The 72089-nt window shown below is 41.8% G+C and overlaps 2 protein-coding genes across 3 annotated transcripts in view; one reads left to right on the top strand and one right to left on the bottom strand.

The window, feature by feature from the left end:
• Nucleotides 1–5306: 5306 nt before the first annotated feature.
• On the bottom strand, nucleotides 5307–31944 carry PLEK (pleckstrin). 2 transcript variants are annotated; one of them, XM_032410821.1, is made up of 9 exons: nucleotides 31834–31944; nucleotides 21627–21782; nucleotides 21197–21378; nucleotides 19504–19595; nucleotides 16423–16607; nucleotides 14307–14411; nucleotides 9409–9492; nucleotides 8477–8546; nucleotides 5307–6909 (listed from the first exon to the last, which is right to left on the bottom strand). In XM_032410821.1, the coding sequence occupies exons 1-9, from the start codon at nucleotides 31873–31875 to the stop codon at nucleotides 6773–6775; spliced, it is 1053 nt and encodes a 350-aa protein (XP_032266712.1). In that variant the 5' UTR covers nucleotides 31876–31944; the 3' UTR covers nucleotides 5307–6772. The 2 variants fall into 2 exon arrangements, with proteins under 2 accessions (XP_032266712.1, XP_032266711.1); XM_032410820.1 differs by having other exon boundaries at nucleotides 5307–6912.
• Nucleotides 31945–63509: 31565 nt separating this feature from the next.
• The window catches only part of CNRIP1 (cannabinoid receptor interacting protein 1), a 15624-nt gene continuing 7044 nt past the window's right edge, over nucleotides 63510–72089 (top strand). Inside the window, exons 1-2 of the mRNA XM_032410822.1 lie at nucleotides 63510–64085; nucleotides 66124–66274. Coding sequence (XP_032266713.1) covers nucleotides 63907–64085; nucleotides 66124–66274 — 330 coding nt within the window. The 5' untranslated portion in view covers nucleotides 63510–63906. The remainder of the gene's footprint in view (nucleotides 64086–66123; nucleotides 66275–72089) is intronic.

Here is a 72089-nt window from a genome sequence, read left to right on the forward strand (position 1 = left end):
CTGCCCTGTGCCTCTGCCTCCACTTCCTTCAGCTTCTCCAGAAGTTGACTGAGGAGGGGGGAGGCAGGGGACAAGAAAGGTTTCACTTCGCTGTTATCTGGTTGGTCTCCTCTCACCTTGCCCAGGTTCAAAGCTGCCTCTTAGGGAGATTCTGGTGGTTTCCAGAGACACCCCCCACCCCAACAACATTAGGATGCACTTCCTGTGGCGCTGCTGTCTCCAGTTTCCCCTTCAGCCTCTGGGAATCCGATGGTCCGTTTTTGTCAAGCTCATATCCCCCCTGTTCAGGCAATCCTCTTTGGCAGGATGTCTTTTTTTTTTTTTTTTTTTTAAAGATTTTATTTATTTATTTGAGAGAGAGAGAATGAGAGAGAGCACATGAGAGGGGGGAGGGTCAGAGGGAGAAGCAGACTCCCCGCCGAGCAGGGAGCCCGATGTGGGACTCGATCCCGGGACTCCAGGATCATGACCTGAGCCGAAGGCAGTCGCTTAACCAATTGAACCACCCAGGCGCCCTGGCAGGATGTCTTAAAGTCTACGTGGCCCTCTCTCCCTGGGGGCCCACACTGGGAAACCCTCAGGCATCCTTTGCCCCAGCAAACTAGGAGCACAGGCCGTTTCTGGTGCAGCCCCTCTCCTTGCCTCTGCCACCAGGGCGCCCGCGAACCACAGCCTCTGGCCTTTAGGCTTTTTCCAGCCATGGTCTACCACCCGCCTTTGGGCTACACAGACTCCACCGGGTACAGGTCAAGGTCAGAACCTTCTTGAAGCCCTTCACAGTTTGTTTAGGGTGAAGGGAAGTACCCGCACACCACCCCCATGGAGTGGAAAGGGAAATTCCGTTGCATTGCAGCTGTTTTCCCCAAAGAAACAATCTCCCTAATTGCCAACGGATCTCTTCAACTCTTTTTGACCTTCCAGATGAGAGAAGAGTGAAGGGTTGCAGAACTGGCTTTTGACCACCCTTTTGTAAGTTTTTTTTCCTGTGCTTGCATCCAGTGCTATCAGTAAAGTTAGGTTTTCTTTTTTAAAAAGATTGATTGATCGATTGATTTTAGAGAGAGAAAGGGCATGCAAGGGGGAGGGACAGAGGGAGAGAGAGAAACTTAAGCAGACTCCACACTGAGCATGGAGCCTGATGCAGGGCTTGATCTCACAACCCCAGCCGAAGCCAAGAGTCGGACACTTAACTGACTGTGCCACCCAGGCACCCCAAGGTTTTAAAAGTTTTAGGTACATACACAAGTGCACAAGTGTATATAATACATATATGTATGTGTACATATATGCGTGTGTGTGTGTGTGTGTGTGTGTTAGAGCATAAAATTCTCAGAAACCTTGAAACCAATATCAGCAGGGCAGAGATATTTCTATTGCTATATCTGACCGCGGAGGTTTTCCTTTAAACAAAGAAAGGCCTAGAGCCCAGTGTTGTGGCTGGTTGTAGCCTGGCCTGACAGGAAATGTTCCTGCAGCTGACAGAACAGGACTGGTGGGTGCAGTAAGCACGGTGTTCCTCTCTCAGTCAGACAGACAGACAAAAGGTGGTAAGGACCAAGTATGTCCTTGATAACAGGAGCAGAGCACTTAAGCAGATGGATTCAGAAGCAATTCAGACCTGGATTTGAATCTTATTAGGCTACTGGCCCCAGGGTCTTGGGCAATTTGATCAAACTTGTTTTCTTTATTTGCAAAGCGGGGATGAAGCTGCCTTGCGTCATCACTGTTATACAAATTAAGGGGGGGAATTGTGTATATGTAGCAAAGTTCCTGGCACTCAGAGTCAGCACTAATTAAACTCGGTCTCTTATTATAAAGGGCACGTGTAAAGTAGGGATTAAGAGCTTGAACTCCAGGGACGCCTGGGTGGCTCAGTCGTTAAATGTCTGCCTTCCGCTCAGGTCATGATCTCAGGGTCCTGGGATCGAGCCCCGCATTGGGCTCCCTGCTCCGCGGGAGGCCTGCTTCTCCCTCTCCCACTCCCCCTGCTTGTGTTCCCTTTCTCACTGTGTCACTCTCTGTCAAATAAATAAATAAAATCTTTAAAAAAAAAAAAAAAGAGCTTGAACTCTGGGGCCGGCCGAACTGGGCCAGAACCCCCACCCTGACAATTCCTAGCTATGTGACCTGGGACAAGTCACTTCACCTCTCTGGGCCACAATTTCTTCTTCCATTAAATGGGAATAATGTGGCATAAATCTCGTAGGGTTGTTATGAACATTAACCCAGTTCCTATCTAAGAAGTACTTAGAATGGTGGGTGATAGCAGACGGACTGGAAGAGTTTGCTGTCATAGCTACAGTGATCTCTCAAGTCAGCGAACAGGAGCCTTCTGACCGTGACTGGCCATGACTTCATTTACTAACCAGCTATTTATAGAGCATCTGTCAGCACAAGCACTGAACTAGGTGTTAGGGGGACACTGAAAACACAAACACTTTTCTGCCCCCAAAGACCACAAACCCTAAAACAGGAAGGATGGTTAATAACATCAACCAACATGCTACGTGACTAGATGGTACGAATAGATGGGTGAGAAATTCAGAGGCACAGGGTCTACCTGAAAGTAGAGGCAAGTACAAAGAGAGAAGGAATAGCGAAAACATTAAGTTGCCTCTTGCAGGAAGAGTAAGAGACATCGAACAGAATGCCCTAGGCCTTGGAAGGATGCAAACAAGAGGCAGTTACAGTTGTGTGATGGTCATCCCAAGGACCAGTGATGGTACTGTGTGTCTGGAAGGGAAGGCAGGAAAGGAAAAATCTGGTAGGGAATAGGTGGGGGCCAGTTTGTGAAGGGCCTTCACCCTGGGCTGGTGCCTCAATGTCTCAGCTGTAGGCAGCGGGGGGGAATCAAATAGTTTACCGGTAGTTTTAAACCTTAATGTGGACAAAAATCACCCACCTATTAAAAAAAAAAAAAAGTAGAAGTGCAAACATAGAGCCCCCTCTGCACACATATGAAGTCAGAATCCCTAAAGCTGAGGCTCAGGCACGTGTACAGTGAAAGAATCCACAGGCCATTGTGACACTGACCAAAAGCTAAAACCCACAGCTGCAGAGCCTTCCATGGCAGAGGGCTCAGAAGAAAGGAAACGAAGATTTGTTGAGTGCTCCACACATGTCAGGTGACTCACAGCTATGATTTCAGTTAGTCCCCACAACAATCCTGTGAGAACGACATCATTATTCTTACCGTAGGCCTAAAAAAGCCGATAACTCGTTGCAAATGCAGAAGGTCACAGACTGGGCATGCAGACACAGGTCCCAGGCTCCAGGACCACTGCATTTCCCACCGTATCCCATAAACCTCCCAATAAACACCCGAGTGCATTTTTCCCTTGACGCTTACTGCACGTCATAAACACTCCTCCCATCCTCATTTCTCTCCTCCAGTGGTATCTAAATTTTACCTTCCCTGTGTCCTGAAACTGAGCCCGAACCACTGAGGGCTATCATTTCAAGCTAAGTTTATTTTTTAAAGCAGGCTTCTCCTACCTTTCTCTTTCTCCCACACTTTTCTCTCCAATGTCCCCTAATCCACTCTACAGAGTTTTGAAACTCTTCATTTTCAGAGTAGAACACAAAATGGAACCTGAAATCTTAAATAATTCCATTTGTGGTTTTCTTTTACCCTAAAGCTGATGGAGGGTGGCAACAGGGGGGTTTTGTCTGCGGTAGACTTCACACAAAATCCAAAGGAAATGATGTCGATGCTCTATTTAGCTTTTTCTTTTTCTGTGTTTTTTTTTTAAGATTTTATTTATTTATTTAGAGAGAGAGAGTGGGGGGAGGGGCAGAGGGAGAGGAAGAGAGAGAATCTCAAACAGACTCCACATTGAGCGCAGAGCCTGACACGGGGCTCAATTTCACGACCCTGAGATGACCTGAGCTGAAATCAAGAGTCGGACACTTTACCCACTGAGCCACCCAGGGGCCTCTTAGCTTTTTCTAATATCCACCATTAAACATTAGAGCACTAGGAAACTGCTCATTATTTTAATCTAAAGCAAGTTCCTCATTTTGAAAGCGAGCTTCTGCTGGTAGAACTTTAGCCACTGTGTGTGTGTATGGGTCTGTGTGTGTCACCAAGAGACACTTCATATCTTAAATCAGTACTGTGTTCTCCATCTGCATGTAAGATTCTCACCTTACAATGCATCCTTCTATTTTTTCCCCAAAACGGTGTTAGTTTCTCAGATCGAATGCTTAATTTTTCTGACTTGCTGTCAGTCACATGATGCAAGAAGACATTTCCTTCCCTTTATACTTTCTTAATTCTTTCACAATTGATTATTTTACAGTTTATTTTTCTCCCACTCTAAATTGGAACCCTGGGTAAATACTGAGCAGCTTTTCTTTCCAGCTTTAAATGTTCTTCAGAAGGAATTGACCAGTTGTGCATTCCTTCATCCACATCACTGAGGGAAATGTCCATCAGCCTGAGGCTCAGTCTCATGAGAATTTTCCTATAAGTGCCTGAAAGGACCTGAACATGATTTCTTAACCAAATAGGTTCAGACATACCATCTATGCCTAAACTCTAAATATCCACTTTGGCAAGTGACACTTTCATTTCTCCAGGAAGAATCAACTACCCATGTTAGAATGCCATGATGACACTTTGAATTCTCTACATACCACTGGGTACACATTTGCGGATGGTGTAATGCAAATCCCAAGGAGTGACAGTCACCTAGACTGCAATGTGAATAGTGCCTTCTGGAGTTGAACAGTACACATTCCACTCAACCATACATAGCAGCCCTTCAGTAGAAAACTTATTTTCCCTTAATGTAAATAGTTTTCTGTATCCTTAATAGTTAATGGCCATTTATAGATATTTTGCTTGCCTGAATATTACAATCAAGGTCTTGTGAATTAAAAATTAGTGATACTGGGGTGCCTGGGTGGCTCAGTCGTTAAGCGTCTGCCTTTGGCTCAGGTCATGATCTCAGGGTCCTGGGATTGAGCCCTGCATCGGGCTCCCTGCTCAGCAGGAAGCCTGCTTCTCCCTCTCCCTTTCCCCCTGCTTGTGTTCCCTTTCTCGCTGTGTCTCTCTCTGTCAAATAAATAAATAAAAAATCTTTAAAAAAAAAATTAGTGATACTTACTTTTTATTGTCCCCATATTTGCCTTATTCCCTGGAATAGACTGATTTTGTTTTAAAAAAAAAATGTTCTAAAGTCATTGAGATGACTTGAGAGATGAGAGATGGTATTATCCTCAGGAAGTGAAAGTGGGGTGTAGAAAAGGAGAGTCATCAATGGGAAGCAAAACATCAGATCCATCACACCAAAGAGACACTAAACATGGTCATGTTTATTTCAAAACATAAAGTTGACTCCATATTAATAAATACTTTTAACACTGAATGTAGAAAAACTATTGTGCATGCTCTAAGAAGACAGCTTACTAAAGAATTAGAAGAAAGGTAACATTTTACCCCTAGGCCATTGAGAAAACAACCTGGGAGGAGGAGTAGCTTCATGGATATTATGTGCAATTGGGGGAGGGAAAGAGGGGAGGTGATAAAATCAGGAAGAATTTTCTGCTCTCCTTTCTCACTAGAGCCTTAAAGTTAGAAATCCAAAACTGGAAAATGCACCTCCACACACATACCTGGGGTTTTTCTCAAATTGGGGTTAGAATCATTCGTTGGTGGACAGGTCCAAAGTTGAAAACAGGTGCCCCATTTGAATCTAGGTCAGATCACTCTGGTTGGTAATGGGTTCATGAGGCCCTGCAGAGGCCAAGCAAGGGCGACTACAGCTTGTGCCTAAAGCTCAGGGACAACGCGAGTATCACTGACCAGGGAACTGAAGGCGCTGCAGTGTAGACGGCCACCTCCGTGAGTTCTGTCTGGACTTAAGTCGTCTCAGTGCTTTGTCAAAGCCCATCATTCAGTCTGCTTGCCTTCAGTCCAGCCCCCCAGGCCCTTCACCCATGGAGGGAACCCATCTGACCACTTTTTCCTGCAAACATTCAATTGAAACAGAACCTCAAAGATTTGGAGTTCCCCCTCCTAATTATAATCAATGATAGAGAAATGCTCCGGAAAGGGACGAAGATACATGCGTCTCAGATCAGCCTCAAGTGGGAGGGGAATATGCCGGCTCTAGGTGGCTTCAGGGCACGGAAAAGACCCTCGGCTATGCCTGGTTTCCTTGGGTCATTTTCTCAGAAGATAGAACTTTCCAGGCTCTAGTAAGTGATAGAAGGCTTCAACCTAAAAGCTGCCACTGGGGCACTCGCTTTCAGGAAGTTTCTGGTCAGAGTGAGGAAGGAAGAAGAAAGTTCTCCTTCATGATGCATGAGCAAGAGGACGTGGCAAACGGGAACAAGAGGTTTATGCCTAGCCCCTTCAGTACAGATTGGGAACAGATTTAAAGGGAAGAATGCGTCAGGTTCTGAAGGCCAAGACTGAGCCTAAGAGTGACACTTACTTACTGGGCAACTAGAGACATTTTCACTTCCATGGGTATTAGAATCACAGGGCTTTTGGCTCTGAAGCTCGGGCCTGGAGAGATTAAGCAGCGAAGCCAGGCCACACAGTTTTTTATATCTGCTTGAGGTACACAGAGAGGCTTCAGTGAACAATGTGGTCGGTGCGGGCGAACAGCATGTGGTTAGTTACATTCAGAACCTCTGCAGACGAAAATTTCCCAACTCTGGGCCCTTTCTCATTGATGTGTCACCAGAAATGGACAGGTCCCAGACCCAGCCTCTCCGTGGGGTTCCCTTGGGAGAGTGACAATGAGCTGCAGAAATATTCTCACTTCCCAGTCCGGGAGGCCACCTGGATGGCTTTGATCCACTCAGTACGCTCCTTGGAGGTGGCCGCTTGCAAGAAATAATGAACTTCATCAGCAGTGATGATCTCAAAGAGGTTCTCTTCTTCACTCTTCCTGACTGCTGAAAAAGAAAGTGAATGACAGCACGCGTGCACCGGAAAGACCGCCCAGTTCACCCTCCTTTTGCAAGGAATGCAATTTTAAGTTTGTTAGTGTCCTAAGAAAATTAAATATATGGTTTTCAAACTTACCATCATTGTATGATCATATATATTTATTGTATAATTATGTGTATATATATATAGTGTTTATATAGATAGGTCCATAGTATGATTCCGTGCATGTGTGTGAGCATGTGTGCTTAAGAAATCAGCAAAATACTCAAGGACAAACATTTTCTTTTATAGTTTACAAGCAAACTAAATTTCTCACTTTTGCACACCAATTGTGTCTAATGAGTACCTCTAATAGCGCCTAATGAATACATTTCCTCTGCTCATACTATGAACCAAGAGCTGACTCTGATATATTAAAAATAAAAACAAAACCAAAAACCCAGACCCACTTCCAGGGCCACCAGTAGAGCCTGAACTTGTTTTTACCACAGGCTAAGTTAGAGTCTCTGCTGAAAGACCAAAAAATAGTAATCTGGCCAATAATGTGACTTAAAGCATCCACATCAAATCAAAAATCATCATTCTATGAGGAGAGGACAGTGAGCAGATCTCAGGAGTAGTAAAAATCTAGCTCTTCCAGCTGTGGTATTTTCCTGGCAGCCTCTATAACATCATAAACCCAAAACGACGTGGCAAAACCAGGGCCGGGCTGTCTAAACCACCTCTCCCCTGGGACACCCCTCATTCCCGCACCTGTGAAGTCAGCCTACACCGGCATGGTTATTCCATGCACCACATCTTCGACTTGTGATCTGGGACCCAGAGGTCACTAGTGTGACCCCTCGTTCCAGAGGAGGAGCTAAGGCCCGGATTCATTAGGTGATTCACCCAAGACCATGCCACTAATCGACTAGCACAGACATAACTATAAACCAGGTGCACCTTCCATTCACTACCCTGACTCACTGCACAAATTTGTGGGAGATTTCTTGGTCTGGATATGTTAAAGGTCCCCTTTAAGGAATGGCATGGCTCAATTACAGCCATCAAGAGGTAACAAGTCTCTCCATCTAAGCCAGCTCCGAGGGGAAGGTTTTTCTCAGCATTGCTCCAAGATTTACTCAAGGCATCTAGAAAGCCACTCCTCTTTTCCAAGGCCCAAAGAGCCAGGGCAGCATCTGGGAGAAAATAACTCTTGGTTTCTCCCAGGTGTTCAGGCGGAAATTCATTCATGCCTAGCCTGATTGATTAAGTGAGTGATCGATTGCTGTTGGTCAGGATGCCCAGGTGTGGGAAGGAAACCTGAGCAGACACACCTCTGTCAAACAAAAATTCATTCTTTTTTTTTTTAAGATTTTTTTTTATTATTCATTTGAGACAGAGGGAGACAGAGAGAGAGAGAGAGCATGAGCAGGGGGAGGTGCAGAGGGAGAGGGAGAAGCAGGCTCTCTGCTGAGCAGGGAGCCGGATGTGGGACTCGATCCCAGGACCCTGGGATCATGACCTGAGCCGAAGGCAGACGCTTAACCATCTGAGCCACCCAGGCGCCCCACAAAAATTCATTCTTACCATCGGGGTTGCTCTCCACTGAAGTCACCACACAGCCTCTCAAGTGAATTGCTCCCAGAGGATCTTCCCCCTAGAGAAGAGAGGAGTCCTTCGTTATGTTTCCAGCGTATGAATGTGCCTTATCCCATTGGCGCAAAAGCCACACTGACTCTCTCTGGTATAGATTAGGGCATCCCAAATGGGTAAGAGCAGAAGGAGACTGAAGAAAACCCCTTCCAGAGCCTCCACCCCCCACTTTACTCAGGGAGGCTGGACAAGGAGACACAAGTCAATCTGAGTTTCCGTCCTAGAGGAAAGTGGCAGGGCAGGTGGAGAGACCGCCTCACCATGTCCCATGAGAGAACCGCTGCACGTTTCCAGAGCTCTTTGGCCCCCCTGAAACTGACACAGTGGCATAACCCTCGCAGGACAGAATCAAAGAACCTGCACTACAAGCAGAGGCTGAGGACCCAACCCAAACGGAGCTGTCTTTACACTTTAGATTTGGCTCCTTTTATTAAGGAAAAGGCCCTCTTCTGAATAGCCAACAGCCCAAATGGCTGGACTTACTCAATGCTCTCATCCAAATTGGCTCACAGGAGGAATTATCACTTTTGTGCATATTAAACCAAGAACAATGAATTGGACTGGTTGAATTCCTCTGAAAATATCAGATTGGTACAAACAAAAAAAATATGTTGAGTTGACCAAGTAAATGACAATATAGTGATATTTTCTTTCATCCCTGAGCCTATGCTGGTCTCAAAGCCTAAGACCTCACATCTTCACAGTGAAAGGGGAGAGGAAAAGGGAGAAGAGAGCAGGAGGAAAAGGAGTGGGAGGCTAAAGAGAAAATGGGGAAAGAAACCAGGCAGAAAGGAGAATGGGAGGCCCAGATAGCAGATACAGCGGAGGCTTTGAGCGCGATGGGTTTGTGGACCACAGACTCTCACCCCAGCGGGGTCGTAGTAGTGCAGGTAGGCAGGGTCTTCTCTCAGAATGAACTTCCTCACTTTCCAGTTCTTCCTCCTGTGCCCCTATATCCAGGATCAACATAAGAAGAGGAATGATGAGTTCTTGGCATTACTCTGTACACATCGTAGCTACAGAATAAGTCTTTGTTGAATTGAAAAAAGAAAAAAAAAAGATGAAATATTATCTCCAGAAGAACCAGGGCCCAACCCAGGTCTTTGTCAGGGAGATAGCCCTAGGGCCAGTGAACAATTTGGATGTTATGATATTATGGATTAATTATTCCTTTCTGTTTTTAAAGATTTTATTTATTTGTGTGAGAGAGAGAGAGCACACGCAGGAGGAGGAGCAGAGGGAGAGGAACAAGCAGACTCCATGCTGAGCACAGAGCCCGACTTGGGGCTCAACACGGGGCTGAATCCCAGGACCCGAAGATCATGACTTGAGCCGAAACCAGGAGTCAGATGCTTAACCGACTGAACCACCCAGGCGCCCCATGGATTAATTACTTCTAAGATTGGCTTCCAGCTTTAGTATTATATAAGATGGTATTATATACAAGGTACATACATCGTATGTTATTAGGTAACATGGGGGATATAAAGAGATTAAGACATAGCCCTACTCTTCAAAGAGTTTATAACCTATGTGGAAATATAAAATAGCAAATGTCCAAATCAAGTAATTGGTATGGATAATGGATTTCAAGGGAATTATATGTGGGATATGTAGTTGTGGGTTTGGGATGTCAAAGAGAGCCTCATAAAGATCTGGACTTATTCACATAGGACACACAGGAGTCAGATGGGTGAAAAGAGGTGGATAGGAAGGCTTGACAACAAAAAAGCAGCAGTGGGAACATACCAGGCATATGCAGACATTGGTGACTAAGACCAGTCTAGCTAGAGTACAGGGTTCATGAGGAACAGCAGAGGCAAATTTGGGAAAGTAGAAAGAGACTTCAAATACAAGGCGAGGGTCGTTGCTGATAGCTTCTGAGTCAGAAGTGAAAAAAGTACAATCACATTTTAGGAAGATTAATATGGCAACCATATATAGGATGGACCAGCTGGCTAGATTAAAGATAAGCCAGGGGAAAGATAATAAGGTAAAAAGAAGGTCATTGGGAAATGATTGCAACAATCCACACGTAGAATTACTAGGAACTAATATCAGGTAGCAGCAATGGAAATGGGAAGGAATCGGCACTGCGACAGACATGATGAAAGTGAATAGGACCTGGGCTTTCGCAACAGAATGATGTCATTTAGACTGTGAGTTTGGAAGGCAGGATTTGTGTCTTGTTTACCTTTGTTCCTCTAATACCCAGCCCTGTGCCTGGCATAGAGAATCTCACCCCAGAAGCTGCTTCATATCTGTTTGTAATTGCCTTGAATTACCCAGTTTCTTCAATTAGCTTATAACAATTTTTTTAAATGTCATGGTAAACCTGATTTCATTATTTCCCATGGAAAGTTCAAATGACTCAAATATCTCCAATAACAAAAATATATATATGTTAGATTAGAAGATATATAGTTTCTATCTTGCCAATATGAAGCATATTATTTGTTAATTCTAAATCACCACGTATTGACAGGCACACATACAAATTTTCCTGTATTTTTCATTGTGCTCATATAGAAAATAGTGAAACATTTATGGTTTTAGCAAACAGTGCCTCCATCATAATGCCAGGTCAAAGGAGTTTGAAGAGAGCTTTCAAGAATGGGTCTAATTATTTGGCCAAGCATTTGGTCAAGGAGCTCATCTCCAAAGACGCGTTTACTTGCCTGAAGGATGAAGCCGGGAACCCTATAGAGTCAAATGGGAGAACAGAGAATATTTCTATCTGTACATCATATCTAAAATGGCTTTTGCAAAGCATCAGTTTCTAAAATTCTTTTTACAAATTCTTGCTCTTTGCCTTAGCTAATGTTGCCCATAAGATGAGAATACTCAAGTTTCTGCCCGACACCATTTCCTCCTGACTTGTGCACACACATCTCAGGATCTCTCACACAACCACTGGGTGAATAACAAGTTCTTATGAATTGTGGAAGAGGAAGGCCACAGGAGGATGTGAAATCAGCCAACCCTGGCCAGCTACCTATGACCTTTAAGCCCTCACTGACATCACAATGTGATATGTTGAAAAGTTTAGTGTTAGTAAGTGGGTATCTGCCATCCTTCATTTAATGAGTATTTCCTGGGGGATTTTAAGGAATGTGTGCATGCCTGGGGTTTCTAAGAATTGTTGCTGATCTGCCAGCTACTTATATTCATTTGATCTACAAAGACTTATTATCTATTATAGACCAAGGATGCTGAACTGTGCAACAGACATGAGAAAAACACATATAATACATTATCCTTCATCAAAAAACCTACACGTGGTTGAGAAATTAGATATTTTATTCATTGTCACAACAGAATGAATTATATTAAAGGCACTATATTGAATATAATTCATTATCATTCATCCTCAAACTTGCTGCATCCCCCAAGTAGAATTATTTCCTCTGGGATGGGAGAAGTGGGAAGAATAGGGGGATGACTGACCTCCAGTTGGACACAGCTACTTTCTACCTGTGAGGTGTGGGACATAGGTGTCCTTTTTCATGATAAGTTTTCTACACATGTTAACCCTGGCTAACTCCCAACAGCAGACACAGAATGGTTTAGCTTTATGACACTTGAAAAATTTTTTTTAACTCCCTTGGGTGGTTTTGATATGAACCAGGTTATAAACCACTGAGCTAAGAGGTTGGAAACATTAAAGGGGGGCCATCAATCAAAATAGAAGAGGTTTCTGTTCCCTCTCTCTCCCCCAAAAATTAGAGGAAAGAATATTGGAAATGAACAAAATTCCTGAATACACATAGATTTCTGTTTTCTTTATGTTAAGAGGAGGCTAAGAGGGATGACTATTTAAATAGAGAGAGAGAGAGAGAGAGCGAGAGCAGGAACACAAGCAGAGGGAGTGGGAGAGGGAGAAGCAGGCTTCCCACCGAGCAGGGAGCCTGATGCAGGGATCAATCCCAGGACCCTGGGATCATGACCTGAGCCAAAGGCAGACGCTTAATGACTGAGCCACCCAGGTGCCCCTAAATAGTGGTATTTTGATAATAGGATAAATTCACTTTTAAGAAAAAGGCTAGCTCTGTGGTTCTCAGCCTTGGCCACACATCAGAATCACTTGAAGGGCTGTAAAATCCAGAGACTGATTTAATTGGCCTGGGGTGCAATTTTAACAGATCCCTGGAGGATTAAAATGTGTACCAACTGGGCTAGCTAAGGCTAAATTGTACCTATCAAAAGCCAAGTAAAGGGATGTGAAGAAAAACACAGAAGTAAGCCTACTTCAAGTCTCCAGTATCTTCAACACACACTCAGATAACCATTACCCTCAGCCAATTTTTTGACTGTCCAGGGCACCCAGTGGGGTGCTTTGCCCAAACATGACTTCAGTCCAACACAGACTTTGTCTACCCTTTTCAACCTTCATGTTTACTTTTCTCAGGGCTGCACTCTAGACTAAGACTTGTCAACTAAGTCAAGAACAGTCAAACTGATAACAAAATAGAATTATAGACAGAATCAACAAAATAAGGAAATAATGAAATTCCTTCCCAAGTTCCTCTTGTCTTAACATCCACCTTCCATCCCCTATAATCAAAGAGCCAGGAACATGGGAACATTTGGCAGAACCAGAGGGAGCTGGTGATGGGCAAAATTCACAATTGCCAGAACCTTCCCTATCGAAGGCTGGCCCTACTCCTATACTTTCCTTCAATCTAGTCAGTGGTCCCCCTGTCATAAAAGTTGTTAGAATCATCTGTGAATTAACTCTTTCTACATCTTTGCTGTAGTATCTCTTAGGACCCTGTTCTCTCAAAACCTGATCTTAAGGTCAGTTTTTCCCATAATGCCCCACTTCCCCGAGTGAAATTCAAAATCCATATCTATACCTAATTTCAACTAGTCCAAAGTTCTTTTTAAATGTGAATATAGGGGGTGCCTGGGTGGCTCAGTCGTTAAGCGTCTGCCTTCGGCTCAGGTCATGATCCCAGGGTCCTGGGATCGAGCCCCACATCGGGCTCCCTGCTCCGTGGGAAGCATGCTTCTCCCTCTCCCACTCCCCCTTCTTGTGTTCCCTCTCTCGCTGTCTCTCTCTCTGTCAAATAAATAAATAAAATCTTTTAAAAAAATTAAATTAAATTAAAAAAATAAATATGAATATAGGCTCAACTTCGGTTCTTTCCTCTTCACCCTGCAAGTTCGGGGTCCTTTTATGAGGTAAGTTAAATCTCAGTCCCATACTTTATATACTAAGCAGTGCCTGGAAGACAGCTCACAGCACAGCTGGGAAAGCAAAACCTTGGCTTTAGAAAGCAGCTTTAGTTTCTATGATACCATACACTAGGATCAGTTTTCTCACCCTGAATATTCCCACCAAGCCAGGTGCTGGCCCTGGCTTCCTCACTCAGTTCCTGCCTTTGCATTCTCTTACCTCTCGACATCCTGTGCCTTAGCATCTGGTAACCAACTAGAGCTCTTCAGTCCACCCTAGCCGTTGCCTCCCCGACTGACAGTGGCCTGTGCCTGTGGAGACCTGTCATCTAACCGCTCGTGACCTCCCCGCAGGATGGAGCACATGCCATAGGACTGGATTGGACCTTTGTCTGCTGTGGCTCCTGCAGAATTGGCTTCAGGCGTGCCCTGGATTCGGTCTCCCCATGTCCTACCCACAGTCTGGGATACGATTTCCTTGCTTTCAGTGGTACATGATCTTCTCCAAATGCCATTTGGTAACATAGAAGTAAAAAGGACTTGGTAAGAGGAAAAAGACAAGAAGGGAATAGTGGTGGCCACTCACCTGCTTCAGTAAACATCCCTGCTTGATAATGACCCCTCTGAATTCTTCTTTCAGAATCACATCATCATCACTGGAATTCTCTTCACAGAAGAACCCGCTATCTGGCTATTGGGAAACCAAACAGCAAGTTTGTTTACCAGTCTTAGGCAGATGGCTACTTGTACATTTTCCTTTCTCTCTCTGCCCTCCAGCCACTGGAGTAGGCTCCTTTTCTCCTTCCTACTGTGGTTCATACCCCAACCTAAACTTTAAAGGTCTTCCTTGGGGGTGCCTGGGTGGCTCAGTCATTAAGCATCTGCCTTTGGCTCAGGTCATGATCCCAGCGTCCTGGGATCGAGCCCTGCATCGGGCTCCCTGCTCTACGGGAAGCCTGCTTCTCCCTCTCCCACTCCCCCTGCTTGTGTTCCCTCTCTCCCCGTGTCTCTCTGTGTCAAATAAATAAAATCTTTAAAAAAATAAAAAATCAAAAATGAAGGTCTTCCTTGATGAGCTCATGTCCCTTCCCCATTTCTTGTCTCTAGCTGCTTGTTTCGTGTTGCTAGATGCTCTCTCATCTCCACTCAAGTGTGACCTTGTCAGTATCCTTTCATTTTCTTGGGTTCCCCAAGTGATACTGTAAGTCTAGCTCAGCACATTTCTTCCTTGCTCAAAGCCTTCCTTCTCTTGGCCCCTCATGGCCACGTCCTTGAAAGCAGAGTTGGCTCATACATAAGACACTGCATGACACAATCTCCATTATGACCTTTACTACTTAGCCCCTTCTACTATGAGAAGACCAAGAGCATGATGGGTCCATCCAGTCTCATGTTCTGAGGTCAAGAGGGAACTGGGACTTGCTCAGCTATAAGCTGGTAATGAATCATACAGAGGAAGAAAAGCCGCTCTGGCGGGTATTTTTAGAATCCCACATTTAAATGGCTATAAACAACCAGATCAAAGGTCTGGAAAAAAAAAAAAAAAACTGACAGTGGAACTTCCCCCAAAGTGAAATGAAACTCTCTCGGGGATATTCACTTCATTTTTGTAAGAAGGTGGTTCTCTTAAGTAGCTTCCTAACTTTTGCTCTCGGACCCCAAATTGAAACAAAACTGCCAAAATCCCCCTAGAGACCCACGGTTCTTGGCTTTCTCATATGGCACAAGATTAGGTCCATATTGTGCAATGTAGTGTTTCCCAATCTGGGGTAAGCGTACATGGGAGATAAACAAGATGATTGGGGGAGAGGATGTGGATGGACACCTTCTGTGTTAAGAGTAGTGTATTATAATGGATGGGACTGGAGGAGATTATGCTAAGTGAAGTAAGTCAAGCAGAGAAAGTCAATTATCATATGGTTTCACTTATTTGTGGAACATAAGGAATAGCATGGAGGACATTAGGAGAAGGAAGGGAAAAAGGGGGGGGGAATTGGAGGGAGAGATGAACCATGAGAGACTATGGACTCTGAGAAACGAACAGGGTTTTAGAGGGGAGGGGGTGGGGGGATGGGTTAGCCCGGTGATGGGTATTAAGGAGGGCACGTACTGCATGGAGCACTGGGTGTTATACGAAAACAATGGATCGTGGATCACCACATCAAAAACCAATGGTGTATCGTATGGTGACTAACATAATAAAATTTAAAAAAATAAATAAATAAATAATAAAAATAAATAAAAAGATAAAAAAAAGAGTAGTGTATTATAATATATATTTGGAAAAATGCAACTGGCACATTGTGATTTTACAGATCTCACTCTGGAAAGGAAGCTCCTTGAGGGCCATAATTTTTGCCCCCCCCTTTTTTTTTTAACTACTGTATCTCCTTTGTCTAGGAGAGTGCCTGGAATGTACTAGGGTCTAATAAGTTTTTATAGATGAATTACTGCTTAGACTAAGAATAAAGTTTTAAAAGTCCATTTAAAAAAAATTATTCAAGGAAACAACCTTTTTCTTTAAACTGAATCACTGGATACAGCAGGCATTGCAGAGGAGGACAAGTCAGAGACATCTCACTACTCTCCACGGGGCTGGGTCCTGTCTTTTGCACATGGGGATATATATTAAAATCAATGTAGAATCTGCAAGGGGCAGCACCTGTTCCAGGAAGAGTAACTGGGTAGCATTTCTCACTTACAAAGTAGTAGAAGGCATCGGGGTTGTCCAGGAAAGGGTTTTCAGCAGTTCCATCTGCTGCATTCTTGGACAGTTCTCCAGCGGGCTGCAGGTACCCTTCACCGAGCAACGAGGAGGCAATCATGAGGCCTTCCTGGCGATTCCGAACGGACTTATTGGACACCAGCCAGTCAATGACACAGTTACCTGGATGGGATCATCAGAAGGAAGGTTAACGCTCCTTACCAAAGTACCAAAGAACAAGCCACTGACAGTCACCCCTGAAGAGCTCCAGAGCCCCCACGTGTCTGACTTGTCCCGTGTTCCCTGTTATTCCAAGAAGGAAAAATGAGATCAGTGGGATAGATACTTGAAAACAAAAGGCACCCTGTAGAAGGTTTTTAAAAGCATCTACATGCTCCTTCAGGAGCAATGCATGCTTCAAAGAAACAGGTTTTACTAATTCACTCATTTACTCCACTAATGAACAGACACTTATTGAGCAGCTACTGGGTGCTAAGTGCTGTGATGGATATTGGGGATGCTCCCTCGGGGAGTCTGAAAGGAAGAGATGGGATAAACTTAAGGACTGTAACAAGCCTTCTGCCTTCTGCCGTGGATCAATGCAATACAGTGGAGCTACAGGGTCAAATCTGCAAGAAAGTGTGAAATAGGGTGGTAGGGTAGGGGGGCTGGCATGCACTGTTGGGAAAAAATTCATAAAGGAAGTAGCATAGGGCTCAGGCTTAAAATATGAGTAAGTGTTTGCCAAGCACGTGAAACGGGAACCAGCACAGGTTGAGGGAGCAGCAGCATGGGAACAGAGCCTCACAGGCATGAAGCAGCCCCTTTGGGGGGTGGAGGGCAGAGCTGGTGAAAAGAAGGTGAAACAAGAGAGAGGAAGGCACAAGGTGAGTGGGAGCGCTTTGACGGCATATTAAGAAACTTGGCGATGAAGAACCATTGCAAGTTTTTAAGCAGAAAATAACATGATCAGACATGTATGGTCCTAAATTAAAATTTGATCGCGTCACTTGCAGGGTCTAGTAATGACCTTGAGAAGTCATCTACTCAAACTTCTGCCTCAAGAGAGGATTGCAAAGAGGATAAAAGGAAATTGACCCATCAACTGGATTATTAGCAAGCTACAGTGAAGCTTTGTATTAAAAATGGCATATTCTGTACAAATGTAGCCAACCAGGGAGTCAAGGTAACAGGCAACAAGCTCCGGGTCGTCAAAGCGAGAGCAATAGGATATACCATCTTTGAAACAGGAGTTGGTTAGTGAGCCTTCCATGAATTTCGTATATGAAAGGCTTTTACCCACTTTTCTTTTGTAGAAGGATAAACTAATTAATACTGCATTTCTGCTCTTAATCCTCATAGTGACCCTATAAAAGAATTAGGGCAATAATTACAGACCTCATTTAAGAATGAGAAAATTAAGGCCCAGAGAGTTTAAATGACCTTAGGCCTGAGTTGCACCGGTAATGGCCCTTCACTCAAGTTTTCTAACCCTAGAGTTCATATTTGCTCAGTCAGTCATGCTGAAGCTGAAGCTTGGAAAGACAAGTTCCATCTCCCTGTCACCCAACATTCAAGGTCCTCCATTACTTGTCAGCAGTGCCTGAGTCCCAGTCTCTGCCATTGTCTTGTTTCTCCACTGAGACCACCAGGCTCCCACAGGAAAACTGGAGCCCACCTGAATTTCTAGAACCCACTGACCTTCGATGGACAAGACTCAAAACTTCTAGCCCTATACTCTGGGACTCAGTAACACATTACACAGGGAATAAGTATGGCCTGGACCTTGTGCCCAGACCTATTTCAGAACCTCTTACTTGTCCTCTTCCTTTTCTAGAGGATCTGTCTTAGTGATGTCACTCCTGCTAGAGTTAGGGCCCTGCCATGCTCTTGTCAGTTTCCCTTACCACTGCCACAGCTTAGTATCTTGATCCCAAATTTCAGCCTTAACTTTTCTGATGCTATTAGGCTACAACCTTAACTCTCTGAAGCTGATTCCCATGGGATACTACCCTCCTACTGCAGATCACACCTTCACCTTCCTGGCTTTGACCTGAACTATTTTCATGAATTATCTGTTGATTGCATAGCCCCTCAGGTTCTACAGCTGTTGGAACTTTTCAGAGTTTTCCTCTCTTGATCTCTTCTTTCACCGTAAGATAGACATGCCCAGCTTCTAACAACCTGGTCCCAAACTGTGTGTCCCATTTAGCCCCCTAATGAACCCATGAGCTCTACCAAGCTGGTCATTTTCTTCTTCTGGATGCGTATTCTGGATATCTCTGCCCCATAACTTTGTCCTCACCATACTTAATGAAATGCCACCATCTCTTTGGGTAAAATTTAGGTGCCTACTTCTGTTCATCCCAACAACCTCTTCAGTTCTTTCTCTTCTGAACTCAGAATTGTCTGCGCAGACATGTGACCTCTTAATTATAATAACCACCCTGAGAGCTCACACCATATAGTATTTAGTGTGTACCAGGCACTGTCCTAAACACATTACAGCAAGCCTATAAAGTAGGTGCACTATGATTATCCCCATTCTATAGACAAGGAAAGTGAAGCCCAGGGAGTCAAGTTATTGGTCTGAGGTTTTATAGCAAGTGAGTGGCAGAACCAGGATTTGAACTAAGGCAGTCTGGCTCCAAAGAACATGTTTTTAACATCCATGCCATCTACCTAAATTCATGACACTTAGTGCCTGACCCGGCGCAGCCTCAGACATCTCTAGTATTGTCACTTAAGTCTTACATTGTATACCTTGATTCCTGCTTATCATCTCGTTCAATGCTGTGTCTATTTCAACATAATGTCATTTATTTGGAGTATGGGGGTGAGGCAGAGACCCTTTGGTTGATTAGCTTGAACTTCCAAAACTTTAGCTTGAACAACAGAGTTCTTTTCCACCTTTTTTTCTGTTTCCACCCTGGGGAAGTTCAATTCTCATGTTCACCAATCTGTATTCTATGACCCAGTTCACCACTAGGCTTCACACCCCCTCCCACAGGCGAGGCTGAGCGAGATCTAAATATTGCCTTCCCCGGGTGCCCCATTTCAGACTTGCAAGGCCTTTTACCTGTGAAGCAATGATTAAAAATCTTCTTGTCCTTCTCTAGATTCAGCTCTTTTATTCCTTTCTCCGTATCTTTCATGGACAGGTACAAGGCACTGCGCAGAGATGAAAACAGACAGGTGAGTGAGGAGACTGCAGAGTGGCAAATCCTCCCTGGGAGTCGCCACCACGAAGAGGCTAGCCAGGACCACAGGCTTCCCCCATCCTCAGGCGGCCCCTGAGCCTAGTCTCTCCACTGGATCATAAGTAAAGGGCTGGGCTCATATTTGGATGATTCTGTGGCTCAATACTTTCAGCACTGAGCAAAATATACTAGGAAGGTACCTAATGTCTCTTACATTCATTAAGGTCTTTAGTGATTTAACTTTGAGTGCCTGAGGTAGAGAGTTACCCCAGTTAGGTGCCAAGATGAGAGGTTCTCAGGACCAATTGTCCATTCACATTCTACATCTTTAATTGCCCTCAATCCTCGTGTCTCAGTTCTTTAAGTGTCCTTCAAGAGACCATCTGTTGTTGATAATTGCCTCCAAGAAAGTGAATGTTTTGACTAAGCTTTTCTCTTATTCTAAAAATTGAGAGACAGCAAGCTCTCATTTTTGTACTTGAAGTAATAAATTAAAAATGGCCTTATCAGAGAAATTGCAGACCACAAAACAGAAGTCCACTTTCATGTATCCTGTGGCTCCAAGGAGCACAAGCATCATTCCCACCTAGCACTGACAGCTGTGGCCAGAAACATGGTCACTTGCCGACCTTTCCCAGCAACTACAGCTGGACTGGGCACTGTCTCTTTACCAAAAAGCTTTCTTGGTGAGGGAAGGTGCTTATTCTCACCAAGCTCAAAGCGCAAACTTTATTAAATCCCTGTGATATGCTAAGACCTGTGTTGGGCATGCAGAAGGGGTTTTTTTCAGTCTCCTCCTAGAAACCCTTCCCATTTTATAAACAGAATCCTTGTTGGACATGTTAAGCAACCAACATGGAATTCTTCCTGGCAGGGCTCCTGTTTCAGGATATGTTCAACATAAAAAACAAAACTAGCAAGAAGTGAAGAGACTCTAGGGAAAGAGGAGATGTGAAACATGCACGAAGGAAGAAACCTTGTTCCCAACCCCTGGCAGGTGCTGAATTTACCTATGAGCCTCTGAAAACCTTTAGGCAACAACTATCACCTGCAATTCCAAACCAGCCAACATAAGAGACCATTAAACCAAGTCAGGGCATCAATGGCTTCTGCCCAGAATGGGTGTTCACCTTGACTGGCTCTTGTTGGCTGTGTAAATGCAAGAACTTGAACTTGAAACCTTACCCGCTTTGACACATAGCCCCTGCCTTTTTCTACCTATCTAGAGATCCTGAACCTTACTTTCAAGACTAAGTTATTATGGCTACTTCATAAATACAATTATGCATTCTCTCTCTCTCTGCCAAGATTGCCCAAAATGAGGGAATTTATACTCCATTAGCCTCCTCTCCTTAGCTGCTAGGCTTTGGAGAGGCTTTAATCACTCCTTTAGACTTATGTAAACATCTCAGTATACCAAGTGCCAGTCTCAACTTGGAAGAGTGGATACAGCCTTCAGAGGTGACCAAAGCAAGCCTTGCAGCAGGATCTGTTGTAAGATTTCCATAGCAGGGAGGTGAGGGGGTTGGGGGATGAAGAAGGGGTGGAGTGAAGCAAACACAGAAAAATCACCCTAAGTCAACGGTTTCTGGCAGCCGAATGGACCTCCTGGTGGATTTCCTTGCAAACTTTTGACCTCCTTCAATGCATTTAATGGCCTTCTTGATGTCCCGAACCCAGGCATCTCTCTCCTCCAGGAAGGCTGCCTGGAAGAAGTGGTCCTGCTGTTTGGTCGTAGTGATCTTAAACACAAACTAAAAATCAAAACACATCCCATTAAGAATGATTCTTTTCAAAGGGCTGAGGTCCCTTATGAAGCACAGCAGCTGAGTCAACCTCATTCTGGAAGTGCTTGGCCAACAGAAACCCAAATGCCCAGGGTGGAGTGTGGGTGGTGGTAAGAGGAACAGACCCAGGGAGCACCATTCACGCTGTGGGCTATCACAGGCTTAAAGGTCAGTGCACGACAAGGTGTCCACTGTGGCTAGAGATGTTGACTCACCATCCTTTTGCCAAAGTCTTGACAAGGGCTAGTCAGTGTGCTTCCTTTCAGGGGAATCATTCCTTTGGGGCTGTTGTCACTTTTCTTCTTATAGAATTCAATTCCATCTTCTAACAGTACAACCCACATGGGTTTCCAGGTGTTGAACACACTTCCCTGTAATGACAACAAAAAGAGCTACACAACAATGTCTTCTAAAACTGTTCTATAGATGGTGCATAACTTGGCAAATAGCCTAGCTTTGGCCAGTGTGGATGCAGGTGATGCACATTTGTGTGACCAGGCTGGTGGGAAAGCAGCCTTCAGGAGAGAAGGGGACTGCCATTCAGATGGAAATTTAAAAAAAAAATTTTTTAAGATAAAATATATATACATCTATAAGCAGGTCTTAAGCTTCCCATGGGCCATTACCAAGGGAATATGATATGGCTCTCTATTCTCCTTCTTATGCATTTCAGGCTGGCTTTCTGTGGCTTATTTTCTGCTCCCAACTCTGCCCACTGTGTTCATTCCACTTAGGGATTGCAAATAGATCTCAAGTGCCAATTCAGACTGAATAGTAGCTGATGCCTGAGGCCAGACTCACTGGAAAAGTGTCATAATCCAATAGCTGTTTTGACCATGGGCATGGAAGCCCTAAGTGGTGGAATGCTAGCTGCAGTTACTTCCATCCTTTGGCCTCATCAGATTTTATGGGAATGTGAACATCAAGAAGAAACTCAGAGAGCAGCCTTGTGTATGAGCATGGATAAGTTGTATGAAAATCACTTGCAAAATGTCCTGTAACGTCAGAGTGAATAAGGAAAATCCTTATTTAAAATGTTTTCAGTTGGGGTTAATGCCAACCACACTTGTAGCAATAAACTAACCATTCTGACTACATCAAGAAAGTCTCTTTCTTGTCTATATTTTGGGAGGACTTTGGAAAAGGAAGAGGTTCTTTGCTTCTCATCTTTGAACCCATGGTGTCACCTTGTCATGACTACCACAAAACAGAATTATCATCCAGCTCCCAGCAGATCCTGCTGCTTATCTTAAAATACAGAGAGCTTCTATATAAAGGTCCAGTTGCCCAAAAGGAAGACTGTTCATGCAACAAAGATAAATACTTGCAGACTATCGTTTTGCTTGTCCAAGTGTTTCCTTTGTTTTAGTTACTGAAAAAATAATTTTAAATTAGAACACACTATCTCTTTTATGCACAGGCAGAATAACTATCCATACTACCACTGGATTATTTCCCTGTTTAAAAAATAGGCAATGTCAGACCCCATGCCAACACATGAAATAATAATACCTTTCTGTTTTATATCTATCTGAGAGAAACTCATATTCAGAATATAAAGAGCTCCTGCAAATTAGTAAGAAAAATACAAACAACCTATTTTTTAAATGGGCAAAAGACCGAAAGAGACTTTTTGTTAAAGAGGATATCCAGAAAGCCTCTGAAAAGGTGTTCAAAATCACTTTTCTCCAGGGAAATGCAGATTAAAACCAAATGAGATACCTCTACACACCCACGAGAGTGTCTAAAATTAAAAAGATTAAGAAGAGCAAGATTTGGCACAGACGGTAACTGGAACTCCCATACGTGGCTGGCAGGAGTGCAGAATGGTCCATCCAATTTGGAAACCGGGAGAATGTCCTACTTCTTAGAAGATATATGTTGAAGTATTTAGGTGTGAGGTAGCATGATGTCTGCAAATTATTCTCAAAGATCTCAGGGTAAAAATGTGTGTGTGTGTGTGTGTGTGTGTGTATTTATACAGAGATACAGAGGTAGAGAGAGAGAAAGCAAATGCATCCTTGTGTTAACAGTTGCTAAATCTAGGTAATCTACTGTTTTTCCTATTTCTCTGTGGGTTTGAAATTTTTCAAAATAATTGAGAAAAATTAATAAATAAATGAACAACCCATGGCACTACTATATATCAAAATTCAGGATGTATTTTTAGAGAAATATGGGAAATCTATCTAATAAAAAAGCAAAATAACTAAAAATAATCAAAGATCTATTCACAGAGGTAGGAGCAAGAAGTTGGGCTAGATGACTGCAAAAATGCCTTTCAAGTCCAAAATTTTATATCCTACCTCAGGCCTTATCAAAGATTTATAATGGCCATAATGACTCAGGGCTTTTGACCTTGGAACTGGGATAAACTGGGAGAGGTCAGCCAGCACTGCATTCCTTCTGTAGACAATTAAAATAAAGCTACTCCAGAGCCAACTGTTCAAAAGGAGTTTGGGCTTTCCTAATTCAAATGTAGCCTTAGGGCCTCTGTCAGCTCACTCAGAGGAGAATGTGTCATCTGGGATTCAGGCTCATGCACTGAAAGGAGGCCGAAGTTCCATAAAACAAAAGAAACCTGACCATTTATAAAGTGGAAGCTTGTCTTCCAGGCTTGGCAGTGGTGAATTAGGTTAGGGTGGTGAAATTGTGTGTGATCTCTCTCCTCTCAGCTATTTGTGCAGCTGCTCGCTGGAGTAACCTGACAGCACCTCTCCTCGGCCACCCCTATATTTACCCCTTCTGTCCCCAAGCTTCTTGATGCCCATTCAGTAGCACACCTGGGCGTGTGATCACGGAGCGTCCGTGCCAGAAAGGCATTTAGGATCATCTACCAACACTCATCCTACTGGGAAGAATGTTGAGGCCCATTTAAGTGACTGGGCCTGGTCCACCTGCCCAGTTGACTAGAATCCAGGTCTCCTGATTCTCAATTTTATGCTCTTTCCATTTTCCTTCAGATGCCATCTTCATTTCTGTTCTTACATAACTGTGAGTAATTCTGGATTTTAAACGAAAATCTTTAGGCCATTTAGCCATATATATAAGCTCAAATATATATGCACATATATATAAAAATATATATCATGATATTTAATGTATATTACATAATTATAAACATAGGGACTTGTTTATAATCGAGTAAAAATAATCGTGTAAATAATCATAAAACATACCTAAACCATATTATATCATGATTTTATAGATATGTTTCATGTTTTCATACATATATAGAACATATGTCTGTTTTTTCCCATTATAGGCCAAAACCTAAACAATTTCATGTCACAATGGGCTGGTTTTAGATGCTGAGTCAGATTTAAAATTTCTGGGCAAACAACTGTTCATCATCCTGGGACTGGTATACCTTAGCGAACAAGAGTCTGACAATGCATGACACCAAAGGAAGAAACCTCAAAGGACAAGATATTTGGTCATATACAAAACTACACTTCTATACATTAAAAAAAATCCTGTAACAACTGAAAAGCAAATATTAATGTGTGGATATTTATAACGTATTCTCATATAATTAAAGGTTAATGTTTTTAATATATTTTTTAAACACATTAGAGTCAATTAGAAATATACAAACACTCCTAATTTTTTAAATGGGCAAACAATATACACAGGCAATTCTCAGAAGAAGAAAAGCCTGGATTGAATAAACACGAAAATGCACTGCTTCAACAGCATTCAAAGAAATGCAAATTAAAATTAAACAAGATATAATCTTTTTATTTAATAAAATTTTTCAAAAGATGTATAAAATGTATTGGTGAAGATTTGGGGAAATTGCCATGTGAAAAAAAAAAAGGAGCTCTGTGAGTCAGCAGTTTGATGTGGGCTGTCAAAAAAATTCAAGTCATTGTAGGCTATATAAATAGAAGCACAAGATCTAAAGTGATGAAAGTAATATTCTAACTTTAAATGGAGAATAGCCAGTAGGTGACCATGGATCTGGAGCTGAATAGCCCAGGCTCAAATCCCAGTTCTGCCACATTCTAGTAATGTGACCTTGAGCAAGTTTTTAAACCTCATTTTCTACATCTGGCTAACGGGGATAATGCTACTATCTCTTTCTTAGTGTTATTGGGAGATTAAATAAAATATTCTGTGTAAATTGCTTAGGGGAATATCTAGAACACAGTAAGCACCCAATAAATACTCCTTATTCCCTGTAATTCTGTGCTCATAAGTGCACCTGGAGAATGGCCTTGAGTTCAGGAAACCTCAAAGCTGCAGATAACTGGGGCCTGTTCAAAAGAAGGTGACAAGTTGGCATCTCTCTCTCTCGGAGAATTATTGGGGGAAGCAGCTAGGTTTTGGCCCAAAAGGGGACAGGTAGAGCAGATGAGGACTGTCTTCAAAGGTGTGAAACATTATCATAGACTGTTTGGAGGCCCAACAGGTGGAGGTTTCAGGGGAAAAAAAAAAAACAAACCAGTCTGCTGCATAACTTAAGGGAGAAATTTAAATTAGTGAGTTCCCTGTCACAAGAGGTATTCCAGCATGCTTGTTAGCGAATTAGTAAAACAAATGTAAGCCACACATGGGAAAGGTCAATGAAATACTTATTAAAATACTCAATATTCCTTTCAACTTTCAGATTCTACACACCTATTCCAAAAAACCTATTGTCCTTTCTATCCCTTGAGTCTTCTATTTACAATGCCCTGCCAAACCTTGGGTGTCACCTACAAGCCAAAAATAAATACATCTTAAAAACATTTAACATGATCATCTAAAACTGAATACTCCATTGGAAATGTTTTCTAATACTTTAAAAGTTACTATAATACGGAACCCTGATTTCTTGGGTCTATTTCCGGCAGATTTCTTTCTTTGAGACACCGTCATTCAACATATTAGGGTAAAACAACTCCTGTGCTTCAGACACAGGCCTGGGGTTGGGGTGTAAAATTGACCAAGAGGCAGTCTCTGCTTAAACTGTCCCCACCTTAACCGGGGGGAGAGAGCAACCTTCATCAACAGCTCCAGTTAAGTGTGACCAGCGCACAAACAGAGGCCTGTTTTGTGTGGCTTCGCTGAAAGAAGCCATGACTCACTGCTGTGGGTTGGGGCAATTTGAATTTGGTGTTGCGAACCCCTCCCAGACGCCTCCCACAGAGTGCAGACATCTCCTTTAACTTCCTTTCCCTTCCCCTCAGACTTCTCTTTCCATACGTTGCCATTGCTGCTTAGCTGGAATTCAAAGGAAATCGTATTATGAGCAAAACTACATATCTAACTAAAGCAGAACTGTGAATAAGTGTCATCTATCCTCCCATACTCATGGGACAGGTCATCTTAAGTTGCTGTTGTATTAAAGTCCTGATTTCTGCTACCTTGTAAATTGTATCAGCTAGTTTTCCAGACTGATTCGTGAAATCACTTGTATAACATCCCCGATAAATGGTCATTTTGTACCTATTTAAATTCTTTGAAGGCAAGGAAACTAATCTGTTCAGGAGTATATTTTTTACATAAGTAAAAAGTCTAAATTGGACAATTTCTCAATAAAAACATGTGAGGTGAGCAATAGAGAAATGGTACCAAGTGCTCAACACAATGATTTCTGGAGTCTCGGGGCTTCACCTTCAAATCTCAACTTTGCCTCTTCCAGGCTGTGTGGCCTTAGACAAGTTATTTAATTTTTCCAAAAGTTTGTCTCCTCACCTGTAAAATGAAAGTAATAAAGCACCTACTTCCACTGTTGCAAAGATTAAATGAGATCATATACTTAAGGGAGATTAAATGAGATAATATACTAAAGGGCTTAGCCCGGAGGCTAGCTTATAGGGTGCTCAAAAAATGGTAACCACATAGAGAAGATTTCAGTCTGTAGGCCATGGGGTGAAAGTTGGGTGCTCTGGAGAAGAAAATCACTGCAAAATGAGCCCGTGAGGGCCACAAGTAACGCAGTTAGGCATGGCTCTTCATGACATTGAGGCCACACTGCTGAGTTGCAGAACAGCCCTGCCACTTAATAGCTGTGTGACCTTGGGCAAGACTGTTTGCCTCTCTCATACCTCAATTTCCTCTTCTGAAAAGTAAGGATAATAGTGGCACCCACTTTGTAGAGTTGTTACAAATATCAAATGCCTTAATTTATTCAACGCTTCATCTGTCTTTGCTGCAGGGTAAGGACCACCTGTGTTAGCTATTACGATGGTGATGAATCAACAAAGGCAAATTGCTGGGAATTATTTCATGGTAGTGTGTTCTGAAGACAAGGTCGCTGTACAAAAGAATTCCTGGGCTGGGACTCCTGACTCTCCTGTTCTCTCGCACCCGAAGCTTCCTTCTTTCCACCTCAGCTCTCTGCAGCCCTTCTCGTTCCTGCCCAAGCACCCCCGTCCTTCTCTTTCCCACCACCCCAGTTCCTGCGCTTTCGCCCAGCCTCACAGACCACCCCAAGACCGAAGCCACTCTTGGGATCTGCCCGGCTGCGTGAAGTGCCTGCTGGTTGGTTGTCAATCTGTCAACAACAATTTGCTCCAGAAACCTCTAGAAATGAGGTTGGTATGGGACATGACTTGGTGGAGTCTAGCTTATTCGTTGCATAGAAACTGCTCCTCTCTCTCTCTCTCTCTCTCTATCTTTTTTAAAGCTATGATTGATTATAAACATATCCAGATCAGTAATATGGTTTCAAGGACATCCAAAAGATATCTAGGTTTACTGGTTGGAATTAACCCCGAATCAGAGAGAAAGGGAGGTTGAGGTTACTAAACCCGATCTTGCAAACAGTGCAATTTGTCCAGGCCCCACTCTAGCTCTGATAAATTTGTCTAACCTCCCTTTTGCTGGCTTGGGTAAGCCTGCCTTTTAGAATGCTAAATGGGATCAATGAGATGGTGGGCTTTGCTGTTAGGCAAGCGTGGATTTGAATCCCAGGTCATCCTCTTACCAGCGGTTTGACTGTGGGCAAGTCACACAGTCTCTCTGAGCCTCAGTTTTCTCATCTGTAAGATGGGGATAAGGGTAATATCACAGAGGGTGATTAGGATTGAATGAGATCATGATCGTACAGTTCTTAGCTGCTGTATGGTCAGCTCGAAGTGCTTTTTTTTTTTTTTCCTAAAAGTCAAAAGTGTCAAGACTCTGGGACAAGGAAATCTAGGTCTTACTTAGAATAAAAAAATTGCAAAGTGACAGAATCATGTATTTTCCCTCCTTCTCTAACCATAATTTCTATTTAAAGACCTTAGGCAGGGCGCCTGGGTGGCTCAGTTGTTAAGCATCTGCCTTCAGCTCAGGTCATGATCCCAGGGTCCTGGGATCGAGCCCTGCATCGGGCTCCCTGTTCGGCAGGAAGCCTGCTTCTCCCTCTGCCACTCCCCCTGCTGGTGTTCCCTCTCTGGCTGTGTCTCTCTCTGTCAAATAAATAAAATCTTTAAAAAAAATAAAATAAAAAAATAAAAAATAAAGACCTTAGGCAGGAGGCAAAGGAGGAAACCGGAATTGTAGAATGTGTGTAGTTATCTTGCACAGAAGAAAAGCAAGAACATTTCATAGTCAATGTCATTGACTGTTGACCCCAAGATTTCTGACTTGACAAAATCCTTGCACCAGCATTTCTAATATTGTATTTTGCCACCCAAAACATCTTATCTCCAATAAAGTTATCTCACAAAACAAGACATAGGGAAAAAGATATCTTTATTACTACCCAGGTATCTTAAACTGCCCACGAGAAAAAAGTAAATGAAGCGAGATTCATATATTACTGCTTGTCATGTTCTAACATCAATAACCATAGTCAAGGCATCTAACAGCCTTGCCAGAGAAAGATTTCCATGGTCCTCTCTTCACTATTAGCTCGACAACCAACCCAGGCACCAGTACATATCCCTGTTAGCATCTAGAAAAGGACCTTATCTACAGAAGTGTATGTCGGTACTGCTATAATCAGGATGACATATATAGCACCTACTATGTGCTCGGGTCCTGACATACATCGTTTTTAATCCATATGTATGAGGTAACTGAAAGAAACCTAACGTCTAAAAACATTACTGGGAAATTCTGGCTTCAGGTGTAGTTTTTTTTAAAGCGATTTTTTTTAAAGATTTATTTATTTATTTATTTATTTGACAGAGAGAGAGACAGCGAGAGAGGGAACACAAGCAGGAGGAGTGGGAGAGGGAGAAGCAGGCTTCCCGCGGAGCAGGGAGCCCGATGAGGGGCTTGACTCCAGGACCCTGGGATCATGACCTGAGCCGAAGGCAGACACTTAACGACTGAGCCACCCAGGCGCCCCCCAGGTGTAGTTCTGTAGCCAACGAAGGGAATATTTCTGAATCAAGCACGCCTTCAAAATGATAAATTAGAGGCTCTTAACACATTACAACAAAGACTGTTCAAAAGGTCCCAGAGAAAAATGCAAAAATTATGGAAGATATAAATTATAGACATGAAAATTAGGAAGATGGAAATTGTGGAAATATCAATATGAAATTTCACTGTGCTTTTTTTCTAGGTCCATTTTCTAAATTGGCTTTTATAGGCCATAATCTGAGAGAATTACTCTCACTGATTAAAAACTATTAATATAAATCTGTAAGCTTGACAAACCTAACTCTTTCATCCCCATTTTCTAGTGGGGCAGCCTCACTTATTAGAGATTTAGTCTTCTATATTTTTTATAATTTATGGAGTTTAAAATGTGAACATACAAACTTAATAACAGCAATTTTCATTGCAAAATGTTTCCATTCACTTGCTCTTCTCCAGATACTAGCCCAAGCAATCAGGAAAGAAAGGCCAACATTAATTAGTACTCAACATTCAAAAAGAGTATTGGTATCTATTGCAAAGAATCCACATACACCTCTCTGTGTGTATATGTGTGTCTTTTCCAAAGGATGTTTCAAAATAGCTAGAGATGCTATGCTAGCTAAAGAGCACATCAGCTGTGGGCTCCTTTATTCTCCAGCACCCACTTATAACTCTCACTGCCCCAAATACATTACAAAACCTAAACCACATTACACTGACCCTAATAAAATCTTGGTGTACTGGACAGAGTTCAGCACCATGAGGCAGAAACCAAAGCCAGCGAGTGGGTTGCTGGAATCAACCGTCACAGCCATGTGACCTTGGGCAGTCACCCAGCTTCTTGGTCTCAGTTTCCTCTTCTGGAAATGGAGGAATGAGGCAAGGTGATCTAAAGCCCCCTCCAGCTTTTTTTTTTTTTAAGATCCATTTATTTATTTATTTGAGAGAGAGAGTGTGTGTGAGAGAGAGAGAGAGCACAAGCTGGGGGAGAGGCAGAAGGAGAGGGAGAAGCAGGCTCCCCGCTGAGCAGGGAGCCTGACATGGGGCTCGATCCCAGGACCCTGGGACCACGACCCGAGCCAAAGGCAGATGCCCAACCAACAGAGCCACGCAGACACCCCCCTTCCAGCTTTAAATCAAAACAGAATCAGGCAGCAATGTGTGCTGCTTAACCCCCTCATAAGTAGAACATTTTAGGCTAAATGTTAAACCAACGAATGACCTAAAATGGTCACATTAGGTGCTCATTCAGTTGAAGAGTCCGAAAGAATGTACTGACTTCAGTTCACTTCTGACATGCTGAGCTCACTTGGGTCATTGTGAGAACATCTTTCCCAGAGGTGTTGCCCACAGGATGCCAACCAGCCCGGTGTGAATTCACATGATGATATGGCATACACCCAGCATTCGGAGAAAAACAAGCAGTGCTAAGAAAATTCAATTTTTTGAAGCCATACCAGTGAGACCAAGCATTTTTTAATAAACTTGTGTCCCTATTCCCTAAACTTCAAAATTACTTCCTACTACCTTAGCAGTACATGATACAAATTCACTCAGAATGGTCAATGAAGAGATTTGAGCCCAATTTAAGAAAAAGAAAAGGTTTTTTATGCACCAATTTTAAAAAGATGGTCCAAGCAATAAGGTACAGTTACTGTGTCATTATATCAGCTTCTCTTTAATCCTTTTCTTTTTCCTCTCCTAAATAAATAAATAAGAAGAGGGGAATTTAAGTAACAAAGGAATAATCTCTTTGAGTAACCTCTATAGCACAAGAGTGTGAGTCTTCCAGAATACTATACACATGCGGCTCGTGACAAAAACGCTCTAAATCATGCTTTAGATTTTGCTGAGGCCCCCACCTTCCAGACCCTGCAGTCTAGAATTCTCAGTCCCACAAGATCAAGCTGTGCTGATGTCTGAGCTGGATTAGTTCACCTTTAAGAAACAGAACGCAGTGGAACTTGAGCTGGTTTCCCTCCCAACACTCTACAGGCCGTCATACTCTCCTGGGTCAGCCCAATAGGTTCAGCATAAACCATTCCTAAAGTGAGTGGTTAGAGAGTCCAAAGCCAGGCACCAATCCTCCCCCACCCTATCTTCAGTGATACCCTTGTAGGTGGTACTTCTGCTTACCCTCTTCACAAGGTAGCCCTCCCTGATCCGTTTTGGCTCCATGTCGGATGGACAAACAGACAGCCGAGTCCACTGTCAGACAAGTCCTGTTAGAAGCTCAGCCTCCTCTGACAGCTGAGGCAGTTGTGGGCTGCTTTTCTAGAGCGAGGTCCCTTTCACAATTTCCCATCTGCTGGCGATCGCATGATCACATCCTCTTCCCCTCACTGGGGTGGAAGACCAGAATGAGGAACTGCAGAGAGAAACAACCCATTCTTTGCTAACATGGGAGACTTACTAAGAGGGCAGTTGGGTTGAATATTTACCCCAGGTAAATTTTTATTACCATAAACAAAAACATTCTCCTAAGTTGGGGGGGGGGGGATGCGGAGAGAAACACGGTGAAAGGAAGAGGAAAATGAGCAAGAAAACCTCATTTTGTTTAGTTCTTACAGGAAACCCATGGGGAAATGATATTATTGTCTTTTTCTTAGCTAAAAGGAAACTCAGGCTCAGAGAAGAAAGCAGTTACCTCAAGGTCACACAGGAGGTCAAGAGGTGGATCCAGAACAGTAGGGAGGGACCTCACCAGGTCTGCTGCCTCACATCTGGCCTGAGACCTGGGTGTCACACAGAACGGGAACCCACAGTAGACGTATAAAAGGAAGTCCATGAGCAAATATGTTTGAGAAATTCTCCATAATAGTCCCAGCTTTGTGACTCCCCTTCAGATGAACAAATTAAAGACCCTCCCAAAGTACTAGAGCAAAGAATCCTACTGGAATGGTGTTCAATCCTCTGTTTCCCAAACTTACTTGGCTACAGAATTCCTTTCTCAACAATGGCTATTACCATTCATGTTATGGGTTGAACTGTGCTCCCCCCAAAAGAAGTCCTAACCCCCAGTACCTTAGAATGTGACCTTATTTGTAAATAGATGTAATTAGTTAAGATGAAGTAGTACTGGAGTAGATGGACCCTTGATCCAATATGACTAGTGCTCTTATAAGAAGAGGGAAGACAGCCATGTGACAGCAGAGGCAGAGATTGGAGCGACAGGTCTATAATCCAGGGAATGCCAAAGACTGCTGGCAAACACCAGAAGCTGGAAGAGGCAAGCAAGGATTCTCCCCTTAGAGTAGTCACAGAGAGCGTGGTCCTACCAACACCTTGATTTCAGACTTCTACTCTTCAGAACTGTGAGACAATAAATTTGTTTTAAGCTCCATTTGTGGTACTTTGTTAGAGCAGCCCCAGGAAATTAATACAATTCTCAAAAACTGGTATTCTATAGAAGAAACATTGAGAATGTTAATTTGACTGTGTGAAAATGGGCAGGTTATTTAATCACTCTATGCCTCAGTTTTCTCATCTGCAAAATGGGGATAGTAACATCTATTCAACTGAGTCATTCTGAAGATTAAATAAGATAATATGTGTAAGTGTTGGGGCGCCTGGGTGGCTCAGTCGTTAAGCGTCTGCCTTCGGCTCCGGTCATGGTCCCAGGGTCCTGGGATCGAGCCCCGCATCGGGCTCCCCACTCGGCGGGAAGCCTGCTTCTCCCCCTCCCACTCTCCCTGCTCATGTTCCCTCTCTCGTTGTGTCTCTGTCAAAAAATAAAATCTTTAAAAAAATATATATGTGTGTAAGTGTTTTTAAAACTGTCTGGAACAAAGTAAGTGTTCGTAAATGTCATATTCCCCATTTTCGGGGAGTATCCATTACCTTAGGGCTGATCTTTTTCAACGACAAGTTCAGCAGAGGTTACAGAAGTCATCACAGGACTAGATTCTTTTACTATCTCCCTTTCTTCATTCCACCAGTCACCATTCTTTGGCTGCAGTCTACGGAAACCAACTCTAGCTAATTTACTGGAAGGATATGGGGTGGCTCACAGACTTGAAGAAAAAATGAAAACTAGGTCTTTGGAAAAACAGAAACCAGGGCAACTGTGGGGTTCCAGGAAACGAGAACTAATGGATGGTCTTTTCGAGACACCAAGCTGAAAGAATCCCAATGGGTTTCAGGCTTGTACAAGTTCCCAGGGACGGAGCCTTTGATCGGCCTCCCTTGGCTGAGAGCTCACCTCTCCTGAATGGGGAGGCCGCGAACTGACGGCCCATCGGGACGGCGCCCAATGTGCGGGGGCTCATCCCCCGAAGGAAAATCGAGGCGCTAGTCACAGTAGAAGTGTGAAAGGTCCCTAGGCCGGCAATACCAACTGATGTCCACAGAAGGCATCTGAGGAAGCAGGAAAGTGGGAGCGGGAAGAAGATCTGCTCTTGGGGTTTTCTAAGAGCCTCCTGATTCGCTCTCTGCTACCCCTCTGTTTCTCACTTTTAGCTAATGCAAATTACGGAGAATTATAGATGGCCTGCCATCACTTTGTCATTGCACCAAAATTATTCAAAACCTGGGGGGAGTAGGAGTGGAAGAATCCACATCTGATGGCACTTGGGCGAAACAGAAACAATAAAGGGATGATTTGCAATGTCTGCATTTAAACAAGTATTTTTGCTATGGTTGTTTGTATAGGCAATGGAAACAGTTCTTGGATTTACGAAGTCTGATTTCGTGACTAAATTGATCTTCTTTTGTTTAATTCATCAAGTGACTTCTAATTTATAACGTTTTCTCTCTTTGTCCTAATATGACGAAGAACCCTTACACAGGAAATGTCGTATTTTTTGGATGCCCACAGAGTAAAAGCACCCTCTGCATTCTGAATAATTCATTTCAAGAAATATGTGTTTAGTGGTTACCATGTGCTGGACTAGGTAAAAATGTCTTGCCACCAAGAGCGCCCCAAATTTGTTGATCAGCTGAATGTACCACGGATGGATTGGATGCCGCCTCTCCTGCCTCTCCGGCCACAGGTCATCATGCCTGGTTAGCAACACCTAGTGGTCAGTGTAGGAATTGCCTGAATCAATGACATTTTATTTAGGACTTCCTTCACTTACCAGTTTGAGCAAATGCTCTTCAGCTCTTGCAGATCCTATTTCCAGATCAAAAAATTACCTCTTCCAATATCTTTTTCATGTACGTGTGTCTAGGCTTACTTTTTAAAATCTCTTTCTGTCCTCCTTTTAATTCTCACATGTGACTAACACCTTGGAAACATTCTTATAGGACATCATACCTGTGTAAGGAAAATTTAAGACTTTGGAATAAGCAAAACAAGACTACTGTCTCCAGTGGAAAACTATGCATCATTTACAGCACACTATTCCAGCTTATCTGATTCTATGGAATTTGTGCTTTTCCTTGTATTTGAATTATTTTACAACTCTGTAAATTACGGATAATTGATAGCAATGCAAATAACTTGTCTATAAACATGCAAATACATTCTATTATATATATATTCTATTCTATTCTTCAATAAACTCTATTCCACTCCACTTCCCCACCCTACCCCCACTAAAATAAGCCAGCTTTTCGTCCCTTTGTAAATTGATTTTAACATTTCTTTACTCCATATAAAATGATCACTACAATAAATTCAGTTAGTATTTGTCACCATATGTAGTTACAAATTTTTTTTCCTTTTGACAAGAACTTTCAAGATCCACTCTCCCAAATGCTTTCAAATACACAATACAGTATCATTAACTATAATCAACATGCTGTGCATTACATTTGCATGACTTACTCACTTTATAACTGGAAACTTGGACCTTTTGACCCCTTCATCCATTTCACCCACCCTCTAACCCTGCCTCAGGCAACCACCAATTTGTTCTCTATATCCATGAGCTCAGTGTTTTTGTTTTGTTTTGTGTGGTTTTTTTTAGATTGGTATTTAGATTTTTTATATTGGTATTTATCATTTTCTGCCTGATTTATTTCACTTAGCATGCTGTCCTCAAGGACCATCTGCGTTGTGGCAAATGGCAAGATTTCATTCTTTTTTATGGCTGAACGATATTCCACTCTACATATATATACTACATTTTCTTTATTCATTCATCCGTCAGTGAGCATTTAGGTTGTTTCTATGTTTGGGTTATTATAAATAATGCTGCAATGAACATGAGGATCCAAATATCTTTTCAAATTTTTTTTTTTTTTTTTTTTAAGATTTTATTTATTTATTTGACAGAGAGAGACATAGCGAGAGCAGGAACACAAGCAGGGGGAGTGGGAGAGGGAGAAGCAGGCTTCCTGCCGAGCAGGGAGCCCGATGTGGGACTCGATCCCAGGACCCTGGGATCATGACCTGAGCCGAAGGCAGACGCTTAACGACTGAGCCACCCAGGCGCCCCTATCTTTTCAAATTGAGAGTTTCATTTTCTTTGGATAAATACGCACAAGTGAATTGCTGGATCATATGGTAGTTCTATGTTCAATTTTTTGAGGAAACTCCATATTGTTTTCCAGAGTGGCCACACCAATTTACATTCCCACCAACAATGCACAAGCATTCACTTTTCTCTACATCCTTGCCAACACTTATTATTTCTTGTTTTTTTGATAATAGCCATTCTAACAGGTGTGAAGTGATATCTCATTGTGGTTTTGATTTGCATTGCCCTGATGATTAGCGACGTTGAGCATCTATTCAGGTATTTGCTGGTCATCTGTATGTCCTCTTCGGAAAAATGTCTATTCATATCCTCTGCCCATTTTTTAATTGGATTGTTTGGTTTTTTGCTATTGAGTTGTGTGAGTTATTTACATATTTTGGATATTAACACCTTATGAGATATATGATTTGCATTCAGTAGGTTGCCACGTTTCTCGATTATACTGAATAAATCTGACCTTGGCTCTGGAAGAATACACTATCTCTATCTTTCAAGGCTATTGTTCACTATACAAACATCCATGAAAAGATAGTGCCTCTTCTTGCAAGTTGTAGAGAAACATAAGAGATCCATGGAGAATTATCTCCCGACAAAAGGAAAGCCTTAAGTTGTTAATTCATTTGAACCCACTAGAAAATATCTACTTGGTGCCCAATGGGGCTTCAGCTCAAGATGGGGAACCAAGCCCACATATTGAGCAATTCTCTCCCAACAAACACACATACACAAAATTTATGTGGAAATGATAAAAGAAATATAAAAGTGTGAACATATACCCATTTGCTTCAAAGAAAGTATTTACATACATATATTTCCTTGCATTGTCAGCTAAGAGGGCCTAGAAGCAGCAACACCCCTGTAGCAATGGGCATAATGGTATGGACCGAATGTCGGTGTTCCCCAAAATTCATATGTTGAAATCCTAGTCCTGAATGTGACGGTATTAGGAAGTGGGGCCTTTAAAAGATAATTAGGTCATAAAGGGGATTACTGTCCTTATAAAAAACATGGAGAGCTTACTTTCTCTCTCTGCTGCCACGTGAGGATAAAATGGGTCTGCAACCCGGAGAAGGCTCTCCCAGGAACCCAACTCTGCTGGCACACCGACCTTACACATTCAGCCCCCGGAACTGTGAGAAATGTCTGTTGTCTATAAGCCACCCAGTCTGCAGTAGTTGGTTACAGCAGCCTAAACTGACTGAGACACACACAGTGCCCTGATCTTGATATACTATTCTCCAATAAAAGGCACTGGGCTTCCTGGATAAATAGATGATTCTAGGACTGGAGCAGGAAATATACAAGATGAGCCTGGAGCATCTTGTAGTGCCAGAAAGTAAGGAAGCGCTGAAAAAAAATTTTTTTTAGTTAAAAAACAAAAAGTAAAACCACAATGATGGGTTATGTCAAAGGGACACAGGAGCCAACCGAAAGAATTTCCAATGGCCAAAGCTGGAACAATTTGAGCAACAAAATAAGTAAAGTAGTATTGGGTTATATATATCTCAAGGTATACAATAGGTAAATAAATGATTGAATAAATAAATAAATGAGGGAGAATAAACAAATCTATGGCAAGAATTCCAAATAATTTGTGTAAATACTATTCCCTTAAGGAGATGGAGCATATATCTCTACTCCTTAATTGTGGGCTGCTTACAGTGAATTCCTTTCAGAGTACTGTATGGAAGGAGGGAAAAAGAGTAATTTTATGGTGGAGAAAGCTGACAAACACTACCTTACCCAGGTGATCAAAGTCAATATCAACAGTGATAAGTCAGGTTGAGAGTATGTACCCTTGATACCTAATCATGGAAAAACCTGAGACAAACCTCAGTTGTGGGACATTCTACTAAATACTTGGCCAGCCCTCCTTAAAACTGTCAAGGTCATCAAAAACAGGGAAAGTCTGAGCAACTATCATGGAGCCTAAGGAGACATGAAACTAACTGTAATGTGGGATCCTGGCTGGGATCCCAGAACAGAGAAAGCATGTTATGAAAAGCCTAAATAAATCTTTAAAAGTATGGACTTTAGTTAATAATAATGTATAGGGGCGCCTGAGTGGCTCAGCCAGTTAAGCGTCTGCCTTCAGCTTAGGTCATGATCCCAGAGTCGTGGGATCGAGTCCCATGTCGGGCTCCCTGTTCAGTTCTCCCTCTGCCTGCCGCCCTCCTGCTTGTGCTCTCTCTCTCTGACAAATAAATAAAATCTTTTTAAAAATTAAATAATAATAATAATATACAGATATTGGTTAATTCATCTTCATCTTCTTCATTTCCATAACGTGCAGATGGAGATTCCAATGCAACAATTTCCATATAGTTATGTTCACATTCCATTTGTTCAGAAAGGTTTTAAATTCACTAACTTGAAAAGGTATTTGCATCCCCATGTTCACTGCAGCATTATTTACAATGGCTAAGATATGGAAACAACCTAAGTGTCCATCAACAGATGAATAGATAAAGAAGGTATGGTGTACCTATATATATAGTGAAATATTCAGCCATAAAAAAGAATGAAATCTTGCTATTTGTGACAACATGAATAGACTTCAAGGGTATTGTGCTAAGTGAAATAAATCAGAGAAAGGCAAATGCCATATGATCTCACTTATATATGGAACCTAAAAAAACAAAAACAAAAGCCAAGCTCATAGATACAGAGAACAGACTGATGGTTGCCAGAGATGTGAGTGCAGGGTGCTGTGAAACGGGGGAAGTAAGTCAAAAGATACAAACTTCCAGTTATAAAAAAAAAAAATTAGTAAGTCCTGGGGATATAATATACAGTGTGAAGACTATAATTTATAATACTGTATTGCATAGTTGAAAGATGTTAAGAGAATAAATGTTCAAAGTTCTCATGACAAAGAAAAAATGTTTTATAACTATATATGGCAATGGATGTTAACTAGACTTATTGTGGTGATCATCTCTCAAAATGTACAAATATTGAATCATTATGTTGTACACCTGAAACTAATATAATGTTATATGTCAATTATACCTCAATATAAAAAAAGAAAGGCTTTAAGTCAGTAAGAACTGTTTTTGCGGTGGGAACTGTTTTGTTGGTTCTTTCTCTCCTTCTGAGGATTATGGAGGTATAGAAGACCTCTTTTTAAAGAGTGTGCCTTGGTTCAGCTTAAGATTTTAATGCAGTGTATAATTCTTTGCAGTATGGTTTATAATAATGAGAAGCTGGGGAGTGTATCTAAATATACAAGAATAAAAGCTTAGTTAACTGATTTATGAAGCACATGTAGAATAAAATAAATGGAATTCAATAGGAATAAATGGAAAAAGCAGGACACAAACCAGTTGGAGACTTTATGTGCTAGTTTTTATATAGCGAACATGGAACCTTTATTAAGCTGAAAGGGGGTGGAGTCCTGTGATCATCTGGGTGCTGAGGAATAAACTGTCAAATTTTTAACAAGCCATGTCTAATAATGACCATAAATATCTCAATAGTTATAGGGACAGCATGTTGGAGATTTTATGGTATAGCTTTGGTGTCCAATTAACAGAGGAATGGCATTAATGAATGCCGAAGTACCCACTGCTTTGGTGTAGCTTTAGCACACGAAGGCTCCAGAAGACCGAGCACAGCTTTTCAGGAGCTCCGGCCCATCAGCACTTCGGGCGGCAGCACCACCCTCGGCTGGGCTCTGCCACAGGAGACGTGCTCACAGAGCAGACGGCAGCATCCTTGGTGTCAGGCACTCACAGGCTGGATGCAGCAGACGCACCAGGCACCGCGCACCGCGGTGGCTTCAGGGGCTGCAGGAGAGAATCTAAGGAGGGCCAGCAGGGGAAGCCCACAGTAACTGACGGGGCCGTGTCCATGAGTCCACGTGAGTCATCTCCCGCAACATCTTCTAAGTACACAGGGGCCCAGGGAAGGGGGCCAGAGCTCCCATCACGGAAGTTCTGTGCACAGCTGAAAAGTACCATGTGCAACTGCTGCTGGGAGCCAGACTTTCCCCCAGACTTGTGGGGCTGGGGACACGCAGTTTCTATATCTGCATCACGGTCACTGATGCAAGATACCTAGGGTATCTTCACTCTTCAACTGGTTCCAACAAGTTCTTTCCTAAAACGGGCTTCTGAAGATACAGCTGCTGCTTGGAGTCCCAGTTGTCACCCATCCTTCTTACATTTCCTGCCCACTTCCAGATGAGCTAAGTGGCATTAAGTGTGGCTGAGGTCACTGAAGAGATGTTTAAAGAAGCTATTTTAAAAGTTACTGGCATCATCAGCTCCGAGCTGTTATTTCTAGGTCAGCACAATGTCTTGTCTGCAGCAGCGACAGTCATGGCTGATGACCGCCTGACTGCGTGGGACACGGTGGGGTACCGAGCCGGGTGGAGCTCCAGCAGCCGAGTGACATCGCGCACCCTCTAGCAGCAATGCTGTAAAGGTAAGAAAGGAAAGAAAACAGATAAATTTGGATTCCACATCTCACACTTTACATCAAAATAAATTTCAGATGGATCAAAAATTTGGATTCCACATCTCACACTTTATATCAAAATAAATTTCAGATGGATCAAAAATATTAAAAATATCAGGAAAGCTCTATCAGAAAACATGAGATAAAATTATTTTTCTAATCCCAGAATGGGAATGACATAAGAGATTGACAGATTAAATTACATAGAAGTTAAAAATTACATATGAGAAAAACAAATCAAAAAGACAAATGTCAGGGCGCCTGGGTGGCTCAGTTGGTTAAGCGACTGCCTTCGGCTCAGGTCATGATCCTGGAGTCCCGGGATCGAGTCCCTCATCGGGCTCCCTGCTCAGCAGGGAGTCTGCTTCTCCCTCTGACCCTCCCCCCTCTCATGTGCTCTCTCTCTCTCTTTCAAATAAATAAATAAAATCTTTAAAAAAAAAAAAAAAAAAGACAAATGTCAAACTGAAAATAAATGATGATATAGTCACAGACAAAAAGCTAATTTCCCTAGTGTACTAAGAATGCACATAAACATAAGATAAAGACAGAAAATGGGTAAAGAATATGAACCAACAGCTCATAGAAAAGGGAGACCAAATGATTCCTAAGCTTATGAAAAATGTGTGAACCCGTTCATAATAATAAGAAATGCGCAAAGGAACGAGATGATATTCCTTACATATCAGATGGCTCAGATTCAAAACTCTGATCACACTCTTTGTTGATAAATGTGCAGGGAAATAGGCATATGGCTGGTGGGAAGATTAAGTAGAACAAACCCGACAGAAGAAAATTTGGCAATGGTTACCAAAATTACAGAAAGCACATATTCTTCGACCCAGAAAATCTGCTTCTGAGCAAAAGTCCTTGGATATATTTACCTGCGTGCAAATAACAAAGATACAAGGATTCCCCTCACTAAGGTACAAGTAGTATTTTCCACCATCCTCTATTTCTTTCTCCTTTCTTGGTCACAATAACACCAATACTGTCCTCAGGATCCGCTTATTTGTGTTGACCACCTCCCCCACGCGAGTGTGCGTGTGCGTAAAGGGTGAGGAGCAGGCCTGCCTGGGGAGCCCGGTTTGCCTTCTCACAGCATAATGCGGAGACCACAAACTGGTTATCTGTCCTGTTTACTGGGAGAGGCGCAAACTGGCGCTCAAGCCTTGGGCCTATGTAACTGGAATTACAGGGGAGGTGGGGACCTAGGCCAGTACATTCTCTGTTTCAGAATGAATGACACATACCTTGACCTCGTTTACCTGAAACTATGTTTGTACTCCCCACATGGAGCTGCTGGACCACTGCGAAGACCAAACGGGCTTTGCATGCTGTTTTTCCTGACCTGTTTCGGTCTACAGAGTAAACTTCCTGCTAGACTTGGTCCAACTGAGTCCTACTAGCTGCCTTGCTAGTCTGAACCTGGAATTACTCCTGGTGGCAGGACAGTGCCCCAGAAGGCAGGCTGCATCCCTGGCATCTAGAACAGGACCTGGTACACATGAGCAACTCTGTAAATAAGATTTAAATGATAAACGAATGGATGGATGAATAATGTTAAGTGAAAAATATCAAGGTGCACAATAGTAACACTGCACGTTACCATTTGTGTAAAAAGGTAATATTGCTTCCATTGGCACAGGCCAAGTCTGGTCAAAGGCACAAGTAATTCGCACCTCAATAAATGAGTGCACTTCTACCTTTGGTGGTTACAGGATTTCTTTAAAGGTTTTTACGGGGGGGTCCCTGGGTGGCTCAGTCGGTTAAGTGTCTACCTTTGGCTCAGGTCATGATCTCAGGGTCCTGGGATCGAGCCCTGAGTCGGGCTCCCTGCTCAGCAGCGAGTCTGCTGCTCCCTCTTGCTCTGTGATTGCTTTTGCTCTCTTTTAAATAAATCAATAAAATCTTTAAAAAAATAAAGGTTTTTATTGGAAAACAGTTGTGGTCTGCTTTATCATATATGTAAACATATAAATGATTAATTGAGATTGTATATCATAGGCAATAATGATTTTGAACTGGGATATTACCAAGCAGACATTACAGAAGAGTGGTATGCAGTAAATAGGCAGAGGTTGAGCATGGGACCCTACTCATCCCGTCAGGAGAGAGACGTTGGAAAATAATACAGCCTAAAGTAATTAATCATATTCATCTTCCCTATGAAGTTGTTGAAAATCAATCAATAGGTTTTGAGGTAAGAGACGCTAAAAAAATAATAACTTGCATTATAAGGAGTTTATATTAAGCTTTCTGACCATAGTTAAATAACCGTAAATATTCCTATTTCATAACAACTAAAATATACATTACATAAGAGTAAAGAAAAATACATTTTTTTCCATTCCCTGTGTAATAAATGAAACAGATAAGGAGAAGCTTATGGAGAATCCAAGAATTGTTAAAAATTATTAAGAAATAAACTTAAAAGATGGATTGCACTGCACTGCTTTATCTTTATACCACTCGGAATTATCCTATGATTTAATAGGAGACTGTTCCTCCTAACTGGTTATCACAGCATGGGTTCTGTATCAGGGGGCCTAGACTGGACAATATTTATCTACGTATGGCTTCTATGTATTTTAGCCCATTAAAGTCCAAGGTAAAGTCCAACAAACAGGCTGCAGATACTGGGAAGTCTTTCCACTCTGGCTGGTAGCAATGCAAACTCTTCCCAGCCCTACTTCTGGGAATGATTCAACCCCGCGGCTTGCTTTCCTGGCCTTGTAGAATTTTGCCCCATACCTGCACAGATCCGTAGTCAGCCGAGACCCAAGCGGACTGCTCTGCAGACATCTAGAGCATTCTCGATCTCTCTGCTCCATCTCTCCCCGCTGACAACCTGCCCTGCAAATTCTAGCCAGTCTCCCCTCCTTCTCATTTCTGCTCCTCAGTTTGGTGAGGGGCCTGGGCTCTGTTTCAGTTCTCCTTGCTGCGGCACGGCCTGGAAATGGGTTCACCCAGCCAGCGGGGGCCATCAGAGGGCTCATCTTAATCATTCCCTCCCTCAGGGTTTCACAGGTCTGGGCTACCTGCTCTGCTGGCCACTGTCTGAAAACAGTTGCTCCTGCTGTTTGAATTTCTAGCTCCTTATTACAGGAGGGAAATTCTTGTTGCAGTTAAACCTTCATGGGAAGAGGTATAAATCAATAATTTTATCCTTCGTACTTCTCCAAGAGCGATAAAGACTATCTCCAAGGTCAATTTAAATGATATTGCGGTCATGTTAAAGATGTGCAAACACACACACCAGCAACAACAATAATCCTCGTCTTTTAGAAGTTCATTGAAATATTCATGGACTAAGTGATATAATTTCTGAAATTCGCTTCCAAAAATACGGGTGAGGGTGAAATTGCATGAGACTAAACACTGGTCACGAATTGATAATTATTGAAATTGGGTGAGGAATACTACCTACTTTTTTATGTCTGAAATTTCCCATAATAAAAACTTTTCTAAAATTAATGATAAGAAACTCTGTTTAATGCCCACTAAATAACTTCTGTGTCAAGTTCATAACAATGACTGATCTGAGAACAGGGGTTTGATGGCCGAATATGAAAGCAGGCAGTGTAAAAAAAAAAAAAGGAAGCTGCAGGGAAGGGAAACCAAAGAGCTAAGGGCAGTTCTCAAATGCTGTATCTTACCAGTTCAGGTACGGCCCTCCTTGATATCCCGAAGAGCCAGGCTAGCAACAGGTTTTCCCCCTACCGTGAGAGGCAGCAGAAGCTCTGCCCCACGACACATAGTTACTGCTTCTGTGACTGGTCCCTATTTTAGAGAGTGAGATTTCACAGATCACAAAACCAATCTGTCCTGCCACAAACTCTGGCTAAATAGAACCTGGATTGCTATGGTAACGGCAAAGACAGGCAGTGGGGGCGGGACGCACGCTTGGTCACAGTGACAAAAAATAGGTGAAAAGCAAAAGTCAGAGAAAGCAGCCTATTTCATCTCTCAGGACCCAGCCCAGAGCTCTCTTCAGTCAATGCTCTGGAGAATGTAAATTCTGCCTCCTCTCAAACCTCGACGGCCTCCTCTATAGAGCTGTGTTTATAAAGCACAGAATCTGTGCTTCCAAGGAAGGTACCATCACGTCCATTTTGCAGAAGGGAAAACTGAGGCTCAGAGAGACTAGGAAACTCTCTAAAGTCTAGGAAGTGCCAAAGCTTGGATTGAAACCCAGATCTACCTAGTGCCAAGGCCCATGTTCTCCCATTCTGATCCTGGAGCATTTAGCATCTGTGAGTGCTCATTCAGAAAATATCCATGTAAACCTGTATGTATGTTATAAAATAAACAGAATAAACAACAGCGTAAAGGCAAAGGTAAACATAGAAATCATGTTTAAGCATTCAAAGGCCCAGAGTGTTTTGAAGACTAATATGCCATCCCCCTCCTCTCCCAAATTTCAACCAAATAAGAACACAATATTACACTATAATAATAAGGGGGAAATCTCTTTCCCTTATGGAAACCTGAGAAGAGACACATAAACAGAGATCTGCATTAAGGGATGGGCCAAACAAGCAATATTCTAGGACATCAATCTGTATGTCAACCTAATAGCATTGGGATAAATAAAAATGATACTGTTCCATTCAGGTTTCCTCACATAACTTCTCAAATAAACAGTGCAATGTAAATCAGTTTTATTCTTGTTCAGTACCTATAATAAAACCTCTATTTGAATATTTTTCAATGTGGTAGATAAAAGGGTATTTATCATCTCAAACTGGTTTTTAAGGAAGGTGTTTTTGTTTGGTGTTGATGTTGTTTGGGGATATTGTTTGTGTTTTGGTGAACACAAATACAACTTTTATCTATAGCCTGGTTACCTTGTCATGCTTGAGGAGAGAAATCAAGCGTACTTTGGCAGGAACCCAGCCAAGAGGCTGCTATGGCTACAGAACATACACCATGAACCACCACCTCCACCAGTGAATTCTAACTGTATTTTAGTCTTTGCATTCTTCATTCAAGATTGAAAGTCCTGGGATGCCTAGGTGGCTCAGTCGTTAAGCGTCTGCCTTCGGCTCAGGTCATGATCCCAGGGTCCTGGGGTCGAGCCCCGCACTGGGCTCCCTGCTCAGCAGGAAGCCTGCTTCTCCCTCTCCCGCTCCCCCTGCTTGTGTTCCCTCTCCCGCTGTGTCTCTCTCTGTCACATAAATAAGATCTTTAAAAAAAAAAAAGATTGAAAGCCCTAAAAAAAGACACATGCCTCACACCTTATGCAAGAATTAACTCGGAATGTGTAATAGTTCTAAATGCAAAACATAAACTAGAAAACTTGCAGAAGAAAAACAGGCAAAATATGTTGTGGCCTTAAGTTAGGCAAAGATTTCTTAGATACAACAGTAAAGTCATGATCCGTAAGACAAGCAAATTGATGAATTGGAATTCTTTAAAATTAACAACTTTTCTCCTTAAAAGATACCATGAAGAAAACAAAAAAACAAGGCACAGATTGGGAGAAAATATTTGCAGATCACATTTCTGTACTGTATCTAGAATATATGAAGAAGTCTCAAAACTCCATAATAAAAAAAAACTAACAACCCAAGACCAAAAAAAAAATCAATAAACATTTTATGGTAGGCTAAACAATGGCCCCCCAAAGATGCCCACATCCTAACCCCTGGGATTTGTGCATATTTTACCTTACACAGCAAAAGATGGCTTTAAATATGATAAAGTTCAGGATCTTGAGATGAGGAGATTATCGGGGATTATCCAATTGAGCTCCATGTAATTACAAGGTTTCTTATAAAAGGGAGACAGGACGGTCAGAGTCAGGAAAAGACAATATGATGACAGAAGCAGAGAGAGATTGGAAGATGCTATGCTGGCTTTGAAGACAGAAGTTGAAGCTATGACCCAAGAATGCAAGTCATCTCTAGAAGCTAAAAAAGGCAAGGAAAGATTTTCCCCTGGAGCTATCAGAAAAAAAACTGCAGCCCTGCCAACACATTATTTTAGGACTTTTGACCTCCAAGCTGTATGATAATTAATTTGTGCTGTTTGGTTTTTTTTAAGATTTTATTTATTTATTTGACATAGAGAGACACAGCAAGAGCAGGAACACAAGCAGGGGGAGTGGGAGAGAGAGAAGCAGGCTTCCCGCTGAGCAGGGAGCCCGATGCAGGGCTCGATCCCAGGACCCTGGGATCATGACCTGAACTGAAGGCAGACGCTTAACCGACTGAGCCACCCAGGCGCCCCAATTTGTGTTGTTTTAAGCTCCTAACTTTGTTGTAATTTGTTACAGCAGCAAGAAACACCTAATACATAAATATACATATATACACATATATATTATATATAGTTTAAAGAAAACACTTTTTAAAAAAATAAGAAGTTATATATGTATACATAAAATATATAACCAGTTTAAAGAAAAATTATGAAGTAAATATGTGTGTACCCATCACCCATGTCAAGAAATAGAATATTCCCAGCAGCCTAGCCTACACACCCCCGTATGACCTTCCCCTTCATCTATTTCTCCCTCCCCAGTGAGATAGCAACAACTTGACTGCATAGTAATCATTTTCTGGGTGTCCTTTATAATTTATTTGTGCACATAAATGCACACAGAGAAGTGTATTTCTTTTTTCTTTTTTTAAAGATTTTCTTTATTTATTTGACAGAGAGAGAGAGAGACACAGCGAGAGCAGGAACACAAGCAGGGGGAGTGGGAGAGGGAGAAGCAGGCTTCTCGCTGAGCAGGGAGCCTGACGCAGGGCTCAATCCCAGGACCCCGGGACCACAACCCGAGCCGAAGGCAGACGCCCAATGACTGAGCCACCCAGGCACCCCAGAGAAGTGTATTTCTAAACAGTATAGCAATTTTGCCTGTTTTTTTACATGTTTTAATTGTGGTAAAATTCGCATAACACAAATTTTTCCACAGTAATATTTTTAAGTGTACAGCTCTGTAATGTTCAGTGCATTCACATTGCTGTGCAACAGATCTCCAGAACTTTTCATCTTGCAAACCTGAAACTTCATACTCATTAAATAACTCCCATTTCCCCTTCCCCCAAAGTCCCTGACAATCACCATACTTTCTGTTTCTATGAGTTTGACTAACTTTAGATACTTCATGTAAGTAAAATCATACAATATTTTGTCTTTTTGTGACTAGCTTATCTCACATAGCATGTTTCATCCATGTTGTAGCAGGTTCCCAAATTTCCTTCCTTTTTAAGTCTGAAAAATATTCCACTGTATGTACAATCCAGCAATTGCACTACTGGGTATTTACCCCAAAGATACAAATGTAGGGATCCGAAAGGGTACGTGCACCCCGATGTTTATAGCAGCAACGTCCACAATAGCCAAAGTGTGGAAAGAGCCAAGATGTCCATCAACAGATGAATGGATAAAGAAGATGTGGTATATATATACAATGGAATATTATGCAGCCATCAAAAGGAATGAAATCTTGCCATTTGCAACGATGTGGATGGAACTGGAGGGTATTATGCTGAGCGAAATAAGTCAATCAGAGAAAGACATGTATCATATGACCTCACTGATATGAGGAATTCTTAATCTCAGGAAACAAACTGAGGGTTGCTGGAGTGGTGTGAGGTGGGAGGGATGGGGTGGCTGGGTGATAGACATTGGGGAGGGTATTTGCTATGGTGAGCACTGTGAATCGTGTAAGACTGACGAATCACAGACCTGTACCTCTGAAACAAATAATACATTACATGTTAAAAAAAAGAAGAAGAAGAAGAAGAAGATAGCAAGAGAAGAAGAATGAAGGGGGGGAAATCGGAGGGGGAGACAAACCATGAGAGACAATGGACTCTGAAAAACAAACTGAGGGTTCTAGAGGGGAGGGGGGTGGGGGGATGGGTTAGCCTGGTGATGGGTATTAAAGAGGGCACGTATTGAATGGAGCACTGGGCGTTATACACAAACAATGAATCATGGAACACTACATCAAAAACTAATGTTGTAATATATGGTGATTAACATAACACAATAATTTAAAAAAAAGATATCACCTAAAAGAAAAATATTCCACTGTATGTATATACCACATTTCATGTGTCCATTCACCTGTTGTGGACACTTGGGTTGCTTCCACCTTTGGGCTCTTTGTGGATATTGCTGCTATGAACCTGACTGGATAATCATTCCTTCAAGACCCTTCTTTCAGTTCTTTTGGGTATATATCCAGAAGTGGTATTGCTGAATCATATGGTAATTCTATTTTTAATTTTTTTGTGGAAACACCATACTGTTTTCCACAGCAGCTGCCCATTGTACCTTCCCACAAACAGTGCACAAGAGTTCTCATTTCTCCAATCCTCTTCAACACTTGCTATTTTCTGTTTTTTTGGTTTGAGGGTTTTTTTTAATAACAGTCATCCTAAGGGAGGTGAGGTGATACAGTATTGTGGTTTTGATATGCATTTCCCTAATGATTAGTGATGTTCGCATCTTTTCATATGCTTGTTGGCCATTTGCATATCTTCTTTGGAGAAATGTCTATTCAAATTCTTTGCCCGTTTTTTAATGAAGTTATCTGGATTTTTTTGTTATTGAGTTGTAGAAGTTCTTTACATATTCTGAATATTAACCCCTTACCAGAAATGTGATTCTCATTTTCTCCCTTTTCATAGGTTTCCTTGTCATTCTGTTGCTTGTGTCCTTTCATGCAGAGAAATTTTTAATTTTGAGGTAGTCCAATTTATCTATTTTTACTTTTATTGCCTATACTTTTGGCATCAAACCAAAAAAATCATTGCCAAAGCCAATGTAATAAAGTTTTTCCCCTATGTTTTCTTCTAAGAGTTTTATAGCTGTAGGTCTTACATTTAGGTCTTTGATCCATTTTCAGTTTTTTTTTTTTTTTTTTTTTGAGACAGAGAGAATGAGAGAGAGAGAGCACATGAGGGGGGGGAGGGTCAGAGGGAGAAGCAGGCTCCCTGCCGAGCAGGGAGCCCGATGCGGGACTCGATCCAGGGACTCCAGGATCATGACCTGAGCCGAAGGCAGTCGCTTAACCAACTGAGCCACCCAGGCGCCCTCAGTTATTTTTTTTAAATGCTGTAGGTTAAAGGTCCAACTTCATTCTTTTCCATATGGCTCTCCAGTTTTTCTCAGCATCATTTGTTGAAAACAACTGTCCCTTCCCCTAATGAAGGGTTTTGGCACCCTGTTGAAAATCATTTGACCATATATGCAAGGGTTTATTTCTGGGGTCTCTATTCTATTCCATTGATTTACATATGTGCCTTTCTGCCAACACCAAACTACTTTGATTACTCTAGCTTAATTATGCTTATTTTGGAACTATGTAGAATCCTATTTGTACTCTTGAGGATATTGTTGGTTTGGGTTTTTTTTTTTTTTTTGTTTTGCATTGAGAGATGCATTTCTATTATTGCATATAGCTCAGTTTGTTCATTTTCACTGAAGTATGGTATTCCCTATTTGTCCATTCTATTGCTGGTGGATATTTAATTCTTTCCCAAAATCTATGGTATTTTTTGGAAATAGATTGCTGTTACCCAGTCTCATCAGGTTTGAAATTCTTTTTCATAGCTCCCTGAGTATATTTTATACAGTCTCTTTTAACTTAGATCCTCTTTGTGATTTCATTTTTTGAGTTTTTAAACATTTCATCCGTAGCCATTTTATATTTCCTATCTAATATTCTAATATTTGAAGTTCTTCATGGTCTAAGTGGGCTGTTTATTGTTTGTTTGGAATCTCATTCTTTAATCTATGTGGTTTTGTTGATCTTTGATTGTAAGTTGACATTTGGTTGATATTCATCTATTGAAACGTGTGGTCTAAGTTGAGCATGCTTCCTCCAGATATGATTTTTATTTGCTTCTTCAAGGAGCCAGGGACTGCTACAAATCCACAACTACTTTTAACCCATATTTGGAGCATGAGGAGCCCCAGGCTCATTCCTACCACCTCCCCACTCCATCTTGCCACTGGCCTAAGAACTTACTTAGTTTCTGGATTGCAGGGCTGATAGTGCAATTTCATTTGTTCCTTCTCAACTCTACCTTCTCAGAGGCACTGAGATTCATTGGGTTTTCATTGGTTTTTTTCCTTCGGAAGATTTCCTACTTGCTATGATAAAAGCAATGTAATAAAAGTTGTGTTTTATGTGAGTTCTAGTTGCTTTGTAAGAAGAGGCTTCTCCCAAAACTATCTGGTCCAGGGGCGCCTGAGTGGCTCAGTCATTAAGCATCTGCCTTCGGCTCAGGTCATGATCCCAGGATCCTGGGATCCAGCTGCGCTGAGCATCGGCCTCCCTACTCAGCGGGAAGCCTGCTTCTCCCTCTCCCGCTCCCCCTGCTTGTGTTCCCTCTCTCACTGTGTCTCTCACTGTCAAATAAGTAAAATCTTTTTTAAAAATAAATAAAAATTAAAAAATTAAAAAAGAATAATGTGATTTGGATCTACTTTGGATGAGGTAATGAAATTCTAAATTTGACTCTGCAGTAAGAGTGAGAGCTAGGGTCTATTACTTACATCAAGTAGTATCTGGACAATTAAACTTACCTTGATCTTATTATTTCGGCCTGTTGCAGAAATGTCTTTACCATATTAAAATATGATGTTAACCTCTTAGTTTCTAGAGCATAGTAATATAAAAAAATATACTCAAAGAACATTCTGTCTTTAGCAAAACCACATTTCAACGTATCTATTAAATTACTCGGTGTACCTTAAACAAGAACCCACACACTTAAAAAATTTCTCCTTATAGGGGTGCCTGGGTGGCTCAGTTGGTTAAGCGACTGCCTTTGGCTCAGGTTATGATCCCAGGGTCCTGGGATCGAGCCCCGCATCGGGTTCCCTGCTCGGCGGGAAGCCTGCTTCTCCCTCTCCCACTACCCCTGCTTGTGTTACCTCTCTCGCTGTCTCTCTCTCTGTCAATTAAATAAATAAAATCTTAAAAAAAAAATTCTCCTTATATTCAATGCCAGGAAAAACCTTGTCTCTTTAGAAAAATACGTTTGCTTCTTTTTATCAGACTAAATAACCCATATGTTTCCTGTCTCAATTTTTTTCCTTAACTTCCAGAAAAATCAGATCTACACGAAGGGCTCAGTTGTGGTAACCAGTACATCCCAGGTCCCATTTCTGTCTCTGATCCTGTTTGCAAAAATAACGTGATTACCCTTTCACTTCTGTCATAAAAGTAGTACATATTCATTATTCATTGTAGGAAATACAGGCAAGAAAAATAAAAAAATAAATATAAATAAAATATTTAAAAACCTATTACTAGTAAAACCTTAGTGTACATCCTCTGACTATACCGTCCCCACTACCACCCCAACTCTATTGTTATTTCCTTGCCAGATAGGAAAACTGACTCTGACTTATGTGGGGGGGAAATTTTTCTTTTTCTTCCACCCATCCTATGTTCACTGGCTGGGGCCCTGCAAAATAGACTGAGAAGAGACACATTAACAAGAGAAAAACAGAGATTTATTAACATGTACATCACATTTAACCCATGGAGTACCCAGTGGTGAGTAATTCAAAGATGTGGTTAGAGCTTGGGTTTATTATAGTACCTTAGAAAAGAAGAACAATTTTCAGGGAGGTTTGTTGTGTAGATTTTTTGGATGCCATCTCTTGGTTGGTAAGTTTCTAGAGTAGTCTCAGTAATTAAATCCTGACCTACCGGGTAGAGAGAGGAAGGGGTTACATCTTTACAAACATATGTCCTGCTTTTTTAGGCAAATGGCGAGAGGGCAGAGAGCTTTCCTTGTATCCACTCTTGTCAGTTGCCTTCAGCTCAAATTAATCATTATGCCAAAATATTGTGGCATATTTTGGGGTGGCAAATTCCACGGCCATTCGCTTACTTAAAACAGTAAGAAGTATTTGTTAGAAGGATATTGGAGAGCCCCCATAATTCAAGTAAAACAGCCAGGCCTCCGAATGACAGTAACCTTGGTGGCTCTCAGCCCCCAGGAATAAAAATCACAGACAGTCTCCTCTGGACTTGGCCATTGGCTGACTCATCTCCAAACTACTTTTTTTCCTGGGTGTGGGCCAGCATGAAGCACCGCATTCAGCAATCCCACTAAGACTGCATGGGCTGGGGCAGAGCCAGAGAACCGGTACAAATGAGTACAGGGTGGTTCTGTTAACAAAATCAAGGTGAATAGAAGGAAGTGTTTCAAACCACTGCACCACCTGTTTTGTTTTGTTTTTTTTTTCCCTCTCTCCTGTGTAGTCACAGCCAAGTGTTAATGAATTTATGTTGCCCCACATGTAATGCCACTGCTGTGAGAAAGAAACCATGGCCTGATTCTCATTCTCCTAGTGGATTTCCTGAGCAGGCATCAGCTGCTAGGGAATGTGGCTGTCTGCAGCCTCCATGCTCTTCCTGCCCCTTGCCCCACCAAAGATGGCTGGGCCAACTGGAGGAGAGAGAAGAGGGAGTCCACACTCGGCAGGAGGCCATAATGTCCCTAAGAATATTACACACAATTAGAGCAAAACAAAGGTTGATTCTGCTTATTGTAAAATTTAATGGTAGATGGTGTGAATCTATTCTATACCCTCAACACATGAGACCTAAGAGGCATTATCCTCAGATGTGTATCTAATGCAGTATTTCTCAATACTTGTGGGAACACCCACGTATGGAACACTAGTATACTCCCTGATATTAATATTAGTTTTGAGGAAAGGGTTGTGGCAGCCAAAATACATTTGGGAAACATTGCCTACTATATTATATTTTTGGATAGCCAAATGCACTATATCAAACTAACTTCTAGGAAGTTGCCTCCCCCCCATACACACACACACACACACACACACACATATGTATTCCAATAGAGCTGTGTTCCAATAGAACTTTATTTATGGACACTGAAATTTGAATCATGAATTTTCACATCATTAAATACCATTACTCTTTTTCTTTTTTTCCCAACCACTTAAAAACATAAAGCCATTCTTAGTTCACAGTTTATACAAAAATAGGAAGAGTCAAATTTGGCCCAAGGACTATTGTTTGCTGGTCCATGTTTTAAATATTTGTGGCACAGTGACCACCCCCCAAAAAGAGCTATTTGTTCAAGCAAAAACATGTATATGCTTTTGGACTTCCTTATTAGGAAGATTTCAGATTCAACCTGACATTTCCTAGGGAGAACAGTCTTAATAAATGCTTTTGTATATGTGGGACCTAGCTCCAAGTTGGCCCCCAGTGATATTCACGTCCTGGTAGTCACCCCTTCTGTTTCCCCCTCCCATGGGACAATAGCATACAGTATAAGTGATGGAATGTCATGTCCAAAATGAAGTTATAAAGACTGTGATTTCTGTCTTGGATGCTTTCTCTCTCACTCTCACTCACTCGCTCTCGGAATCTGCCATGTTGTGGGGTGAGGCCCACACAGCAAGAAACTGAAGCCTCCAGCCAACAGTCAGAGAGGAACTGAGGCCTCCTGATCACACCCACGGGAATGAATTTAGAAGAATACCCTGCAACCTTGGCTAATGGCTTGAATGGAACCTCATGAGAGACTCTGCACCAAAATCACCCAGTGAAACCCTCCTGACCTCCTGACCCCCCAGAAACTGTAAGATAATAAATGTGCATTGTTTTCAGCTGCTGGGTTTTGGGGTCATTTTTTATGCATCCATAGATAAGTAAAGCAGTGTCTACATATGACCAAGATCTGTTGGGCTCCTGACACTAACCCCTCCCATCGTGCTGCTCTCAAGCCCCCTCTGCTCTGATTCAAAACACAACCCCTTGTCTGGGTGCCCAGTCCATGAACCCTGCTGCACTCAGACACTCCCTGAAATTGAGACTTAACTCTAGCCTTTGGAATGTCTGTGTGTCACATACGGAACTAGCAAAAAGAGAGAGGAACAGTTCCCTGTGCATTCTTTTCCATAAAACACTGGTTGGATTTTCTGAATCCAGTAGTTTAATAGCATTTTTCTCCCCGAAGAAAAAAAAATGAATTTGCTGCTTCCTAACCTACTTATGTGACTCCTCATCTCTCCTTTTCATACATTCCAGTTTCTTTTCAGACAGTATATTGCACTTAAAGTGACAGTTCTATCTTTGAGAATTGTGCTGTTTTTCAGTCTCCTGATTTTCCGTATAATGCACAGTCTATTCCACTCTCGCTCCTCGGTATTAAAGGTCCCATGATTATTCAAGATGACATTTTGTAAAACATAAGACAGAAAAAGCAAAAAAATAATAGTATAATAATAATGCTCCCTCTGCCAAGCCAATCACATGATCCTCACAGAAGCTTGGAGCCAGGCCAGTCATCATTAGCAAGAAATCATCTCATTGTATTTTGTGATTTCAGTGCATGGGACTTTCTTAATGTCCACAAACCCCTTCTCTACCTTCTGTTTTGGGTGTGAGGGGGTTTCAGACACCTGAGCACGTGGGCATGTGAGCACATAAGGGAAAGAGAGGTGGGGTTCAGGAAGTGCGAAATACCCAGTTGTTTTAACTTCCCTTATTCAAGTTGTTTCTTAATTAATCAGAGAACTCTAAATGTAGAATAAACTTCAAGAGACCGTTAAAAATCCCCATCTGGTCTTTGAACTCCATAGCTATGTCTTCTACAAAATTAGACAGGGTCTAGTGACAAGGGTTGATGAGGGTTACCGGTGGTGAAGACCTTGCCAGGCACTGTCCTCAGAATTCAGGCACCAGACTTGGACCATCTCAGCTCGAATTCCTCCTCCATCATTTGTTTTTGTTTTTATTTGTTCTTTTGCCTGACCAGGACCTTCACTGGCCCTTTTTTAGGAAACAACACCCCTTCTTTTGGATAATGATTCTCTCTCTCTCCAACCGTTTGGTTCTAAAGGTTCTATTTCTAGTTATTCCTGAGGGGTCCAGCTGATACTTTCCTTCATGTATGTGCTGCTCCATAGACTCTTCCTTTTGTTTCATAAAATACCCAGTTGGTCTTTACCTAAGCTGGTTAAAACTGAGTTCCTTTCCTTGTGATACTTGCAAATTAATCCTGACTAATTAAACTGTGCTACATGTCATGGTATAAATAAAAGAATAGGAAATTATGGTCTGACTGAAACACAAGACATGTAAAAAAAAAATTAAAGAATTATGTAAGAGAGTACATGAATATAATTATTATAGTAATCAGTTATTGGTGGTGTATTAAGTGGACTTCAGCTAAAGAGCATTTAAAAAGCAGTATTCTGGGGTGCCTAGGTGGTTTAGTCAGTTAAGCGTCTGCCTTCCGCTCAGGTCATGATCCCAGAGTCCTGGGATCAAGCCCCGCATCAGGCTCCCTGCTCAGCAGGGAGTCTCCTTCTCCCTCTCCCTCTGACCCTCCCCCCTGGTCATGTGCGGGCTCTCTCTCTCTCTCTCTCTCTCACTGTGTCTCTCTCAAATAAATAAATAAAATCTTTAAAATTTTTTTGTTTTTTTAAAGATTTTTTTTAATTTTTTAAAATTTATTTGAGAAGGAACACAAGCAAGCAGAGCAGCAGCAGACGCTTAACTGACTGAGCCACCCAGGTGCCCCTAAAAAATTTTTAAAAAAGAAATATTCCAGGGCACCTGAGTGGCTAAATCTGTTGTGTCCGACTCTTGATCTCTGTTCAGGTCTTGACCTCAATGGTTGTGAGTTCAAGCCCCACATAAGGTTCCACACTGGGCATGAGGCCTACTTAAAAAAATTTAAAAATTACAAATGAATTAAAAAATAAAATAAAAAGCAATATTCCATTTGTGAAAAAAATTATTAGAATTACCAGAACACTTGCATGTTAAAAGATATATATTAGTTATTATCATATGCTAAGCATTAAACCCCTCTCCAATCAGATACAAGCCATAATATTGTGCCATAGCCAGACATTCTGCCATTGTTCTATGAAAATCTGAGCCATACTCTCTTGCTGAACATCTAAAAGTTTAAGTATTACTCAAATAACCTTAGTAATCAAAATGTCAGCATCCTAACATTGAAGAAAATTTCAAAATATCTGAACAAATGGGAAGAGGGGAAAAGATTAAGCGATCTCCATCCTTGTCACTTGCATTAAACAGAGTGAAAAAAAGGGAGGGGCTATTTTTTAAAAGTGCTCCTGGTCGAAGGGAATCTATGGTGATAGTTTGAGCCCATCACAGGAGACTCAGTAAATGCCCTGCTCTGGTTTGTTCTGCATTGAACTAAAAACTTTTGCAGTCTAAGAACAAAAGATGGCTTCACTGCCTTTTTGTTGGGTAACCATATTGATACAATGCCATGAGCTTTTCAGAGAACATAATGAAGAAAATGGAAATGAACAACAGCTTGAATAGAGTACATGGAAACCTCGTTTGTGAACACAGAAATGACATCTATGTGAGGTGGTTCAGTGTGAGGATGAAGAATGGTTGGGGAGGGAAGCAGAGAGCAAAAATAAAATTGTGGGGGCGCCTGGGTAGCTCAGTCGTTAAGCGTCTGCCTTCAACTCGGGTCCTGATCCCAGGGTCCTGGGATCAAGTCCTGCGTCGGGCTCCCTGCTCGGCGGGAAGCCTGCTTCTCCCTCTCCCACTCTCCCTGATTGTGTTCCCTCCCTCACTGTGTCTCTCTCTGTCAAATAAATAAATAAAATCTTTTAAAACAATAATAATAATAAAATACTATAAAATTGTGACCAATACTTCAGACTATAGGTAGAAAGTGTAGATCTCTAGAAAGATAATTTGCTCAATCATAGACTCATATTTCATGGGCTTCGTTGTATTATTTGAGAACAAGAAAGAATGCTGGGCCATTTCCTGGTCAAACAATGTATATAACATTCTGTGACCCTAAAAGTAGTTGTATAACCTTCACCTTTTGGAAGGAATCTATAAAAAGCAAACAATATTGCTCTAAAATATTAGATGTACTCTTGGGGTACCTGGGTGGCACGATCAGTTAAGCATCCAACTCTTGATCCGCAGTCAGATCTTGATCTCAGGGTCGTGAGTTCAAGCCCTGTATTGGGCTCCATGCTGGGCATGGATCCTACTTAAAAAATAAGGGGTGTCTGGGTGGCTCAGTCGTTGAACGTCTGCCTTCGGCTCGGGTCATGATCCCAGGGTCCTGGGATCGAGCCCCTCATCGGGCTCCCTGCTCTGCAGGAAGCCTGCTTCTCCCTTTCCCACTCCCCCTGCTTGTGTTCCCTCTCTTACCGTGTCTCTCTCTGTCAAATAAATAAATAAAATCTTAAAAAAAAAAAAAAAGTAAATAAAATATTAAATGTACTCTAAATATCATATTCATTTTGTATTAGATTTTGACTAATTCTATTTTCATTACGAATTAGGGTTATCCATGTCCATCTTCTCCTCTTGCAGTCTGCCATTGCCCCCAATATTCCAATTAGTTGTCAGTTGACTATATTGTGATTGCTCTAAGACTTCAAAGGAAGTGAGTATTGGTGAAGGGTGGGCTAGTCAGTAACAGCTTTAAGGAGAAGGCAAGACTTGACTTGGGCCTTGCTGGGTGGGTTCATTACTAATAATTCTGAAAAATTAATTCATTCACTGATTCATTCAACAAATATTAAGCACCTATTATTTGCTGGTCTCAGTTCCAGGTACTGGGAAGAAGGTTGTAAATAGGATAGAATCCCTGCCCTATATGCCCTATATGCTGGTGGAGGAAACAATGTACAAGTAGACAAGTAAATGTATATTTTATAGCTCCAGATGCTGACAAATGTTCTGAAAAAAATAATAAAGTAGGTGGATGGCATGGGGGCTAAATTTAGGCCTCTCTAATGAGCTAACATTTGATGAGGGGCCTGAATGGAGAGAAAGATCGAGGAATACAGAGATGCCAAGGAATAACATTCCAGGGGCTTGGGAGGAGGGGAGAATAAGAACTTACTGTTTCACCAGTGCAGAGTTTGAATTGGGGAAGATAAAAACCTTCTGGAGATGGATGTTGGTGGTGGTTGCACAATGATGAATGCACTTAATGCCACAGAACTATACACTTTTAAAACTGGTTAAAACGGTCAATTTTATATTATGCATATTGTAACCACAATTGTTTTTAAAAAGTCTGTATAGAAAAATATAGAAAGCCATCTCTATGAAATCTAGTTTTAATTGAATATTTATTTACATTTGTGAAGAAAAAGCGAGTACCGTTGTCCTGGTTGTTCACAGATTACATCCATAGCAGGAATCAACAAAAGTTTTGTTTGGATGTAAATTTTTTTTTTTTTAAGATTTTATTTATTTATTTGACAGAGAGACACAGCAAGAGAGGGAACACAAGCAGGGGGAGTGGGAGAGGGAGAAGCAGACTTCCCGCGGAGCAGGGAGCCCGATGCGGGGCTGGATCCCAGGACCGTGGGATCATGACCTGAGCAGAAGGCAGACCCTTAACAACTGAGCCACCCGGGCGTCCCTTGGATGTAAATTCTTAGCCTAAATTGGTGCAGAACAAATGCAAGCAAGAACTGAGGTGAGGATCACCATCACTGAGCCAGAGTCTGCACAGTAACAGTGTGAGAAGGTAACCAGATTCCCCCAAGAGTCTAACAGACAAACAGTAGGCCATGGCTCATCGCCATGGCTACAGACTCCTTTGGGCCTAAGGTAGGAACTGGATTCTTCAGAATTGGTCCAGGAGAGTGGCTATGCCTTCAAGTCTAGCAAATGAAACTAGGAGGGTAAATCCTAATAAAATGGACAGTAAACTACTTGAGATTTCTGATGGGAAGTCGATCTGAGGCAGGAGAAGAGGAGTCTGGTACATCGTTAATTACTGACACTGATTTTTAAAAAAGAAAGAAAGAAAGAGCTCCTGTAGATGTTAAACTGTACCTGAATATAGATTAAATGAAAAAAAAAGTAGCTAAGAGTACTGGGATTGGGTCTTATATGTACGTCCATGTTTATACACACACACACACACACACACAGCTATATCTTGTGTCATAATGCTGATTGCTTTTTGAAGTCTATAATATGAATTCAGCACAGAGAATGGACAGTGGACATGCAAAGTTGTTGACTTGATTCCTCTACCATGCGCACCATTCACTTGGGCTAAATTTACCAATTTCCAAAAGAATAGTAATAACGGTTGCCCTGTTGATAGACAATGTTTTAGGACATCAATTTGAGGTAATAACACTAGAGATCTTAAAAATATAGTACTAGGGATGCCTGGGTGACTCAGACGGTTAAGCATCTGCCTTCGGCTCAGGGTCCTGGGATCAAGTCCGGCATCGGGCTCCTTGCTCAGCAAGGAGCCTGCTTCTCCCTCTGCCTGCCGCTCCCCCTGCTTGTACTCTCTCTCTCTGGCAAATAAATAAATAAAATCTTTAATATATATTTATATAGTAATATATTTTCAAATAAACAAAAATATCTATAATTTATTAAGTATCTATATGTGACTGATACTCCTGCGTGTTTTATATAATCTCATTGGGTTCTATGATCATCATATATGTTACCATTATCATTGAACAAGTGAAAAACCTGGGGCTCTCAGAAATTAAGTAGCTTGGCTTGTTCAAGGTCACCAGCCTATAATCAGCGAACCTGGGATACAAACACAGATCCATTATACTGCATACCCATAGTCTTTGCACATTTGTATCAGTATAGGAAAATTTTCAGTTACTTTTACATTTATTAATTCCATTTTAAGAAGTTGCATTTTATCATTCTCAAAATGTCATCCCTAATGCATTTTGCCCGGCATCCATAACACCTCATATTTGAAAAGTAACTTATTTTTTCAAATTCTCTCCATCTTCTCATTTAATTCTCATAGCATTGGGAAGGATGTATTTTAATTCCCATTTTACACATAATGAAAATTGAAATGCAAAGATTTTAAGTGCTTTGCATAAAGAAACCAGTTAGTGGCTGAGCCAGCATTCAAACTGAAGTCATCTTACTCCACATCCAACACTCTTTTCAATACACAGATGGAAGTTGACTTGAGACTGGGATTACTGAACAAAAAATGGAGGAAAAAAGTAAAATTTCCAAAAAGACTTTAAAATAATTTCAAGAGTATCACCCTCTTTCCAGTCTCTATCCACCAGGGTAACCAAAATTACGTGTACTGTGTACCTTCTAATTTTTTTAAAAAGAGCTAATAAAAACATATACACATGTATATGATTTAAAAATTTTTAGTGTTTTGAAATACCATCATACTATAGATATTATTTGCAATTAGATTTTTTTTGTTTACATTACTCCAGATAAATCACGTGGATCTCATTACTTTTCAAGATATGGGAGAATTTACATATGAACATGTTTAAAACAAGGACAGAAGTTCAATTCAACAAATATTCACGGAGTACCTACTATGTGCCCGGCATTGTTCTGTGCAGGCTGGGATACAGCAACACATAAAACAAAGTGCTTACCCTCAGGCTACCACAGTTTGCCACTGTGTAGCCACCCTGCTTTTATCGTTAGCAGCTTTAGCATATGTGTTTGCCAGTACAACATATAATTTATTATATTAACAGTGGCATAAATTCTATACCATGGGTATATAAGAATTTATTCAGCCATGTATTTATTGGTTGACATTCAGTTTATTCTTTGTTTTGATTTTTACAATGTTGCAATTAACACCCAAATGACATATATTCAATGTAATAATGCCTTTATTTTTTCTGAAGGATTGGTTTTAAAAGTAGGATTGTTGACTCAGCAGTATGCGTGTGTGTGTGTGTGTGTGTGTGTGTGTATACATACATACATTCACAGACACATCCATAAATATATGGTTTAATATTTTTAACTTTAAAAAATTTTTTATTTATTTTTTAAGTAATCTTTACACCCAACATGGGGCTTGAACTCACAAACCCGAGATCAAAGTTGCATGCTCTAGCTGAGCCAGCCAGGCACCCCATTTATGGTTTAACTTTCAATAAATTCATTAAATTACTTCTAATAAAAGGCCGTTGCAATTATATTCTTCCACCAGGTTATGACAGTGCTGATTTCCCTACATCTTTACCAATACTTTTTTTTTTTTTTAGATTTTATTTATTTATTTGACAGAGAGAGACACAGTGAGAGAGGGAACACAAGCAGGGGGAGTGGGAGAGGGAGAAGCAGGCTTCCCGCGGAGCAGGGAGCCCGATGCGGGGCTCAATCCCAGGACCCTGGGATCATGACCTGAGCCGAAGGCAGACGCTTAACGACTGAGCTACCCAGGCGCCCCATCTTTACCAATACTGAATTTAAAGTGTTTGAAAATTCTGCCAAGCTGATAGACAAAAAAAAGTTTGATATTACTGACTTGGTCTACATTCCTCTGGCTTTTCTACTAGAGATGTGGTTGAGCATCCTGATATATGTTTATTGACCGTTTGTATTTCCCTCCACTTAATAACAATAGCTAATATTAGAGTCAGGCACTGGAATGTGCATCATCTCACTTGACTATCACAACAACCCTATCAGAGGGATAGCATCTGCTTTCCTCCAGCCCTTTTACAGATAAGAAAACCATTTCCGAGAGGTTATGAAATTTGCCCAAGGTCACACAACTGGCACGGTGATAGAGCGAGGATTTTAACAAGTCTGACTATAAGGCTTCTGGGCTTAACTACTACACAAACTGCCTCTCCTGCCAAGAAACATTTTCAAGTCATTCTCTCCAGCCTTATTCCCTCCCTTCTAGTGAAGTCTGAACAACTTGGATAAACACAAATATTTGATGGGTCCCTTTGCAGAAGACACTATGGTAGATATTATTGGGTGATCTGAAAAAGAGCTCCTGCCCCCAATCTTATTGGGGAGCCAAAATACATTTTATGTAAGGAATATATGTATCAGGGTTTTTTTTTAAGGGATTTTATTTAATGTTAACGACTATGGTGTGGTTAGCAAATTTGTCAATGTAGAGAAGCAAATAATTACACAAAACTCTGCAGCCTACAAAATTTAATACTATTCAAAGAGTAGTGCAGGAAATATGGCAAACAATTCAGAAATGAGAGAAATCTGATGTATTTTTGTAGAATAATGTAGGAAACACCTCACTTTCGAGATGGTGGTATTTCTAAAGGAAAGCAATACTAATCTGACTGAATAAAAACTGCGATACGACCCTTCCCAACCCATTTGTCCTCACTAACAAGCTTCTCCATTCCCCAGGTGTGCCAGTGGCTCTGGTACTATCCACCTAGGTGGTGCTGAAGCAGGTGTGTACTCTCCGCTTTGTGAAACCATTCTCAGTAGAGCCTTAATAGCCTTGGACTCCTCTTGCTTCCAAAATCACGAGCTGTCAGCGGACTTCTCCCATGGAGACGCTCTAATCACGCTATTATGCCAATCTAAATTCTGCCGTGTCGCAAGGGGTGCCCTGTCAATAATCTTGGTCACAAACTATGCCTTAGACATAAGCCTTTTACAGGGTTAATAGCTCACCTTTCAAGATCCATGTAAATATAACTCATTACACCGTGTCATTCTTGAGACAAGAATATGCATAATAGAAATACACACCTACAAGAAGGTGCAGTTCCTTGAATATATATTGGTTATTTTCTTTTTCTTTTTCTGGCACACATTTCTAATCCAGTGTAGCTTTCAGGTCACATTAGATGGAATTGCGCCTTCCCTCGGCCATTTCCCCTAAGCTTTAGAAAGACTCTTATTTCCTGAAATTTAAATCACTGGCTAGCTGTTTCCTGCCCCATTTCCCGTCTCCCTTTTGCCTCTCAGCCTCCTCCTGCCTGCCTGGGGCCCGATTCTCCAGCAATGATGTCCACATCCCTTAGTCGACCAAAATGGTATCCAGATTCCGAGGTCTCGGTCCTTGGTGTAGTGTTGCTTAACCCCAGTACCCCAATACCTCCTCCCTCCCAATCCTCTCCTCCGCCCGCCCCGCGCGGCTCTAGGAGGAGCCTAAATGTCCTCTTCTCCAGCTGAAGGGGATTGTGGTGCGTAAGCAGGATTAACTCTCTCGCCCCCAGCTGCGCGGATCTGCCCCAGGCCTGCGGGCCGGAGCGAACCCATCAGGGCGCGGAGGACGCAGCACCGGGGCGGGGGATGGGGAAGCTCGGGGCCTCGGAGCTGTCTCCTGGGCGCGCTTCCTTGCGGAGTGGGGCGGAAGGCCACGGCCTCCGGAGCTGGTCCTCAAAAGCCAGGGCGAACGGCCGCAACGGCGCGGGCTCCTAGCTGCAGCCTCCCCTCCGCCACCTCCCTCTCCCGCCCCGAGCTTCCTCTCCGCCCACCGCGCTCCAGCCGCTCGGTCGCAGCCCGCGCAGTCCTCCGCCCGGCGGAGCCGCCGCGCTCGCTCCGCGCCCAGCCATGGGGGACCTGCCGGGTCTCGTGCGCCTCTCCATCGCGCTGCGCATCCAGCCCAACGACGGCCCGGTCTTCTTCAAGGTGGACGGCCAGCGCTTCGGCCAGAACCGCACCATCAAGCTGCTCACCGGCTCCTCCTACAAGGTGGAGGTGAAGATTAAGCCCACCACGCTGCAGGTCGAGTGAGTAAGCGCGCGCGCAGGGGCCTGCCCGACCCCACCTTGGGGTCCGCGCGGAGGACCGAGGCCCCCGGGCAGCCCGAGCCTCTCCCCCGCCGCTCTGGCCTCGCGTCGTGCCCAGCGGCCCAGGGGTGGGGGGAAGAGGTCAGTCCCTGTTCCTTTTGGTCCCCTCCTCTGTTTTACGCTTGCTTTTCCCTATTCACGCTTCCTTCCACCCGTCTTGGGGAGGGATGTTTAAAACAACGTCAGGAAGCCAGGGTTGGGGGGAGGGTCGCGGGGGGTTATTTTCTTGTAAATTTTTCATTCCTTCTGCCCAGCCCTCGGGGCACCCCCAGGCGCCCCGGATTGTTCACCTACCGCAATCCCAGCCCTCCTCTCCCCAGCCCTGGCGTCCCGCGGGGTTCTGCCAACAGCGAGGCCGAAGGAGGGAGAAAGGCTGAGGAGTGAGGTGTAAAGGCGAGGGTGAGGTAGTTACTGGGGCTCCCTAAGGGACGCTCCCTATTCCACCATCCATCCACCCTTACGTGGCTGGAGACCGTGGGGCTGGAGGGGCAGCCACAAGTCAGAGCACAGCCTCCTCGCCTTGGGCCTAGTCTCACCGTTTTCCCTGCCGTGTGTTTTTCATTTTCTCCTGAGTTGTTTGTTCACCCTGGGGATGGTGCCTGGGATTCGCCATATCCTTGCAACAAAAGGATGTTTCTTGGTTTATTTGTGGCAGGGATTATCTCTTCCCTGCTACCACAGTTTGGTGCACCCACTAGACTTCTGGCTAGAAAGTCAGAATGGAAGGGTGCCATAGCTTATAAGGAAGTATCTAGGGATGAAGTCCTTTACCTCTCAGCTTCCACCTAAGCATGGTGTGAAGTCTAATGTGGAAGCGGGGCGTGGAAGGGCTTTGAGTCCACCAGATAACTTTTATAGCTGCAGTCTCCATCGATAGTCATTAATTCAATAAACTTGTGTTGGCCTTCTAGGTGTCAGGCCCTAATTCAAGGACCTAGAACCACACTGGGTTGTTTCTAGTGCTCCTGGTCCCCCTGCTTGTCACCAACCCCCCACAGCTCCACACACCAGTTACCTTCACATTTCCCAGTGTTCCGTGCATCTCCATATAATCCAGACTTTTCCTTTCCCTTATTTCCTGGCAAATTCTCCCAAGTTATCTGTTCTCTATCCCATTTTCTTCAAGGTGGTTCTCTATTTTTTTAACTAATCTAAAATGAATTTGTGTTAATGACAGAACTACTTTTTCTATTTACATTTTAATTTTATCAAGGGTGTTTCATTGCCCTAAACTAGTAGTTCCTAAACTTGAGTGTCTGTCAGAATCACCTAAAATGCTTGTTAAAACTCAGATGGCTGAGCCCCACCCTCGAGTTTCCAGTTTACTATGTCTGGGGTAGGGCTTAAAAATTTGTTTTCTAATACGTGAGCAGGTAATACTGACACAGCTGATCCAGGGACTAACCCTTGAGAATCACTAACTTAACACAAAGGAATGATGCCAGTGAGAATTTCTGGTTGTGTGGTTGGCTTTGTGTACCCCAAATCAGGGGATCTCTGATTGTTGGAACAGAAAAAAATCATTTAAGAGCTAGTTCAGTGGTTCTTGGTTCTCAACCCTACCTGTATATTAGAATCACCTAGAGAAACTTAAAATAAATTTACCGTGCCCAAACCATACCTGACCACATTGAATTCTAAATTCTGGGGTTTGGGATGAGGCTGGGTATAGGTAAGTTTTTAATAGTCCCACAGATAAGAAACTATAGAGTAGGACTGATAGAGTTCGACTCAGTCTTGTACAAGTAGTCTGGATGAGAATACTAAGGTCAGTCCAGAGAGATTAAGTAGTTGCTCTAGGGTCACGTGACTGGTAAGTTGGAGAACTCAAGCCTCCTGACCTTTCAGAACTTTCTACCCCACCAGATGTCTCCTTTAACCAAACCCTGTAGGATTCCTGCCTAGGGTTATGGTCCAGACCAGGACAGGGTGCCTAAATTAATTCCTACCATGTATAGTCAACTCCAGTCCATTGCAGGAACATTTCCATTGGTGGTGTGGTTGTCCCACTGGAGCTGAAGTCTAAAGAGCCTGATGGGGACAGAATTGTTTATACGGGCACATATGACACAGAAGGTGTGGCCCCAACCAAGAGTGGAGAACGGCAACCCATCCAGATCACAATGCCGGTAAGGCCTGCATGAGGGTGTCAGGGCAAACAGAAACCATGGAAGAGAAAACAATCAGTATCTCCCCTTAAGAAATAAAAGGAAGGGGCGCCTGGATGGCTCAGTTGGTTAAGCGACTGCCTTCGGCTCAGGTCATGATCCTGGAGTCCCTGGATCGAGTCCCGCATCGGGCTCCCTGCTCGGCAGGGAGCCTGCTTCTCCCTCTGACCCTCCCCCCTCTCATGTGCTCTCTTTCTCTCATTCTCTCTGTCTCAAATAAATAAATAAAATCTTTAAAAAAAAAAAGAAATAAAAGGAAATATTATGAAATTATGAAATATTATCTTAATTCATAGTTTCATATTGGAATCTATTTGTCCATAATATCCTAATACAATTAATTAAATAATTCATGCTTCTTCAATGGTCAGTTTCAAAGTAATTTCTTATATGGCCAAAAAAATTAAATCTCTTTCTATACTTTCTAATCTATTCCATTGATCTGTCTATTCTTATGCTAATATGCATTGTTTTAAATGTATTGCTTTTATAGTGTGTTCATGTATTTTGTAACTGGTCCTCTTATTGAACTTGCTTACTAAAACTTTTCATTTAATCTTAGGTTTTTCAGATTGGCAGTCATAATCTACATACAACTATCATTTTCTGAATCTTCTTTCTAGCCTTACTGCATTGGCTAATGTTTCTAGAATAATGTTGCTCACTAATGGTGGTAAGGGGTATCCTTGTCTTCAGGGTTTTACTGTTAGGTACAATGTTTGTTTTAAATATTTATTGTGCTAAAGCATCCTTTTTTCTAGCTCACTAAGAGACATTTTTTTAAAAGATTTTATTTATTTGTTTGAGAGAGCGCAAGTGAGCACTAACAGTGGGGAGGGGCAGAGGGAGAGGGAGAAGCAGACTCCCCGCTGAGCAGGGAGCCCTATGCGGGGCTTGATTCCAGGACCCTGAGATCATGATCTGAGCCAAAGGCAGATGCTTAACTGACTGAGCAACCCAGGCGCCCCAAGACATTTTTTTAATTGGGAGATGTGTTGAATTTTATCTAATTCCTTTTCCCATCTATGGAGATAATTGATCTCTTTTGATACATTAATAATTATATAATACATTACCCTTTATTTCCTAAAATAAACCCTACTTAAATGTTATGTATTTTTGAAAATATGTCACTAAATTCAATATGCTAATATTTTATTTAGGATTTTTAGATTTCTATTTTATTAATTTTTTATTTGCTTGATTCATCAACAAATATATGGAGATTTCTTGCCTATCAGGCACTGGAAGAGGATTAATGAACAAAATAGATGTTCCTGGCTTCATGGGGCTTCTAATCCAGAGAAGGAAAACATACTTTATATGTGATTATCAATAATAAAGTAAATAATTATTATTACACGAAGTGTACTAAAATCGTGGTGCCCTTGGAGCATATATCAAAGGTTTTATTCTAATCCAAGATTTTGGGGATGGTTTTCATGAGAAATAAATAAACAATAAATGAGCATTGAGAGGAGAGGGAACACTCGAGGAAAGAGGAGTTACAGAGATCAAGAGCTGGGGGGAGAGCGTCATGTGTTGTAATGAAGGAGAGAAGCCCAATGTGGGTGGAGCAGAGAGTGAGGTAGAGACTGGCTCAAGATGATAAAGCTGGAAGAGCATAGGTGGATTCCACTACCTGATCTCGGAGGCCCCTTTCAGCTCCAAGGTGGTATAAGGATTACAAATTTACCCTTAAGGGGATGCTGCTAGTTATGTGATGAAGAAAGTCAGATTCTCAAATACTATCATTTAGGAACACACCAAATAGGACTGAAGGCCAACAAGTCCCTGTAGGATTCCTTTTTATTGGGCACAGATACAGAGAGGAGGGCTGGGGATACATCCCAGCATCTCAAGGGATTTGCAGGATTTAAAAAAAAAATGTTAAATAACATAAGTTTCAGAAATTTGAGCAAATTTTTAAAGCAACAGTAATCCGTACATTTTGACTCAGTTCATTTTCAGATTACATTCCACATATATACATTTTATAGTTGCAACCATTTTATTATGTAATTGTCCAACATTCTACATATTCATTGTTACAGTTTTAATGGCAATATAAGACTCTACCATGCTGTATTGTAATGATTAGACTACTCCTCAGATATTAGATATGTCAATTGTTCTCATCGTAAAAAGTGCTATAATGAATTATTCTGTGCTGCTACTTCAATAGGAGTAAAATTATTTGGTCAAAAGGAATGAATTTTTTTTAAAGATTTTATTTATTTATTTGAGAGCGAGGGAAAACATGGGGGGTGGGCAGAGACAGAGGAAGAGGGAGAAGCGGACTCCCCGCTGAGCAGGGAGCCCGACGCGGGGTTCTATCCCAGGACCCTGCGATCATGACCTGAGCCGAAGACAGACACTTAACTGACTGAGCCTCCCAGGCGCCCCCAAAAGGAATGAATTTTATGGCTGTTCCCACATACAGCCATTTCGGGTATTTTTTTAAAGTGTTGTATGTGACATTTTACAATGTTAGCAGCAGTATAGAAGTCTGGTGGCTTTGCTATAATTATGACAGCATTGGGAATTATTTTAAAAAATAAATTTTCCGGGGCGCCTGGGTGGCTCAGTCGTTAAGCGTCTGCCTTCAGCTCAGGTCATGATTCCAGGGTCCTGGGATCGAGCCCTGCATCAGGCTCCCTGCTCAGCAGGAAGCCTGCTTCTCCCTCTCCCACTCCCCCTGCTTGTGTTCCCTCTCTCGCTGTGTCTCTCTGTCAAATAAATAAATCTTTAAAAAAAATTAAAATTAAAAAAAATTAAAAATAAATTTTCCTAGTTTACTTTTTACTATCATTTACAAGAATGAACATTTCAACATTTCATTTTATTTTTGTGTGTGTAAATTAGTTCTTTCATGTTTTGTTAATATTTCTATGGAAGATTATTTTTTAAAAATCAGAGTCCTAGGAGCGCCTGGGTGGCTCAGTTGGTTAAGCCTCATGATCTCTCCGGTCGTGGGATTGAGCCCCATGTCTGGCTCTGCACTCAGCAGGGGAGCCTGCTTGAGATTCTCTCTCTCCCTCTTCCTTTGCCCCTCCTCCCGCTTGTGTGAATACACCGATGCACTCTCTTTTTCTCTCTCTCAAATAAATAAAATCTTAAAAAATCAGAGTCCTAGTAAAGATTTTTTAAAGATCTGTCATATCTGTCCTATTTCTCTCAGTATTGCTTTGCTTACATTTTCCATTGTGTAGAAACATAATTACATTTAAACCTCTCATTTTCCTTTATGATTTCTTATATTTAAATTTGAGAAAGTTATTTTTCCAGAGTTGACAGTCTATTTTGATTTGTTCTGCAATTTTAGATTTTGTTATTTAACTGTCCCCTCATTCAAACTTGATTTATATGTTTATACTGTATATCATCTTACAAAGGATTTAAGATGGTATTAGCATTTTATGAGTCTCAATAGTAAAGCCTAGGTTCTTAATGGAATGTCCACATCTAGAAGAAGCAAGTGATAGTTGATTTTTCCAACAATGATCACATGGCTTTTGGTATGAGCATTGGCCATGTATTTGTATCTTATCTGTAATAGGCTGATTCTAAGGAAAACAATAGAAGTTAGAGAAGTTTTCCTGATCCTGATTAAGTCAGCAGTTCTAATGTTAAATTCAAATTTCATTCTAGTAATGAAAGCCTCACATAGCCTTTAACCTATTTTATGACTTTTGTCATCAATGTCATCAATGTTTCAAGCTTAAGTAAATTACAGACACAACCACACCTTCAGAGACAACAAGGAAGTCTTGAAATGTGCAAGTAATCCAATGAATCAAATAGGGGAATCCAGTAAGGGAAGCTGAATTAAGGATATACAAGAGCAACTTCTTAGGAGTGTAAAGTTACTTCAAAGTATTTTTTTTTAATTTTTTAATCATTGGATAAATAATGCTGGGGTTATTGGCTAGTTGGGGGAAACGTCACTGTTATTCTTTCCTGATACGATACTCTAAAATATATTTCAGATGGTTCAAGGGGTTAACTGTAAAAAGTCAACTTTTTAAAAAATTGATATGAAAAGAATTAAACCCAAAAGAAATAGAAGATATCCAAAGCTAAAAATTGAAAGCTTTGATTACATGCACTATAAAATTTCTGTCAAAAATCATGAAATTAAATTATATTTTCCTTAAGAGAATTTAAATTAAAAGGCAAGTAACAATTGGTGAAAAACTTACGTGTAACATGCACAGTCTCCCAGGCTATGTGGCCTTGATTTTCAGCCACTGCCGATGCAGACTTGGCTTGCAGCCCATAGTGACTTTCCACAGCCCTTTACTGCCCACGGAAGCTGAAGTCAGGAAGTAGTCCAATGATACCTGACTTAGGTTGATGGCAGTGATCTCTTTATTCAGATATTTCCAGGGGCCCTGGTAGCGGGAGTGAATTACCCGGCTCTAAAATCTCTCAACCCCCATTTCAAACAGCAGTGTTGACTTGTACCTTAATGTGACTGATGCCCCATTCAGTCCCTCCTAGGGGAGAGTCCAGGTGGAGATTCTGTCTGCACACATCATTCCGTGGTTCCCCTTTTGTTGGCCCTCTTCAGTGAGAGACTGATGGGAGTTAGGAGGAATAAGGTAACAGGGTATGCAAGCTTGTTAGGGGGCTGTGCGTGCAGAGCTAGGTAGCCGTATGCATGTCCTCCCAAATAGAAAAGTCGTTCCTTTGTGTCTGCTCTGTGGAGTCATTTGGAAAGATCTGTAACTTAATATATAAATAATTCTTAGAGGCCAATGAGAAAAAAAATAACAATAGGATGTGGGAAATGGGAAAATAAGCAAAAATAAATAAATAGGCAATTCACAGAAGAAGAAATCCAAATAATCAATAAATGTATATTTTTTAAATTTTTTATTGTTATGTTAATCACCATACATTACAGCATTAGTTTTTGATGTAGTGTTCCATGATTCATTGTTTGTGCATGACACCCAGTGCTCCATGCAGAACGTGCCCTCTTTAATACCCATCACCAGGCTAACCCATCCTCCCAAACCCCCAATAAATATATTTTTAAATGGCTTAATTTCACAATTGGTGAAAAAAATACAAATAGTGCAATACCAATTTTTACCTACAAAATTGGTGAAATATTAAAAAATAATACCAGTTGTTCAGTGCTAGTGTATTTCTTTATGAAATATAGCAATTTTTATAAATTGATATAGTATCTTACAAACTTGCTAAATTCACTTATTAATTTTAGTAGCTTTTTATTCTATTGCTTAGTGTTTTCTGCAAACAGTTGTCCATCTGTAAAAATAAATAGTTTTACTTTCCCTTTTTTTTTCCCCTCTTGCCATAAGGTAGCTAGGACCTTCAACACAATGCTGAATAGGAATAGTAAGAGCTGATATTCTTGCCTTATTTCCCATCTTATAGGGAAAGAACTCAGTCTTACCATTAAGGGTGATGTTAACTATAGGTTTTTTTATTGATGCCCCTTAATCAGGTTGAAGAACTTTCTATTCCTAATTTGCTGAGAGTTTTTATCATGAATGGATGTTGAATTACCAAATACTTTTTCTGCATCCATGGATATGATAATAATGGCTTTTTCTCCTTTATTTTTGTTAATATGGTGAATTATAAGGATTTTAAAATATTGAACCATCCTTGAGTTCCAAGAATAAAACTCTTTTGGTACTGTTGTAAAAGCCTATTGCTGGATTTGATTTACTAATTCAAGCAAATAAAAATTAAAAGCAAATTTTATGCATAAGCCCATGAGGAATTTTTGTCTGCAATT

This window comes from Phoca vitulina, unplaced genomic scaffold (genome assembly GCF_004348235.1).
Source record: "Phoca vitulina isolate PV1807 unplaced genomic scaffold, GSC_HSeal_1.0 scaffold12, whole genome shotgun sequence".
Taxonomy (NCBI): Eukaryota; Metazoa; Chordata; class Mammalia; order Carnivora; family Phocidae; genus Phoca; species Phoca vitulina.

Excerpts from the sequence above, each read along its gene's own strand:
- PLEK (XM_032410820.1), bottom strand. The coding sequence starts at position 31,875 with ATGGAGCCAAAACGGATCAGGGAGGGCTACCTTGTGAAGAGG. Across the intron at positions 21,379-21,626 it reads AAGACTTTGGCAAAAGGATG|TTTGTGTTTAAGATCACTAC; the intron begins GTGAGTCAACAT and ends TTTGATTTTTAG. Across the intron at positions 19,596-21,196 it reads CCAGAAACCGTTGACTTAGG|TGCCTTGTACCTGTCCATGA; the intron begins GTGATTTTTCTG and ends ATCTCTGCGCAG.